The following is a 72,089-nucleotide window of genomic DNA, read 5'->3' on the forward strand; positions in this document are numbered from 1 at the left end:
ATCCTCTTCTCCACCACTTTGTCCTTCGGTAGGAATTTTAACTCTTCACGATTGTGTAGAATGCCTAACACTGTGTCTGCTCCTTCAGCACTGCTCTGCCCCACTCCTCTGGCTATGTGCTGGCCTGCTCCTGTTCTCCCCTCTGCCTCTCTCTCCCCTCCCCATCAGAGCAGCCATTCCCAACCACCTCTCCCCTCCCGTGTCCCCCCCTTTCCCTCTACGTCCCTGCTCCCCCCTCTTCTTCTCTCCTCCCCCCTCTGCCTCTCTCCCACACCCCCCAGACCCACCCACACAGCCGCCATTCCCATCCACTCGCTCACTCCCTGAGCTACCTGACAAGAGCAGGGGCGGCCGATCCCAATGCACCTGCGGCAATGTCATGCTGGGCCCCCACTTGCCAAGAATGAGTCACATCAGTTTTGTCATGAAAATGGATTTTTAACTGTTGTTGGAGTGAGGAAATGACTTGTTAAACAGATCAGCCGTGGCTGGAAATTTTTTTTACATACTAACATACATTGAAGGTGAGGAAGCGCATTCCAGGGCCTGCTCAGGAGGATACAATCCACAAGGGCCAGGACTGGTTAGACCAGCTGGTCACATGACTATCTGGCTGTTCCAGGGTTGTCTTTTGAACTGGCCACAGAGAGTTGAAGGCAGAAAGTCCATTTGCTCCTGGACTGAGAAAATCTCTCCTGTCTGCTCCCATCTCTTTCTCACAAGCCTCTGAATCCACTGAAGACACATGGACCCCAAGGGAGAAAAGTCTTCTACAGCGAACAAGGTTTAAGAAGAATACTGGGCCCCAATGAAAAGCAAGATCTACCTACAATCAAGGACTCTACAGTGAGATTGAAGACCTGTAACAATAACCCGCTTCAGGTATTGCATCAAACTTTTCCACTTTATTTTTCTTCTGCTCTTTTCTATCTCTATTTTAATGTGTGTATCGTGTATGCATGCTAGTGTGGGCACGTCCTGTATCCATAGCTGTTAGAGTTAGAATTAGAGTTTAATTTTAATAAATTTCAACTTTTCTTCTTTAAACCTAAGAAAGGCTGTTTGAGCTGGAAAGCAGTGAACAAGGATTCAACAAGGGAGAGCTAAAAGCACAATGTGTTTAAAATTAAACTGTGTTCCAGTAAGACCAGGTGAAGCTGAGAGGGAACCCTAGACCTCTTTCTCACCAGGTCGTAACAGTTGGGAACGGCCAATCAGCACTCACCCTGCCCGGGCAGCCAACTGTCAGTCACCGAGGACTAGTGGGCTGCATTGAAACCTTTCCCGGGCCGCATTCTGTTGAACAACACCCCCACTTAATCTCTTCCCCCCCACTTAATCTCTTGCCCCCACTTAATCTCTTGCCCCCAACTTTATCTCCTCCCCCCGCTTTATCTCTTCCCCCCGCTTTATCTCTTTCCCCCGCTTTATCTCTTTCCCCCGCTTTATCTCTTCCCCCCGCTTTATCTCTTCCCCCCGCTTTATCTCCTCCTCCCGCTTTATCTCTTCCCCCCGCTTTATCTCTTCCCCCCGCTTAATCTCTTCCCCCCGCTTAATCTCTTTCCCCCGCTTAATCTCTTCCCCCCGCTTTATCTCTTCCCCCCGCTTTATCTCTTCCCCCCGCTTTATCTCTTTCCCCCGCTTAATCTCTTTCCCCTGCTTTATCTCTTTCCCCCGCTTTATCTCTTCCCCCAGCTTTATCTCTTCCCCCCGCTTTATCTCTTCCCCCCGCTTTATCTCTTCCCCCGCTTTATCTCTTTCCCCCGCTTTATCTCTTTCCCCCGCTTTATCTCTTTCCCCCGCTTTATCTCTTCCTCCCGCTTTATCTCTTCCCCCAGCTTTATCTCTTCCCCCCGCTTTATCTCTTCCCCCCGCTTTATCTCTTCCCCCCGCTTTATCTCTTACCCCCACTTTATTTCTTCCCCCACTTTATCTCTTCCTCCACTTTATCTCTTCCCCCCGCTTTATCTCCTCCCCCCGCTTTATCTCTTCCCCCCGCTTTATCTCTTCCCCCCGCTTCATCTCTTCTCCCCGCTTTATTTCTTTCCCCCACTTTAGCTCTTCCCTGCTTTATCTCCTCCCCCCACTTTATCTCTTCTCCCCACTTTATCTCCTCCTCCCGCTTTATCTCCTCCCCCCACTTTATCTCTTCCCCCACTTAATCTGTTCCCCCCACTTTATCTCTTCCCCCACTTTATCTCTTCTCCCCGCTTTATCTCCTCTTCCCTCTTTATCTCTGCCCCCACTTTATCTCTTCCCCCCGCTTTATCTCTTCCCCCCGCTTTATCTCTTCCCCCACTTTATCTCTTCCCCCGCTTTATCTCTTCCCCCCGCTTTATCTCTTTCCCCCGCTTTATCTCTTCCCCCCACTTAATCTCTTCCCCCCCACTTTATCTCTTCCCCCCACTTAATCTCTTCCCCCCCACTTTATCTCTTCCCCCCACTTAATCTCTTCCCCCCCATTTTATCTCTTCCCCCCCACTTTATCTCTTGCCCCCCACTTTATCTCTTGCCCCCACTTAATCCCTTCCCCCCACTTAATCTCTTCCCCCCACTTAATCTCTTTCCCCCGCTTAATCTCTTCTCCCCGCTTTATTTCTTTCCCCCACTTTAGCTCTTCCCTGCTTTATCTCCTCCCCCCACTTTATCTCTTCTCCCCACTTTATCTCCTCCCCCCGCTTTATCTCCTCCCCCCACTTTATCTCTTCCCCCACTTTATCTCTTCCCCCCGCTTTATCTCTTCTCCCCGCTTTATCTCTTCTCCCCGCTTTATCTCCTCTTCCCTCTTTATCTCTGCCCCCACTTTATCTCTTCCCCCCGCTTTATCTCTTCCCCCCGCTTTATCTCTTCCTCCCGCTTTATCTCTTCCCCCCACTTTATTTCTTCCCCCACTTTATCTCTTCCCCCTGCTTTATCTCTTCCCCCCGCTTTATCTCTTCCTCCCGCTTTATCTCTTTCCCCCGCTTTATCTCTTTCCCCCGCTTTATCTCTTTCCCCCGCTTTATCTCTTCCCCCCACTTTATTTCTTCCCCCACTTTATCTCTTCTTCCTGCTTTATCTCCTCCCCCCGCTTTATCTCTTCTCCCCGCTTTATTTCTTTCCCCCACTTTAGCTCTTCCCCGCTTTATCTCTTCTCCCCACTTTATCTCCTCCCCCCCATTTTATCTCTTCCCCCTCTTCAACTAAAGATAGACAATCATTGGTGTAGTTTTGCTATTGTAATGTAGGAAACTCACAAAGAGCAACCTGCTCAGGACCAGATGTGTACAAAATTACAGGCGCACAGCTTACGAAGGCATGAGAACCCTATCTAAATAGGTTTCTGTGGTATATAGTGATATGAGAAAGACTTGCCTTTCACAAACTCAGGACCACCCCCCCCCCCAAAGTGCTACAGCCAATGAAGTACTTTTGAAGTGTAGTCACTGTTGTTTTTTGTAGTAGCGGCAGCCAATTTCTGCGCAGCAAGCTCCCACAAACCTGGAGCCTTGGTGTACTGTCTTATCCGAAAGATGTGCCAGGGCTGGCATGCCCCAAGCATTGTTGTACAGGGTGAGGAGGAGTTTATACTCCGGGCAAGCCCATATGCTGAGAGATGCACTGACACCATCTCTGCAGCTCAAACCCAGCAATGCAAATTGTAATTCATATAAAGTGAAATAAAGAACTTTTTTTCCCCCAAAATTAAAAAAAAAAGCATTGCAGGAGTTAGTTGTCTCGTGTCCTGCATTTTTCAATTACTTTGGGAACAGGTCGAAGCTGTGCATTGGCATTCAACAAACTGAGTTTGAAAGGCGAGGTCTCAACTCTTCTGGTTAGTGGGTTGCGTCAACCTGAGGGTGGGAGGGGGGAATCGGATCTGGAGCGGATTTCCAGGGAGGACCATGCAAATCCCAAGGGTTGCTGACTGACCGAGCTCCCCGGGAGGGCGGGGGGTTCGGCGGCTGTTCGGATTCCGAACGGCGGGTTATATTTCGAAAGACGCCGAGGGCGCTCGAAGAGAGAGAGAGAGAGGCGGACACAGAAGCTCCACCGCCCCAGGGAGACAGGAGATGAGCTCCTCAGAGAGCACAGACATCTCAGGGAAAAGCAGCCGAGAGGTCAGCCCCCAAGACGAGGTGAAGTCGCCAGCCCAAGTAAGAGAACTTTCAATCAGATATATACATTGGGGCGTGAATTTCACCTTGCTTGTGGCCCATTCATTCTGTAACCGTTAGCTCCCCCTTGATTGTATTCCTTTGTGATTTATCTGCACATTAACTTAGAAAAGTATCAAAAGCTGTCAAAACATCTTCAAAAAAAAGTCTTAAAGAACCTGACCCTCCCAATTCAACCTGGTGTGCTTCTCTTCATCATAGCTCATGGTGCTGAAGTCTTTCCTTCCGGCCTGATTTAAGATGGTATTCTTTTACCACTCCTTGTTTAAGCTAACACTATTTACCCCTTACCAGTTCAAGTTGGCCCTCTTTACCCCCTCATTTTACAATTAGGCACTCTACAGCCTTCCGGACTGAACATTGAGTTCAATAATTTCAGAGCATGACTGCGCCTTTTTTCATTATTTTTTTTTGTTTTATCATTTTTTGTTTTACCATGTGCCTGTCTTAAACTGGGTTTTTCATGTTTATGCTTTTGGCTAGGGCTGTTCATAATTCTGTCATTAACTTTCTCTCTGCATTAATGCTTTGTTTTTCACCACACCATGAGCACACACTTTGCCCCATGACCTCCCTGTCAGTTAATCTCTCCAGCCCTCTGTCCTATCACACACCTTCCCTTTTGTTGTTCTTCCTCCCGCTGCCTTTTCATTTGCTCAAAGCCTATTACATTATTACATTTCTAACCTTTGCCAAATTCTGATGAAAGGTCACAGACCTGAAACATTAACTCTGTTTCTCTCTGCACAGATGCTGCCAGACCTGTTGAGTATTTCCAGCACTTTCAGTTTTCATTTCAGATTTCCAGCATCCGCAGTATTTTGCTTTTACATTTATCTTGTGTTTGAAATATCTCGAACAAGGAGTTTGATCAGAAGCTTGTCCATTCCTGAGATACTAGAGTCTTGAGTTCACAGCTGTCAATTGGAGGAAAAGGCTAAATTAGCTTCCCAACTACAACTCCCACAATGCGTTATTGTGCCCGTGTGTGTGTACTCTGTGGATAAAACTCCCAAAGTGCTTTTGTGCCATTCTTGGTAAGCAACTAAATCCCTGCAACTTCCTGAATGGATTGAAGGATTCCTCCTTCAAGTCCGATGAACTCCGCCATGTCTTGGAGCCTGGGGCGGTGACCGTACAACACAGCAGGGGCAGCATTTCCCTGCATCATCAGGCCCAAATGTGGGTCAGAAACCCGCACTGTGTGGGAAACAGTCGCTGTGATTTTCCCCGGGGTGGCCAATTAATGGCCAGAGGGCATGCTCTCGAAGCTGCAGGGTCAATCCGAGGCCTTCCAGCTTGAAAGGAGCAGCAGGCTGTGATGGCAGGTAATTGAAGGAGAGGGCGATGTGAAATGGAGCTGCCCTCTTTCCAACTTTATTAAAGTGTAATTTAAAAATGGCTTTTGCAGCACGGCCACCCCTGTGGTGGGGAGGAACATCTTTACCGGGCAGCCTGCAGCTGCTGCTGAACCCAAGCAGGGAGGTCCTCGAGGCCTGCCTGGTGCGCGGGCCCCACACCCCTGTCCACCACTGGGAGGCCGCCTCAGTCACCTAAACTGGCCCCCGACGCCTGCGGGCACCAGGCTGTCTGGGATTGTTGGCCTTAAGTGGCCCTTAATGAGTGTGTCATCTACCTGCCACGTGTGGGTGAGTAAGACTGTGGCCCCCCCCTGCCCCCAATCCTGTCTCCACAAGAATGGCTTGGGGGCAGGATGGAGCCGGGGAACCAGCACGCTGACCTGACTCCCCAAAGCCTGTCCACCATCTACAAGGCACAATTCAGGAGTGTGATAGAATACTCTCCACTTGCCTGGATGGGTGCAGCTCCAACAACACTCAAGAAGCTCAACACCAACCAGGACAAAGCAGCCCACTTGATTGGCACCTCATCCACCACCTTCAACATTCACTCCCTCCACCACCGACGCACAGTGGCAGCAGTGTGTATCATCTACAAGATGCACTGCAGCAATGCACCTAGGCTCCATAGACAGCACCTTCCAAACCCGCGACCTCTACCAACTAGAAGGACAAGGGCAGCAAATACATGGGAACACCACCACCTGCAAATTCCACTCCAAGTCACACACCATCCTGACTTGGAACTATATCGCTGTTCCTTCACTGTCGCTGGGTCAAACTCCTGGAACTCCCTTCCTAACAGCACTGTGGGTGTACCTACCCGAAATGGACTGCAGCAGTTCAAGAAGACAGCTCACCACCACCTTCTCAAGGGCAATTAGGGATGGGCAATAAATGCTGGCATAGCCAGCGTCGTCCACATCCTATGAATGAATAAAAAAAAGAAAGCAGGAGACAGAGAACTGATAAAAGGTCACTGCTAGCAGCTGAAATGGCCACTGCAATTTACATCTAACTACCCTACATGCCAATGTATCGAGATGAAGACGTAGGTCTGGTAAACATCCCCATCCTCAATGATGGAGGAGCTCAGCACATCAGTGCGAAAGATAAGGCTGAAGCATTTGCAACAATCTTCAGCCAGAAGTGCCGAGTTGATGATCCATCTCGGCCTCCTCTTGAAGTCCCCAGCATCACAGATGCCAGACTTCAGCCAATTCGATTCATCCCACGTGATATCAAGAATTGACTGAAGGCACTGGATACTGAAAAGGCTATGGACCCTGACAACATTCCAGCAATAGTACTGAAGACCTGTGCTCCAGAACATGCCGTGCCCCTAGCCAAGCTGTTCCAGTACAGCTACAACACTGGCATCTACCCAGCATTGTGGAAAATTGCCCAGGTATGTCCTGTACACAAAAAGCAGGACAAATCCAACCCGGCCAATTACCGCCCCATCAGCCTACTCTCAATCATCAGTAAAGTGATGGAAGGTGTCATCAACAGTGACATCAAGCGGCACTTGCTTTGCAATAACCTGCTCAGTGACGCTCAGTTTGGGTTCCGCCAGGGCCACTCAGCTCCTGATCTCATTACAGACTTGGTTCAAACATGGACAAAAGAGATGAACTTAAGAGGTGAGGTGAGAGTGACTGCCTTTGACATCAAGGCAGCATTTGACAGAGTATGGCATCAAGGAGCCCTAGCAAAACCGGAGTCAATGGAAATCGGGGGAAATCTCTCCACTGGTTGGAGTCGTACGTAGCGCAAAGGAAGATGGTTGGGGCTGTTGGAGGTCAATCATCTCAGCTCCAGGACATCACTGCAGGAGTTCCTCAGGGTAGTGTCCTAGGCCCAACCATCTTCAGCTGCTTCATCAATGACCTTCCTTCTATCATAAGGTAAGAAGTGGGGATGTTCACTGATGATTACACAATGTTCGGAACCATTTGCGACTCCTCAGATACTGAAGCAGTCCGTGTAGAAATGCAGCAAGACCTGGACAATATCCAGGCTTGAGCTGATAAGTGGCAAGTAGCATTTGCGCCACAAGTGCCAGGCAATGACCATCTCCAACAAGAGAGAATCTAACCATCTCCCCATGCCATTCAATGGCATTACCATCGCTGAATCCCCCACTATCAACATCCTAGGGGTTACCATTGACCAGAAACTGAACTGGAATAGCCATATAAATACTGTGGCTACAAGAGCAGGTCAGAGACTAGGAATCCTGCGGCGAGTAACTCACTTCTTGACTCCCCAAAACCTAATCACCATCTACAAGGCACAAGTCAGGAATGTGATGGAATACTCTCCACTTGCCTGGATGGGTGCAGCTCCAACAGCACTCAAGAAGCTCGACACCATCCAGGACAAAGCAGCCCACTTGATTGGCACCCCATTTACAAACATTCACTCCCTTCACCACTGACACACAGTGGCAGCAGTGTGTACCATCTGCAAGATGCACTGCAGCAATTCACCATAGATCAGTGAAGGCAGCAGCACAGGTAGATAAGGTGGTTAGGAAGGCATATGGGATACTTACCTTTATTAGCGGAGGCATAGAATATAAGAGCACGGAGGTTATGATGGAGCTGTATAAAACGCTAGTTAGACCACAGCTGGAGTATTGTGTACAGTTCTGGTCACCACACTATAGGAAGGATGTGATTGCACTGGAGAGGGTGCAGAGGAGATTCACCAGGATGTTGCCTGGGCTGGAGCATTTCAGCTATGAAGAGAGACTGGATAGGCTAGGGTTGTTTTCCTTAGAGCAGAGAAGGCTGAGGGGGGATCTGATTGAGGTATACAAAATTATGAGGGTCATTGATAGGATAGATAGCGGAGGTGTCAATAACCAGGGGGCATAGATTTAAGCTGAGGGACAGGAGGTTTAGATGGGATTTAAAGAAAAATGTTTTCACCCAGAGGGTGGTTGGAATCTGGAACGCACTGCCTGAAGGGGTGGTAGAGGCAGAAACCCTCACAACATTTAAGGAGTATCAAGATGAGCACTTGAAAGGCTAAAGCATACAAGGCTACGGGCCAAGTGCTGGAAAATGGGATTAGAATAGCTAAGCGCTTGATGGCCAGCACAGACACGATGGGCCGAAGGGTCTGTTTCTGTGCTGTATGACTCTATGACTCCATAAGCTTAGACAGCACCTTCCCAACCCATGACCTTTACTTCCTCGAAGGACAAGGGCAGCCGATACATGGGAACACCACCACCTGCAAGTTGCCCTCCAAGCCACACACTATCCTGACTTGGAACTATATCGTCGTTCCTTCTCAGTCGCTGGGTCGCAATCCTGGAACTCCCTTCCTAGCACTGAGGGTGTACCTACCCCACATGGACTGCAGCAGTTCAAAGAATTCAGCTCATCACCACCTTCTCAAGGGCAATTAGGGATGGGTAATAAATACTGGCCTAGACAGCGACGCCCACATCCCAGGATTGAATAGAAAAAAGGCTGCGTTGCAGACAAAGCAACCACTAGGTGGTGCAGTACCTGCACAGGTGCAAATGCAGCCTCTTCCACTGAAAGGTCACTGTCTGCGATGTCTCAGGAAGCTGTCAGGATTATAGATGGCGCTGCTCACTTTATCACGAAAACAAATTCAACCTGAAAATCCCCCCAATGGCTGCCATCGCCGCCTCTATCTCACCCCCACGTCCTCCGCTCCCTCCTGCCATGGCACTTCTCTTTGTAACTCCCTCCTGCGCCCGTCTTCACACCGCTCACTCCGGCATTGCTGCCCTCCCCCCACCCTGCTGTCCGGCTGCTTGCTTCCTGCTTCCCCACTTCAGCCGCTAGTTCCAGGCCACGCTGCTTTCCTGCTCTCGGCCACTCGCTCCCATGTTCGATTATTCCTTGCTGCACCACCCGAAGAAGCAAGGCGGGCTACAAGGGGTGACGGGGCAATGTAGGAGCGAGTGGCCGAGAGGAGGGAAGCAGCGTGGCCTGGAGCTAGCGGCTGGAGGGGGTTAGTGGGGAGCAAGCGGCCGGAGAGTGGAAGAGAAGCGTGGAGTGGGGAGCGATCGGCCGAGGGGAGGGGGGAGCAGTGGTGAGGTCTGAAGGGAATGGCTGAGGGGGGTAAGTGGCTGGTGGGGAGGAGTGGGGGGGAGGAAGTGTCAAGGGCAGGAGCAAATGGCTGAGTTGGGGGAGCGAATGGCTGAGGAAAGGCAGCAGCATGGTGGGGATCGAGTGGGGTGAAGCGGCAATTGAGGCAGTGATGGTGGGAGTGAGCGGGGTACTGTTCGGGTGAATGGAGATGGCTATTGAGCAGTGAGGACGTCATTGCATGGTGACGCCATGCGTGCGCATTCATACCGGCAGGATGGCAAATGTTGCCACACATTGATGACGTCCGCGATCGCTCTGCGCATGCTCTGCGTGGTCAGGAGTCACTTTGAAAAAAAAAATCTCCGACCAGAACAATGGCTTGCAAATTTTGAATGAGCTACCTGCCTTACTCTCATTAACAAGCTATTAAAGGCAACCTTGGAACATTAACATTGTTGGAGACAAGCCACTCAAAGGGTAATCCTAGAACATTGGGACCCTGAGAGATTTGGAATTCTTAGATCTGATCTAATTAAATTGTAAAAGAGAGAATACACTGGACAATCCCGACAGACCCACCATCTGAGTGAAAACTTGCAGTTCCTTTTCTTTACAGCAGACAAGTACCTGAGTTTGACCACGAAGGGCCCAAGTTGGGGGAGGGGGGTCTCCCTCTCTCCCACGCCCCCTCTCTCCCTCTCTCTCGCCAGGCGACCTTGCAAGTTCGAACCCTGCCTGCTGGCTGCAAAACTTCCAAGTTGATCATCGCTGCAAACAGACCCCGCGAAGAAAACCATCTGCGTCACTGTCTCCAAGAAAACCCTGAACCAGTTGGCTACCTCTTGCAGCCAGAAACTTCAGGACTACAAGTTTAGCCGGAAGACAACTGAATTACCAGACTCCACAGACTGTATATTCTTTTTTATTATTCAGGACTCTAAGTCAACCAATCTATTCCTGTTCACTCTGTAACCTATTTGTGTGTTTGTGTATGTATGTGTTGTGAAAGTAGGAGCATAGTTTATTATTTTGCTTAGATTGGGTTTTGGTTTTAAGTGCAATAAACGACCCTCTTTCTTGTTTAAACTCAAGAAAACCTGTCCGATTGGTTCTTTTATGATCATAACACATAAAAGGTTAAACACTCACTGAATTGGTAAGCACATTCACTGTTTAAAAGAAATAAACCCTGTTGTGGTCAAACAAGGAGAGGGACAAGAGGACAGCCTCACCTGATCGTAACAGTTGTTTAAAAAGTATCTGGCAGAAGTACTGTAACTATGTGTTATAGGTGGTGCCTCTAACTGATTTACCAGGTATCCCAATCAGCAATTTTAACGGAGTAGGCTGAAAAGATTGTTCTTTTTAAAAAGATTGTTTCCCTAGATGCCCAGAGAAAGTTTGAGAAATCTGATTGATTTAATCAGTCTTCTCTGATAGTCAATAGACCTGTGATAAAGGGATGGACACAGGGCCAGTGGAGACACTTGCAGTTCACTTGGTTGGTCCTAAGGTTCAAGAAATATTCATGGCTGCACGGCCAGCCCAGGCAAACTGCTGCCCAGATTCACGACTCTCTGTTCACTTTCACCTCTTTGTTCATATGCTGTTATTTTTTATTCCTCCCTCTTCAGGCTGCAGTGAATGATCGTGAATTCAAGACTCCCCGAGTAAGTTACAGTGTCGATATTTCTTTCTGTGATATGTTTTTAGAATGAAATTGCGGTTGGTTCAGTGCATCAGCTCCACAATGAGTAACAAAGTGGGACTATGATTACAGTCCCACAGAGTGTTATTAATGTCCTGTGTCCAATGCCAGGGGAGCGACAGATAGTTACAGTCTAACCTCCACTTTGCCCCACACTTGTCACAATCCCCATCCCGCTCCCCATCACACTCCCTGTCCCGCTCCCTATGGCTCTCCCTGCCGCCCTCCCTGCCGCCCTCCCTGCCGTCCTCACCGCCGTCCTCCCCGCCGCCCTCCCCGTCCCGCTCCCTGTCCCGCTCCCTGTCCGTCTCCCTGCTGCTCCCCGCCGCTCTCCCCGCCGCTCTCCCCGCCGCCCTCCCCGCCGCCCTCCCCGCCCGCGCTCCCCGCCCGCGCTCCCCGTCCCGCTCCCTGTCCGTCTCCCTGCTGCTCCCCGCCGCTCTCCCCACCTCGCTCCCCGCCGCTCTCCCCGCCTCGCTCCCCGCCGCTCTCCTGCCGCTCTCCCCACCGCGCTCCCCGCCACGCTCCCTGTCCCGCTCCCTATGGCACTCCCTGTCGCGTTCCCTCCCCCACTCCCTGTCTGTCTCCCTGCCGCTCTCCCTGCCGCCCTCCCCGCCGTGCTCCCCACAGCGCTCTTGGCCGCGCTCCCCGCCGCACTGCCCTCCGCGCAACCCGCCGCGCACCCCTCGGCGCTCGCTGCCCGCCGCCCACTCCGCCGCCCTCCCCACCGCCCTCCCCACCGCGCACCCCGCCGTGCTCCCTGCCCCGCTCCCCGCCGCCCTCCCTTGCTGCGCACTCCGCCCCGCTCCCCGCCCCACTCCCCGCCGCGCACCCTGCCCCGCTCCCTGCCCCGCTCCCTGCCCCGCTCCCTGCCCCGCACCCTGCCCCGCACCCTGCCCCGCACCCTGCCCCGCTCCCTGCCCCGCTCCCTGCCCCGCTCCCCGCCGCGCACCCCGCCGCGGTCCCTGCCCCGCTCCCCGCCGCTCTCCGCGTTCCGCTCTCCCATCCCCGCTCTCCCCGCCCCTCTCCCTGCATGGCACTGTTTCGAAGAAGAGTAGGGGCATAATCCCCGGTGTCCCGACCAATATTTATCCCTCACTCAGCATCACTAAAACAGATTTATCTGGTCGTTATCTCATTGCTGTTTGTGGGAGCTTGCTGTGCGCAAATTGGATACTGCATTTCGGTTGTAAAGTTCTTTGGGTTGTCCTGAATGTTGCGAAAGGTGCTATATAAATGCAAGTTGTTTCTGTTCTTTTGTTATATCTGTGTGCTGAAAATCTGCAGGAGACTCTAGTCATGCAAGATTGCCATTCCCTGGGATCAGCCAGCAGGTTGAAGGGTAAAGGTTAATTCCTGCTGCTGTGCATTGTGGGCCAGTCATGCTCTTATTATTTGTTTTGAAGTTCAAGTTTTGTTCTTCCAGCCAGTTCACCCCTTCCTGCGCGTCGCAAAGAAAGTGGTTGTGATGTGCCGAGTCTGCATGCACCTCCGTGTGGCATCCAAGGCCTTCATGGAGGTCTGGGCGACGTTGACAAAATACAGCAGCAAGCAGCAGACCGAAGAGGTAAGGCCATTCACCACAGACCTGCGAATGTTGGCCACAAACGTTACATGGTTGGAGGCTCAGCAAATAACCAGTGTCACAGCTCTCGTATTAACTGGAATTCCTAGAAAAATGCATCCATTTGGAGAAATACAGGTTGAGTAATGAGGAAAATTGAAGGAAAGTTAGAGAAAGGGAGCTGTTATTAGCTATTTACAGGTCAATGGTGGGGGTTGGGGGGTATGTTGCTGGTGAAATGGAATCAGACAGGAACTGACAGGGTGTGGCACTCATTTCATTAACTGATTAATGAGATTGGCCATTCTTACCCCGATGCTCCTATTGCATTTACTACATGCTTACTAAATGTCAGGGCGTCTTGAGTGAAACTCTACTTTCATCGGTGCTTCTGTGAGGTTGGGGAGACAAGGGCAGATATACCTATTCAAAGCTCAGCATTTCGCTGGGCTTCAAAGGGCTATGTGTATATTTGTGGGTTCCTAAAGCCCTTTACTGGGGGTTGGGGTTGTGCTTGGGGAGGGTAGTGGAGGAGAGAGGATGAGACACATAGAATTTACAGCAAGGAACAGGCCATTCGGCCCAACTGGTCTATGCCGGTGTTTATGCTGCACACGAGCCTCCTCCTACCTTACTTCATCAAATCCTATCCGCAATAACTTTCTATTCCTTTCTCCCTCATGTGCTTGTGTAGCTTCCCCTTAAATGCATCTGTGCTATTTGCCTCAACTACTCCCTGTGGTAGTGAGTTCTATATTCTTGCTTCTCTCTGCTTAAAGAAGTTTCTCCTGAATTCTTTATTGGATTTATTAGTGGCGAATATTTATGGCTCCTAGTTTTGGACTCCACCCACCCCCCTCCAAAACCCCAGTCCACCACCCTTGTCAACAGATGGGACCATCTCCTCTACGTCTACCCTATCGCACCTCTTCATGATTTTAAAGACCTCTATCAGGTCACCCCTCAGCCTTTTCTAGAGAAAAGAGCCCCAGCCTGCTCATTCGTTCCTGATAGTTATAACCTCTCAGTTCTGGTTACCGCCTTGTAATTTATTTTTTGCACCTTCTCCAGTGCATTCATATGCTTTTTATCACATGGGGACCAGAACTGTGCACAGTAACTCCAAGTGTGGTCTAACCAAGGACACAGCTCATTTGTTAAGGTAGTTTTGCTAGCTTGCTACCCTTAGGATGGGCAGGTTCTCTAGTGTCTCCTGCTGTCTTTCTACAGGCTGGCACAGCATAATACCACCCATTGTAGAAGGTTCTTGAAATTAATCACTATCTACAGGTGTGGCGGTGAAGTCAATGGTAATAAAAAATCGGGGAGAGATGTAAGACAGGATTGCTGATTTGCTGTTGCCCGATTTAGACTATCACACAAAATCGAGGCGGAGGAGGAGCGGGACTAATTGGATTGTTCTACCAAAGAGCTGGCACAGGCACAATAGGCCGAATGGCCTCCCCTTCTGTACTGTATCATGCTAGCCTCTAGTGCCGGAGGGCTGAGTTACGAGGAAAGTGTAGAAAAACTTGGAAGTGAGGCAAATAGCAGATGGTTTCTGCATCTGAAGATGAAGAGCTGAAGTTTGTTGGAAAATCTTGAGCCCTATTGTAAGCTGTAAGTCTAGGACAAGGGACATGAGCACCAACTCGAAAAAGGCCAGTTTGGGAATAATATACGAGAACACTTTTTCATGTGACACCTGGAATGAGCTCTCGGTGGGGCAGTGGAGGCTCTGGTATGATATTGCATGAGGGATTCTGAATGGGTTCCTCGGCCCCGATTTTAACTCTCCTCCCCGCACCCCCCACCACCCCCACCACTGCCTGCTGGAAACTGGGTGAGGTGGGGGCCAGTTAAAATGAAGCCAGTCACTCTAACCCATCTCCTTCCCGCCAGGTCCCAATGTTAACCCATGCTTTTGAGCAGGTGTGAGGGACACCCCCTGGAACGCAGTGGGATCCTTCAATATGCAGATCGGATCACGGTCATGCTATTGGGGTCCGATCTGCTATTTTAATCAGAGGCCTAAAGGGGGAATGCAGTGCCGGATTCACCACCAGCAACAACCCTCCCAGGTCAGATTTGGAGCAGGGGGGATCGAGGGCCAGAAGAGCTCCAGGGAGCTAAGTTTTAACAGTTTAATTGAGGCTTCCTGTGGGTGGGAGTGCTCCCTTAGGCCTCACAAGAAAGCCTTAAGCCTTCTCATGCCCAGGGCTCCCCCGACCCCCACACCTCTCCACATACCTGGCGGCCGGGGACAGTTCCGACCAGCACCCAGCTGCGACCTCCTACTGCCCAAATTCCGGCTCACGCCCGCTTGTGTACTGGCGGATCTGGTCGGTTTTGGGTGGGCGCGGAGTTGGAGAAAACAGATGGACATAAGACCCAGTTGTGAAAATGGTTTGGGCCCTGACCTCTCAGTTTCACCTGGGTGTGTCATTTCCACTCCCAGCCCCCACATCCACCACCATTAAAATCGGGCCTTGCTTTGAGGATTCTGGATCCAGCACTGACTACAAGGAGGGGAAAATTACCACGCCACCAGAACACTTTATCCTTTTATTAACACCTTCCGCTTTCTCTCAGATCGACTCTCCTCCCCTTCTGAGCTTCCATCGGGCATTGAAAAGGTTAACATCTCTATTTTATTCAAACAGGAACAGAGGGAAAGCAGCAAAGCAGCTTTTGACGTCCAATACTTTAAGGCTCAACTTGTAAGTAGATTCCGGGTCTGACTGACTTGCATAATGATCACAAGAAAAAAGACAAATTCAGGGACTTTTCGGGAAGTTGTGGCTGTTTGTGTTTTGTTTGGACTAGGGAGTAACCAACAGGCTAAATCCAGAATCTTATTTCAAGTAGACCAATAGGACCAGAGGACATAAATTAGTGAGATGGGCATTAGGAACAGATTACAAAGAATTACATGGAAACTGGCCATTCAGGCTAACCAATGTTTATTTTCACATGAATAGTAATCTTAATTCCACATTCCCTATCCCCCCCCCTTTCCTTCAACCACCTTCTAACCTATTCTTAAATTTTGACATGGTCACTCTCACCTCTGATGCAGGGTAGGTCATGGATTTGAGTCTCAGTCCAGACACTTTGAGCACAAGATCCAGTTTGACGCTCCCAGCACTGAGGGAGTGCTGCACTGTCGGAGGCGTGCTGTCTTTTGGATGAGATGTTAATCCGAGTCCCCGTGGCACTATTTCGACAAAGAGTAGGGGAGATTTCCCTGGTTCTCCCCGGTGGCCTGGCCAACATTCATCCCTCAGCCACCATCAGTAACACGGAATATCTGGTCATTGTCGCATTGTGTGCGAGCTTGCTGTGCGCAAATTAGTTGCTGCGTTTCCTCCATTACAACAGTGACTACCCTTCAAAAGGTTCTTCATGGGCGATAAAGCGCTTTGGGGGTGCCTGAGATTGTGAAAGGCGCTATAGAAATGCAAGTTCTTTCTCTCTTTCAACCACTAACCCTGGTAAGCACAGTCTACAACCTCACAGGCCTTCTGTGTATAGGAAAATAGTTTCTCCTGAGATATAAACAGTAGGGCAGGTCAAAGTGCAGCTGTTTATTTAGGGTACTGAAGGAATGGGTTTTGATCGCCTGAATGGCCTTTTCACATCCTTGACTGTTTTTATTGGCGTCCCCAAGAGCAGCTTTGAAAGGAAACTTTTTTTTATACAATGTCTTTCAGGACGGATCCAAACCACCAGCTTAACACCAGGGAGCGCACTAGCATGGAATTCCTTTAAAAATACAATCTGGGCATCGCTGGCAAGGCCAGCATTTGTTGCCCATCCCTAATTGTCCTTCAGAAGGTGGCAGTAGGCTGCCCTCTTGAAGCGCTGCAGTCTGCCTGGTGAAGATTCTCCCACAGTGCTGTTAGCTCAGCTGTTGCAGGCCTTTTATCATCGGACCTTCCTCATCACGGGAACAGGTCACAGCATCCAAATTCCCCTCAATCTGAACTTCGTCCCGTGTTAAAGCACAAATATTGGAGGTTTCGTTGTGACCTATACTTATTTTCACCCCACAGAATAAATTTCCTGTCAGAGCGATTCAGATCACGATGCAAATGCCCGAGCAGAGGTCGATGGAGGAGTTGGAGTTGCTTTTGTGCACACTGAGATCTTTGCTAAGCATCAGGCACTACAGCAAGTCCTACCAGCTTCTGCTGGCGAAAATAATGAGATATGAACGGTAGGTAGGCGACATTGAAACATCATTGACCCGCAGAATTGACTTTGAACGAAAAGTTTAGGTGCAAGCAGTGATGGGGAGTCATGCATTATGATGGCAGCAGCTCAGTTGGGAGCAAACCTTGTCTCTGAGTTAAAGATTGTGGCTTTAAATCCTGCTCCTTGAAACTTGAGCACAATAATCCAGGCTGACACTCCAGTACAGTACTGAGGGAGTGCAGTGCTGTCGGAAGTACTGTCTTCTGGATGGAATGTTAAACTGCGACCCCATCTGCCCTCTCAGGTGAATGTAAAAAAAAAAAAATCCCATGGCACTATTTTGAAGAAGAGCAGGGGAGTTTACCCCGGTGTCCTAGCCAACATTTATCCTCAATCAACAGCACAAAAACAGGTTATCTGATGATTGTCACATTGCTGTTTGTAGGAGCTTCTTGTGCACATCCTATATGTCAACAGCGACTACACTTCAAAAGTACGTCATTGTCTGTAAAGTGTTTTGGGCTATCCTGAAAGCATGAAAGGCGCTATATGAATGCAAGTCTCCCTTTTTTATTGCTGTATTCGTGCTCTGTACCAGAGTGTGGTAAAATATTTAGTTACCTTCAAGGTGAATTCCTGATTTATATTTTTCGAGTGAGACAATGATCTCCATTTATTTGATCTGGAGCTCTGTGTAGTGTTGGACTGTGCACTTACCCAGCATTGGAAATGAATTTTGGTTAATGCATTTGTGGGCAAGAATTCGCAAAGAAAGGCCAGTGGTCCATCGGTCCAGCACACCAACCCCGCTGAGCCCAACACCCCACACCATCCCAGTCACTCATGTCACCCGCCCAGTCTCCTGAAAGAGTCAAAATGTTCTAAGGCCAATTCAGCAAATAAACTCTGGGAAATTTCTATCTGGTCTCTGAAGTCAATCAATCAAACTTGAGGAGACCATGGTCAGCAAAGATCCCGGAGATCATGGTCAGCAAGATCCCGGAGATCATGGTCAGCAAGATCCCACGAGACCATGGTCAGCAAGATCCCAGAGTCCATGGTCAGCAAGATCCCACGAGACCATGATCAGTAAGATCCCAGAGTCCATGGTCAACAAGATCCAGGAGACCATGGTCAGCAGGTTCCTGGAGAGAATGGTCAGCAAAGATCCCATGAGACCATGGTCAGCAAAGATCCCAGAGACCATGGTCAGCAAAGATCCCAGGAGACCATGGTCAGCAAGATCCTAGAGTCCATGGTCAACAAGATCCAGGAGACCATGGTCAGCAGGTTCCTGGAGAGAATGGTCAGCAAAGATCCCATGAGACCACGGTCAGCAAAGATCCCAGGAGACCACGGTCAGCAAAGATCCCAGGAGACCACGGTCAGCAAAGATCCCAGGAGACCACGGTCAGCAAAGATCCCAGGCGACCACGGTCAGCAAGATCCCAGGCGACCACGGTCAGCAAGATCCCAGGAGACCACGGTCAGCAAAGATCCCAGGAGACCACGGTCAGCAAAGATCCCAGGAGACCATGGTCAGCAAGATCCAGGTGACGATGGTCAGCAAGATCCCAGGATCTTGGGTTTGAAAAATTAGTTGGCATATACCTAGGACAAATCAGGTTTATAATGATAATGTTAGGTTTTGTAGAATGCTAATTTGATGCTTGGCCACAATAGTATTATCAATGACACGTATAGAAAGAGAAATTCAATGGTGCTCCGGGGTTTGCGCCTGACAGGTACACGCTCTGCTCTACCCACTTTTGGATACACTGTGGTATATGCTCCCCAGTACACACTCTCTGCTACACACTGTCCGGTACACGCTGCCCAGTACACACACTCGGTACACACACTTGGGTTCATACTCTCGGATACACACTCTTGGATACACTCTCCCTGGTACATACTCTTTGGTACACACTCACCAGTACACGCTCTTGGGTGCACACTCTCGGGTACACACACTCTGGAATACACTGCCCAGCACACACTCCTCGGTACTCACTGGTACACATTCTCCAGTACATTGTGCCTGGTGCACACACTTCCGTACACACTCCGATACCCATTCACTGGCACACACTTTCCGTGACACACTGACTGGTACACATCCCTCGTATACATTCTCCGGTACACGCTTTCTGTTACATATTGCCACGTCCAGTCGTGAATGGTGGTGGGCAATTAAACAACTAACTGGAAGAGGTGGCTCCACAAATATCCCCATCCTCAATGATGGGGGAGCCCAGCACATTAGTGCAAAAGATAAGGCTGAAGCATTTGCAACGATCTTCAGCCAGAAGTGCCAAGTTGATGATCCATCTCGGCCTCCTCCTGAAATCCCCAGCATCACAGATGCCAGACTTCAGCCAATTCGATTCACTCCGTGTGATATCAAGAAACGACTGAAGGCATTGGATACTGCAAAGCCTATGGGCTCTGACAACATTCCGTCAATAGTACTGATGTCTTGTGCTCCAGAACTTGCCGCGCCCCTAGCCAAGCTGTTCCAGTACAGCTACAACACTGGCATCTACCCGGCAATGTGGAAAATTGCCCAGGTATGTCCTGTAACCAAAAAGCAGGACAAATCCAACCCAGCCAGTTACCACCCCATCCGTCTACTGTCAATCATCAGTAAAGTGATGGAAGGTGTCATCGACAGTGCTATCAAGCGGCACTTGCTTAGCAATAACCTGCTCAATGACACTCAGTTTGGGTTCCGCCAGGGCCACTCGGCTCCTGACCTAGGGCGGCACAGTGGCGCAGTGGTTAGCACCGCAGCCTCACAGCTCCAGGGACCCGGGTTCGATTCCAGGTACTGCCTGTGTGGAGTTTGCAAGTTCTCCCTGTGTCTGCGTGGGTTTTCTCCGGGTGCTCCGGTTTCCTCCCACAAGCCAAAAGACTTGCAGGTTGATAGGTAAATTGGCCATTCTAAATTGTCACTAGTATAGGTAGGTGGTAGGGAAATATAGGAACAGGTGGGGATGTTTGGTAGGAATATGGGATTAGTGTAGGATTAGTATAAATGGGTGGTTGATGTTCGGCACAGACTCGGTGGGCCGAAGGGCCTGTTTCAGTGCTGTATCTCTAATCTAATCTAATCTAATCTAATTACAGCCTTGGTTCAAACATGGACAAAAGAGCTGAACTCGAGAGTTGAGGTGAGAGTGACTGCCCTTGACATCAAGGCAGCATTTGACCGAGTATGGCATCAAGGAGCCCTCGCAAAACTGAGGTCAATGGGAATCAGGGGAAAACTCTCCGCTGTTTGAAGTCATACCTTGCGCAAAGGAAGATGGTTGTGGTTGTTGGAGGTCAATCATCTGAGCTCCAGGACATCACTGCAGGAGTTCCTCAGGGTAGTGTCCTCGGCCCAACCATCTTCAGCTGCTTCATCAATGACCTTCCTTCTATCATGAGGTCAGAAGTGGGGATGCTCGCTGATGATTGTACAATGTTCAGCACCATTCACAACTCCTCAGATATTGAAGCAGTCCGTGTAGAAATGACCTGGACAATATCCAGGCTTGGGCTGATAAGCGGCAAGTAACATTCGCGCCACACAAGTGCCAGGCAATGACCATCTCCAACAAGAGAGAATCTAACCATCTCCCCTTGACATTCAATGGCATTACCATCGCTGAATCCTCCACTATTGCCATTCTGGGGGTTATCATTGACCAGAAACTGAACTGGAGTAGCTATTTAAATACCGTGGCTACAAGAGCAGGTCAGAGACTAGGAATCCTGCGGTGAGTAACTCACCTCCTGACTCCCCAAAGCCTATCCACCATCTTCAAGGCACAAGTCAGGAGTGTGATGGAATACTCTCCACTTGCCTGGATGGGTTCAGCTCCAACAACGCTCAAGAAGCTCGATACCATCCAGGACAAAGCAGCCCGCTTGATTGGCACCCCATTTACAAACATTCACTCCCTCCACTACCAACGCACAGTGGCAGCAGTGTGTACCATCTACAAGATGCACTGCAGCAACGCACCAAGGCTCCTTTGACGGCACCTTCCAAACCTGCGACCTCTACCAACTAGAAGGACAAGGGCAGCAAATGCATAAGAACACCACCACTGGAAGTTCCCCTCCAAGCCACATACCATCCTGACTTGGAACTATATCGCCGTTCCTTCACTGTCGCTGGGTCAAAATCCTGGAACTCCCTTCTTAACAGCACTGTGGGTATACCTACCCCACAAGGACTGCAGTGGTTCAAGAAGGCAGCTCACCACCACCTTCTCAAGGGCAATTTCAGATGGGCAATAAATGCTGGCCGAGCCAGTGATGCCCACATCATATGAATGAATAAATAAAAACAGCTTATACACGCTCTCCAGTACATACTGCCCAGTGCACACTCTCCAGTAAACATTCCCTGTACTCACTCCTGGTACACACCATCCTGTACACACTCTCCAGAACAGACTCCCTGGTACACACTTGCTATTACATCCTACCCGGTACACACTCCCTGGTACACCCTCCCCGATGCATACTTCCCAGTTAACACTCCCCGGAACACACTCCCCGTACATACACCCCGGTACACAGACCCTGGTACACACTGCCTACGACACACTCCCTGGTACGCACTCCCCGGTACACCCTCTGTAATACACACTCCCCAGTACTCTCCCCCTGGTACACAGACACCAGTACACAGTCCGCAGTACATGCACCCCAGTTCACACACTCCAGTACACACACCCGGGAACACTGCACAGTACACACTTCCTGGTACACACACCCGACTACACACTCCCCTGTACACACAACCTGGTACACACTCCCCAGAACACATTCCCCGGTACACACTCCCTACTACACACTCCCCAGTACACACTCCCCAATACTCACTCCCCGATGCATACCCCCAGTACACACTCCCCAGTACACACTCCATGGTACACACACACCGGTACACACTTCTGGTTATACACTCCCCGGTACACACTCCCCTGTACACACTCCCCAGTGCACACTTCCCAATACACACTTCATAATACACACTGCACCGTACACGCTCCCTGCTACACACTCCCCAGTACACCCGCCCCAATATACTCTCCCCGGTACACAACCCCAATACACACTCCCCAGTACACACGCCATGGTACACGCTTGCCAGTACACTGTCCCCAGTACACACACCCCAGTGCACAGTCCCCTGTACACACAGCCAGGTACATACTCCCTGGTACACACTCCCCATTGTACACTCCCCAGTACACCCCCCCGGTACATACCCCCAGTACACACTCCCCAGTACTCCCACCCCAGTACACACTTCCAGGTACACACTCCCCACTACATGCTCCGTGGTACATACTTGACGGTACATACTTGACGGTACACACTTCCCACTACACACCCCCGGAACACACTCCCCAGTACACACCCCAGTGCACACTCCCCAGTACACATTCCCTGGTGCACACCCCCAGTACACACTGCGCAATGCACACCCCCTGTACACACTCCCTGGTGTGCACTCCCTGGTACGCGCTCCCCAGTATGCACTCCCCAGTACGCATTCTCTGGTACCTACTCCCCGGTACACATTCCCCGGTACACATTCCCCAGTACACATTCCCCGGTACACATTCCCCAGTACACACTGCTCTGACAATATTTAGAAGATCTTTATCCACTGGTCAGTTTCATGTTGCTGATCTTTTGCCAGTGAAATCACCAGTGTCCAGTAACTCTCAATTATTTTTCTTTGTTCTCCAACGTTTCAGGGAAAAATTCTACAGTGGCGAAGGAAATGAAGGATTGAGTGTTGTGATGTAATAAAAACCCCTGCTTTCCTCTCTGGATATCATTTTAAATCCAGTAGAGGTAGACCATTGCTCTCTAATGTCTGACTGGGGACTGTGTGTACTTACTGAGATGGCTTGGAGTATTCCGCAATCGTTGTTTACACACCTTATTATTTGTTTAAGCAAAATGGTGCTCTCTGTTCCCATTAACTAACCCTGCAGTGGTCGCACCAGTGGCTCCCACTGGAACTCGTAGCTCAGCAACATTTCAGACTTTTGTTAAGCTATCCCTTCCCAGCCAGGGCAACACTAAGGTGCTGATTCCTAACGTGCATTGTGTAGAGAGGGGGACAACTGGACCAGGATAAATAGTACACTTGCTATCGACTGACTTCTACTGGGATATAAGAAAGTTGGATGAGAATGGGATTGGGCTAGATCTCGAAGCCTCTCACAAATAAATGGCCTTCCAACACTCAGGGTCAAAGGTGAAAGTTGGCCACTCGGGTGTGGTACTGAAGGACAAGCCATGGAATGGTCGTGTAGCGTGAGGCAGGGTGAAAAGGAAGGATAATGGGAGGGTGAGGTGGAGGAAAGGAAAAGCAAAAGACCGCTTGATTTTCACCCAGTTTGTTGCATCTGCCCTAGGTTTAGGAGGAGGAGGGTGATAATGAAGAAGGGCCATAGTGCACACAGTTTCTATTTCATATACTCGGGGGGTGTCAGCTTCACCACTGATGAAGATGGAAGCAGCGCGTTTAAGGAAGAGCAGCAAGCTGACTTGCGAAAGGGCGCCAGGTTTGGAGTGAGTATTCCCAGCGTGTGTGCTTGTCTGGATAACTGGGCTCGTGAAGTGGGGAGGGACGGGATCGGATGCATCTGCACGCCCTCCACCTCCCCTCAACCCTCAAAACTCTCGCTACGTCCGTGGGCATGCAAACGAGATTGAGGGGAGAAAATAAACCATGAGGAGACAAAGGTTTTGCTGAAAATAAGAGTCACAAAGCTCCAATTTTCTGCATTTTTCAATCTGTTACTTTTTTAAACAGAAAATTGCAAATATCCTTAAATGGATGAGGGTCAACCATGGTTACAGTAGGCGCAGCCTCTGAGTCAGAAGCTTGCAGATACAACTCCCGCTCCTGAGACTTGAGCATGAAATCTAGGCTCACACTCGCAGTGCAGTACTGAGGGAGTGCTGCAATGTCGGGGGGTCAGTACTGAGGGAGTACTGCAATGTCGGGGGGTCAGTACTGAGGGAGTACTGCAATGTCGGGGGGTCAGTACTGAGGGAGTGCTGCAATGTCGGGGGGTCAGTACTGAGGGAGTGCTGCAATGTCGGGGGTTCAGTACTGAGGGAGTACTGCAATGTCGGAGGGTCAGTACTGAGGGAGTGCTGCAATGTCGGGGGGTCAGTACTGAGGGAGTGCTGCAATGTCGGGGGGTCAGTACTGAGGGAGTGCTGCAATGTCGGGGGTTCAGTACTGAGGGAGTGCTGCACTGTTGGAGGTGCTGTCTTTCAGATGAGTTGTTAAACCGAGGTCCCACCTACCCTCTCAGGTGGGCGTATGATATCCTAGGGCACTGGAGCAGCCGGAAACCCTGGCCAATATTTTTCCCTCAACCAGTGTCTCTAAAACTGATAATCCAGCCATTATCACATTGCAGTTTGTGGGAGCTTGCTGTGCACAACTTGGCTGCTGTGCTTTCTGCACTACATCAGTGAATACACTTCACAAGTACTTCATTGGCTCTAAAGCATTTGGGATGTCCTGAGATCATAAAAACAAAAGACTTTCTATCTAAATGCCAATTTTAGCCACCAGCTATAATGTAACTTGAGTCAAAGTAATGTCTGCAAGCAGCTCATTCATGCTAGTGTTGTTTGGCTGAGTTGGTAGCACCATTATCTCTTGAGCAGAAGGGTCCTGAGTTCAGACCCCATGCCAGGGTTTGCACATATAATCCCAGCAGTGTAGGACAGAGGGAGAGCTGCTGTGTTGGGCAGTGTGAAGAGTGCCAACCTATTCCCAGACATGGTACAGCCATGGGAACCAATGTCCGATGAGAGTGGACCTCGTATAGAGCTACTTCTCTCTCCTTTCTCCAACTCCTTTGTTGAGGAAACCTTCTGACTTCCACTTGACATGCACTGACAATGGCATGACCAAGATAGGGAATTCACTGAATGAGCAATCCCCAGCATGGCTGAGATAAGAAATTCACTGGATGTGTGATCCTGCACATGGCCAAGTTAGGGAATTCACTAGGTGTGCAATCCCAAGTGTGGCTGATATAGGGAATTCACTGGGTGTGCGATCGTGAGCATAAGCAAAGAACCTACCTTGCCCTGACATCCTTGGGTGCTTTATGAATGACTTGTGAGCTTCCTGCTTGCTGAGGACTACATGGAGCAGATGTAGTCCCTTTGTTCCCATTGCAGGAGATTCCAGTGCTAAAAGGCCTGCGAAGAAACTTCACTGCTGTCTGCATGGAGGATACTGAGCTACTGGTTGTGGACAAAGAGGACTTCTTTGAAAACAGACTTGACCAGGTGCTGGTGGAAGAATCTCATCGGCGCTTTATATTTTTCAGGTAGAGTAATTTCCTATATTTTTTAATTTGTCATTCCCAATTCCTTTCCAAAAGTTAAAGAAAAACACCACCATAAATGATGTGTTATTCCAAGGTTGTTCACGCATGAGATAGAAACTATTGGTCTTGTTTATTTGCAACATAAGTTAACCAGTTTTCTGATTGGTCCCCTTGGAGGACCCAACAGTTTCTCTGGAATGTGTCATTTGATCCATTCATTGATGGTAATGGTAGAGTGAGGGCTATGTCAGGCTATGAGGTTACAGATTGTGTTGGAATACAATTCTGCTGCTGCTGATAGCCCGCAGTACCTCATGGACACCCAGTTTGGAGCTGCTAGATCTGTTCGGAATCTATCCCATGGAGCATGTTGGTAGGGTCAGACATGGGGGGTATCTCCAGGGTGAAGACTACACAAGGATTGTGTGCTGGTCACTCCTACGAATACTGTCAATTACAGATGCATCTGCAACAGGTCGATTAGAAGAGCAAAGATATGCCAGAAGGTTGGAGGCCTGGAGAAAGTTTCAGAGATAGGGTGGGGTGCTGTAATGGGGGGACTTGTAAACAAGGCTGAGAATGTTAGAATATTGGGTTGGATTAACTCATTCAGAACGAATCCAAGAACCCCCTCCTGTCATTATATAGATCGCTGGTACACTGCACGGAATCATAGATGGAGGCCATTCAGCCCATTGTGCCTGTGCCAGCTCTTTGCAAGAGCTATCCAATTTAGTCCCACTTACCTGCACATCCCCCATAGCCCAGCAAATGTTTCCTTTTCAAGTATTATCCAATTCCCTTTTGAAAGTTCCTGTTGAATTTGCTTCCTCTTTCAGGCTGTGCATTCCAGATACGAACAACATGTGATATAAATGAATGCTTCCTCATGTCACCTTAAATCGGTGTTCCCCGGTTACCAACCCTTCCACCACTGGAAATAATTTCTCCTTGTATACACTATCAAAACACTGGAAGATTTTGAGCACCTCTATCAAATGTCCCCTTAACATTCTCTGCTCGAAGGGGAACAACCTCAGTTCGTCCAGTCTCTCCGGTACCCTTCTAGAATTAGACACAATACTCCAGCTGAGGCCTAGCCAGTGTTTTATAAAAGTTTAGCATGATTTCTTTGCTTTTGTACTCTATGCCTCTCTTAACGAAGCCAAGGAAGCCATATGAATTTTAACAGCTTTCTCAACTTGTCCTGCCACCTTCAAAGATTTGAGCATGTGCACCCCTAGATCCCACAGCTCTTGCACCCCTTTTAAAATTAGACCATTTTGTTTCTATTACTTCTCTCCATTCTTCCAACCAAAAGTAATCACTTCTCTGCATTAAATTTCATCTGCCATGCGTCTGCCCATTTCACCAGTCGGTCTGTCTCCTGAATTCTGTTCCAATCCTCCTCACTGTTTACAACACCTCTAAATTTTGTGTCATCTGCAAACTTTGAAATTATGTACTATATACCCAAGTTCAGATCATTAGGATATATCAAAGAGAGTTGTTATCCCTGGGTAACACCATTGGATACTTCCCTCCAGTCTCAAAAACAACCGTTCACCATTACTCTCTGCTTTCTGTCCCTCAGCTGACTTTGTATCCATGCTGCCCTTTCATTCCATGGGCTTCAGTTTTGCTAACAGGTCTACTTTGTGGTATTTTATCAAACTCCTTTTGAAAGTCCACATACACAACATCAGCTGCACTACCCTGATCCACCTTCTCTGTTATCATCAAAGAACTCAGTCAAATGCAACTTGCCTTTCACACATCCGTGCCAACTTTCAATTATTAGCTCATATGTTACCAAATGTCAATTAATTTTGTCCCGGATTATTGACTCTAAGTTTCCCCACCATCAGTGTTAGGTTAACTGGCCTGTAGTTGATGGGTTTAACCCTTGCAGCAGGAAAGTGGCCCAGTACACTGAACACAGCAAATATCCCACATAAGGTAAAGAAAACCCATGTATATCAGAACTTGCTATTTCTCGAGCCAAGCTGCTTCAGTGCAGCCGTAACAATGGCATCTACCTGATAATGTGGTTCACCTGGAAAAGCAGGATAACAAGCGTGGTCACGTACAGCCTCCCCTGTCAACCCCCCTCCCAATAATCAGTTGAGTGATATGAAATGCTGGAAACACTCAGCAAGTCAGGCAGCATCAGCGGAGAGAGAAGCAGAGTTAACGTTTCAGGTCAAATGAGGTGCACATGTGCAGCTCCGCTGTTGGTCTTTGGGCTCGCTTGCAGTTACTCACATGGGAAACTTTTGCACGCAGATCTGTACAAAGTGCAGCTCATAGGCTGTGTGAAGGGTTTTGATAGACTGAATAAGAAGAAACCGTTTCCAGTGATAGGAAGCTCGGTAAGCGGAAGGCACAGATTTAAGGTAATTGGCAAAGGAATCGGGGGGAGTTGAGGAGGGTTTGTTTTAAGCAGAGTTGTTATGATCTGGAATTCACTCCCTGAAAGGGTGGTGGAATCAGATTCAATAGTAGCTTTCAAAAGGGAATTGGATACATTCTTGAAAATGAAAAACTTGCATGCCTATGGGGAAAGAACAGGAGAGTGGAGCTAATTGGATAGCTGTTTCTGTGAACCAGCACAGACACAACAAGCCAAATGGCCTCCTTCTGTGCTGTATGATTCTGTGAGCAGCTAAAGGTCGGCGAGTCAGCTCTCTTTGCCTTTATATTTCCCATCGACTGGACCATTTTGTTTGAACTTTGTGAGACTGGAGATTGGTGCTGTGGCCTCATTGGTGCATAAACCCTAATCAGGATGCCCAAGATCTGCTGGCATTTGCCGCATGAGATGCATGCAAATTGAGTCACACTTTAGAAACAGGTCTCTTCTAAATTCCTAGGCAAGTCTCTCTTGTTTTACATACTAGCTTCATTTATTCTTCCAGATCGCTAAAACTGCTGGACTCGTTACCTGACAGTTCCATCGAGGTCCTTTCCGATTACTCAACAACAGAAGAGTTCCTGTACGGCCAGGTTATTCCCTATAATATGGACAACCTCATTTTCGTCACCAAGGTGAATTCCTAAAGTAGAGGCGAGCCCTCCTGCTTCATGGCATTCTGTGGTGCTGTGCTGTAGAGATTGAGAGGAGTCCCAGGATTAGTCCCTGGTCTTTGCCACGTTCCTAGAATGTACTTGGAGGAGTGGAGGGGATGTTTTTTTTAAAATTCATAATTAAATATTATATGTATTTTTCAAAAAGTAATTGGGTTCTTGAAATGTAGAGGCCAAGCACTCAGTTTTATTAAACATGCAGTAGCACTTAAACTTACACATAAATGATTTTACTTGCAAGTATGGTCAGAGACATGTACGCATTTCTGAGGTCAGTACTCAGATTGACTGAACCTTCCCAAAACCAAATTCACCTTACAAATTGCCACTTTTTACACATTTGTCAACCCTTACTATGTGACCCACAGCATGCCTCTACATTAAATAGTTATGTCAAAATGTAACAACGCCATATCAGGAAAAAAGCAATCAAGATCTATCAATAAACATGATTGAGCTCTTTTTTTTCTGTTAAACTGAAACATATCAGCTCCCTGCTTCTGTTTTTAAGTTTGTCTTTGATTATGTATCATTCAACACTGGCTTCAAAGAATCATACAGCACAGAAGGAGGTCATTCAGCCCATCATGTCTGTGCTGGCTCTTTGAAAGAGCTATCCAATTAGTCCCACTTCCCTCCTCTTTCCCCAAAGCCCCGCACTTTTCTCCTTTGCAAGTGCATATCCAGTTCTTCTTTGCAAGTTCCTACTGAATCTGCTTCCACCAGCTTTTCAGGCAGTGCATTCCAGCGTTGAACCAATCCATGGTTTGTTTCTAAATTTTTTTTATTAATTCATAGGATGTGGGTGTTGTTGGCAAGGCCAGAATTTATTGCCCATCCCTAACTGCCTTTGAGAAGGTGGTGTTGAGCTGCCTTCTTGAACTGTTGCACCCACAGCGCCGTTAAGGAGTGTGTTCCAGGATTTGACCCAGCGATAATGAAGCAACCGCAATATATTTCCCAGTCAAGGTGGTGGGTGACTTGGAGGGGCATTTGCAGATGGTGGTGTTCCCATGTGGCTGCTGCCCTTGTCCTTTTAGGTGGTAGAGGTAGTGGGTTTGGAAGGTGCTGTTGAAAGAACCTTGGTGAGTTGCTGCAGTGCAGCTTGTATATGATACACACTGCTGCAACTGTGCGTCGGTAGTGGAGGGAGTGAATGCTTAACGTGGTGGATGGGGTGTCAATAAAGCAGGCTGTTTGTCCTGGATGGTATCGAGCTTCTTGAGTATTGCTGCAGCTGCACTCATCCATGCAAGTGGAGAGTATTCCATCACAGACTTGTGCCTTGTAGATGACGGAAAGGCTTTGGGGAGTCAGGAAGTCAGTCATTTGCCACTGAATTCCCAGCCTCTGACCTGCTCTTCTGGCCACAGTATTTAAATGGCTGGTCCAGTTAAGTTTTGGATCAATGGTGAGCCTCAGGATATTGATGTTGGGGGATTCAGTGTTGGTAATGCCAGTGAGTTTCAAGGGGAGATGGTTAAACTCTCTCCTGTTGAATATGGTCATTGCCTGACACTTGTGTGATGCAAATGTTACTTCCCACTTAGCAGCCCAAACCTGAATGCTGTCCTGTCTTGCTGCATGCAGGCAGGGATTGCTTCATTATCGGAGGAGTTGCGAATGGTGCTGAACATTGTGCAATCATCAGCGAACATCCCCACTTCTGACCTTATGATTGAAGGAAGGTCATTGATGAAGCAGCTGAAGATGGTTGGGCCTAGGACATACCCTGAGGAACTCCTGCAGTGATGAGCCTAGATGTTTGGTTTTGAATACCCACACTATCTTCCTTTGTACTAGGTATGACTCCAACCAGTGGAGAGTTTTCCCCCTGATTCCCATTGATTCCAGTTTTGCTAGGGCTCCTTGATGCCATACTCAATCAAATGCTGCCTTAATGTCAAGGGATGTCACTCTAACCTCACCTCTGGAGTTTACCTCTTTTGTCTGTAGCTGAATGGCCCTGGCGGAACCCAAACTGAGCATCGGTGTAAGTGCTTAAACAGCACTTACAGCTGGGTAAGTGCCACTTGACAGCACTGTTGACAACCCTCCCATCACTTTGCTGATGATTGAGACTAGACTGATAGGACGGTAATTGGCCAGGTCGAATTTGTCCTGCTTTTTCTGGACAGGACTTACCTGGGCAATTTCCCACTGGGTAGATGCCAGTGTTGTAGCTGTACAGGAACAGCTTGGCAAGGGGCGCAGCAAGTTCTGGAGCACAAGTCGTTATACTATAGCCAGGATGTTGTCAGTGCCCATTGTCTTTGCAGTATATAGTGTGCTTAGCTGTTCTTAATATCACGCGGAGTGAATTGAATTGGCTGAAGACTGGCATCTGTGATAGTGGGGACTTCAGGAGGAGGCCGAGATGGATCATCCACTCGGCATTTCCGGCTGAAGATGGTTGCAAAAGCTTCAGCCTTGTCTTTTGTATTCATGTGCTGTGCTCCCCCATCATTGAGGATGGGGATGTTTGTGCAGCCGACTGCTCTTGTTAGTTGTTTAATTGTCCACCAGCATTCATGACTGGATGTGACAGGACTGCAGAGCTTTGATCTGATCTGTTGGTTGTGGGATCGCTTCGCTCGATCGCCTGCTGCTTTTGTTGTTTAGCCTGTATGTAGTCCTGTGTTGTAGCTTCACCAAGTTGGCACTTTATTTTTAGGTATGCCTGTTGCTGTTCCTGGCATGCTCTCCTACACACCTCACTGAACCAGGGTTGGTCCCCTGGCTTGATGTTAATGGTAGAGTGGGGGATATGCCAGGCCATGGGATAACATATTGTGGTTGAATACCTTTCTGCTACTAATGGTCCACAGCACCTCATGGATGCTGTTTTGAGCTGGTAGATCTGTTCTGAATCTATCCCATTTAGCACAGTGGTGGTGCCATATGACACGATGGAGGGTATCTTCAATGTGAAGATGGGACTTCATTTCCACAAGGACTATGTGTAATAACTCCTACCAATACTGTCACTAACAGATGCATCTGCAACAGATAGATTGGTGAGAACGAGGTCAAGTAGGTTTTTCCCTCGTGTTGGTTCTCTCACCACCTGCCACAGACCCAGTCTAGCAGCTGTGTCCTTCAGGACTCGTCCAGCTTGGTCAATAGTGGTTCTACCGAGCCACTCTTTTTTTATTCGTTCATGGGATGTGGGTGCCACTGGCTCTGCCAGCATTTATTGTCCATCCCTAATTGCCTTTGAGAAGGTGGTAGTGAGCCGCCTTCTTGAACAGCTGCAGTCCATGTGCAGTAGTGCGGTTAGGAGGGGAGTTCCCGAATTTAGACCCAGCGACAGTGAGGGAACAGTGATATAGTTCCAAGACAGGATGGTGTGTGGCTTGGAGGGAACTTGCAGGTGGTGCTGTTCCCATATGTCTGCTGTCTTTGTCCTTCTAGGTGATGGATGTCATGGGTTTGGAAGGTGCTGTCTAAGGAGCCTTGGTGAGTTGCTGCAGTGCATCTTGTAGATGGTGCACACTGCTGCCACTGTGCATCGGTGGTGGAGGGAATGAATGTTTGTAGATGGGGTGCCAATCAAGCGGGTTGCTTTGTCCTGGATGGTATTGAGCTTCTTGAATGTTGTTGGAGCTGCACCCAGGCAAGTGGAGAGTATTCCATCACACTCCTGATTTGTGCCTTGTAGATAGTGGACAGGCTTTGGGCAGTCAGGAGGTGAGTTACTCGCCGCAGGATTCCTAGCCTCTGACCTGCTCTTGTAGCCATGGTATTTATATGGCTACTCGAGTTCAGTTTCCAGTCAATGGTAACCCACAGGATGTTGATAGTCGAGAATTCAGTGATGGTTATGCCATTGAATGTCAAGGGGAGATGGTTAGATTCTTTCTTGAGATAGTCAGAGGGTGGTGGGTGTCTGAAATTCACTCTCTGGATTGGTGATGGAGGCAGAAACCCTCAACTCTTTTAAAAGGTACCTGGACATGCACCTGAAGTCTGTAACCTGCTGGGCTGTGGACCAGGTGCTGGAAGGTGGGATTAGATTGGGCAGCTAGTTTTTTTCAGCCAGCGCAAACACAATGGGCTGAATGGCCTTCTTCTGTGTCATACCTTTGCTGTGGTTCTGTGGCTGTATTGCCTGGCACTTGTGTGGCATGAATGTCACTTGCCACTTATCAGCCCAAGCCTGGATATTGTCCAGGTCTTGCTGCATTTCTACACGGACTTCTTCAGTATCAGAGGAGTTGCGAATGGTGCTGAACATTTTGCAATCATCAGTGAACATCCCCACTTCTGACCTTATGATTGAAGGAAGGTCATTGATGAAGCAGCTGAAGATGGTTGGGCCTAGGACACTATCCTGAGGAACTCCTGCAGTGATGTCCTGGAGTTCAGATGGTTGACCTCCAATAACCACAACCATCTTTCTTTGCGCTAGGTATGACTCCAACCAGTGGAGAGTTTCCCCCGATTCCCATTGACTTCAATTTTGCTAGGGCTCCTTGATGTGCCATACTTGGTCAAATGTTGCCTTGATGTCAAGGGCAGTCACTCTCACCTCACTTCTTGAGTTCAGCTCTTTTGTTCATGTTTGAACCAAGGCTGTAATGAGGTCAGGAGCTGTGGAATCTAGGGGGAGCCATCCTCGGACAAGGGGTGTGGGTTTGGCTAGTCATCATGTTTATACATTAACTGTTCCTTAGAGTTGTACTAGGCATGGGAGTTCCCATTCACGATTGGGTGTGGCAGGACTGCAGAGTTTAGATCTGATCTGTTGGTTGTGGGATCGCTTAGCTCTGTCTATCACATGCTGCTTACGCTGTTTGGCATGCAATTTTTCCTGGGCTGTAGCTTCACCAGGCATGCCTGGTGCTGCTCCTGGCATGCCCTCCTGCACTCTTCATTGAACCAGGGTTAGTTCCCCTGGCTTGATGGTAACAGTAGAGTGGGGTATATGGCTGACCATGAGGTTACAGATTATGGTTGAATACAATTCTGGTGCTGCTGATGGCCCACAGCACCTCATGGATGCCTAGTTTTGCATTGCTAGATCTGTTCTGAATCTTTTCCATTTAGCACAGTGGTAGTGCCATACAACATAATGGAGTGTATCCTCAATGTGAGGACGGGATTTTGTCTCCACAAGGACTGTGTGGTGGTCACTCCTACCAATACTGTCATGTAACAGATAGATTGGTGAGAACGAGGTCAAGTGGGTTTTTCCCTCACCACTTGCCACAGACTCAGTCTAGCAGCTATGTCCTTTAGGATTCACTCAGTAGTGGTGCTACCGAGCCACTCGGTGATGGACATTGAAATCCTCCAACCAGAGTACATTCTGCACCCTTGCCACACTCGGTGGTTCCTCCAAGTAGTGTTCAACATGGAGGAGTACTGATTGATCAGCTGAGGACGGGGTAGTTGGGGTAACGGTAGGTAGTAATCAGCAGGTGGTTTCCTTGCCCATGTTTGACCTGATGCCACGAGACATCATGGGATCTGGAGTCGTTGTTGAGGACTCCCAGGGCAACTCCATCCTGCCTGTATACCAATGTGCTGCCACCTCTGCCAGTGGGACAGGACATACCCGGGGATGGTGATGGCAGTGTCTGGGACATTGTCTGCAAGGTATGATTCTGTGAGTATGACTATGTCAGGCTGTTGCTTGACTAGTTTGTGGGACAGCTCTCCCAACTTTGGCACAAGCCCCCAGATGTTAGTAAGGGGGGCTTTGCAGGGTCAACAGGGCTTGGTTGCTCGTTGTCGTTCCCGGTGCCTAGGTCAATGCCAGATGGTCTGTCCAGTTTCATTCCTTATTGACTTTGTAGCAGTTTGATACAACTGAGTGGCTTTCTAGGCCACTTCAGAGGGCATTTAAGGATCAACCACATTGCTGTGGGTCTGGAGTCACATGTAGGCCAGACCAGGTAAGGACAGCAGATTTCCTTCCTTAAAGGACATTAATGAACCAGACGGGTTTTTGCAACAATTGACAATGGTTTCATGGCCATCATTAGACTAGCTTTTAATTCCAGATTTATTAATTGAATTCAAATTCCACCTTCTGCCATGGTGGGATTCGAACCCATGTCCCCAGAATAATACCCTGGGTCTCTGGGATACTATTCCAGTGACAATACTACTACACCACCACGTCCCATTTATTCAACACTCTTGGTGATGAATATTGAAGTCCCCCACCCAGAGTGCATTCTGTGCCTCAGTTACCCTCAGTGCTTCTTCCAAGTGGTGTTGAACATGGAGGAGTACTGATTCATCAGCTGAGGGAGGGCTGTAGGTGGCAATCAGCAGGAGGTTTTCTTGCCCGTGTTTGACCTGATGTCATGAGGTTTCATGGGGTCTGGAGTCAATATTGAGGATTCCCAGGACAACTCCCTCTCGACTGTCTGCCACTGTGCTACTACCACTGATTGGAGATAATGTTTCTCATGGATTTTTGTCCTTGCAGCAATAGATTAGTGCTAGAATGAGGAATATGAGTGAAGTTGGAAAATCTTGCTTTCCAGTTTTTCAGGCTCCTTATTTCTTTATTTGGTCATGTTATGACCAGGTGAGGAAGGGGTCTCAGGCTCCCTTTATGCCCCTTCTCTGGTTTGACTGCAACGGGGTTTATCTTTTTTTTAACACAGTGATTGAACCTACCACCTCAGTGAGCTCTTGCTCCTGTTTGTCTAATATAATTGCAAATGAACCAATCAGACAGGTTTTCTTGAGTTTAAACAAGAAAGATATAAGTTTATTATCCTTATCACTCTAAACTGGTTAAAATTACAAAATTACGCTACTCATCCACGCCCACATTCACACAAGAGCCACACACACACACAAATAGATTAGAGGGAAAAAAACAGAGTTGAGAGGTTGGAGTAGAATCTGTAATAAATGTAATTTAAATACTGAATCTCAGTCCCAGAGTTCTTAGTTGAAATTGTGGTCCTGAAGCCCTCGCTGAGCCACGTGCACGGTTGCAGACTTGCTTGTATCCTCATTGTTGGTTGTAGGGGTCTGTAGACTTGGCTTTACCAGCTGCCACTGAGGCTGCTTTGGATATTTACTGGAGAGAGGGAGAGCTGTTCCCTTGATGATTTTCAGTTACTCTCTGCCTTCAGAGTCACAACTCACAAACTCCCAGAGTTGCACAACAAGTCACATAATATGACTACCTCTTTGTGTTTTTAAAGTTCTTCTAGAATTTTCTTTGAAATACAAGGCTCTTCCCTCAGGCTGCCCAGATATACTTGGTGTGGGGGGGGGGGGGGGGGAGCTTGGCTGTTTCAATGTCAATGGGTGTCGTTGGCTTTTGACAACCACATTGATAAAGCTATCTCAGATAATTGGAATCAGAGAGCACCCCATTGTTCTGGCTAGGCCGAGTCAATCATGTCTGTCTCCACTCTAATCCTTTGTTTTTTTCACATGCAAATGCTCAGGGCCACCTTGGCTGCTAGCTGTTCTTTTAGAAAAGTTACTTGTAACGATTTCCATTAAAAGTCTCAAGCAAATTTCCACTCGATTAAATTAATATTTTCCATTTGGCATGTGGGGTTTTCATCATAGTCACCAAGACATGCTTTAATTACGTCTCAGTGGGCTGCTGTCAAGCAGTAACTTATTCAGATTGCCAACTGGGATCTGCCCTTCATTAATCTATGTGATGTAGTGGAGAATGGAGACTCTGCTGAGCTGTTTCTCCAGTTCTGTTAGCTGCTGTCAGTGAATCGCTTTGATTCTCTGAGTCAGAAGGTTGTCCTTCTGAGTCCCACTCCAGTAATCGAAACACATAATCTAGACTGACGTTCCTGTTGGAGAAGTTCTGTCTTTTGGATGAGAGTTAAACTGAGGCCCCTCCCACCTCTTGTGGGTGTAAAAGATCCCATGGCACAATTTCGAAAAAGAGCAGGGGGTTTCTTCCTGGTGTCCAGGGCAACATTTATGCTGAAACAGATTATCTGGTCATTAAGCATATTGCTATTTGTGGAAGCTTTAAAATTGGCTGGAGCATAAACCCACAACCTTCTGCTACAGAGGTGAGAATGCTACCCGCTGAGCAATGGCTGACACTTTGGCTCTGCTATCTATGGGGGTTCATGTTCAGTGTGCAAGGATTGAAGAATTAGGGGCAGGAAAAATGGAAGTATGGGTTTCATGAACATTCTGCGCTTTCTAACTGCTGAACATCTTTTAAATAGTTTCTCCTGATTGACAGGCCACCTATCTGACAGGCAGGAACATCTGTGCCATGCAGCGGAGGAGCAGGCAGCGAGGCAGGGAGAGACCACTGTCAGGGGTTCCAGTGGGAGGCGGGTGGGAGAGATCATGAGGGGTGAAGATGCTGGTTGGGGGAAGGATTGGTGTTGAGGGGTTTGGGAGTGGTTGTGAGAGGTGAAGACTGTCTGGGAGGAGAAGTCACTGTCAAGGGTGGAGATGGTGGTTGGGGATGTCCGATTGTGGATCACAGGGGGAATGGGACAGACCCCCAGGCAATGGTGGGGAAGGTATTAGCGGTTTCACAGGGTAAGCTTGGTGGGCCTGGAGGAAACACTCCTGTTCCTTCTGGCCTAGGAACTGTGCTGTAAAGGCATTATGGACCCAGCACTTCTTGCCTCTTTTTACCTTCCAGTTTCCCAAGGCCCAGGAAACCCAACCAACATGAGCTTTCCAAAATACATTTCACTGACTGATCTATCTCTCGGGAGTGGATTGGTCACTTACCCCTCACCCAGCTTCCATTAAAACTAGGAGTGGGCGGGTTCGAGGCTGGTTCGATTCCCGTTTTGGATTGTTAACATTTTAATACCCCACCCAAACCCATTTTTTTGGGGTTGGGCGGGAGGGGTGTTTAAAAAAATCACCCCGCTTGAGAGGGCTCTTCGCTAATGATTTCTCTCTGTTTGCAGGGGCGGTTTGTCATTCTGCGACTGGTGGATCTCACACAGTGTCCGTCCTATCACAAGTTTATTGTTCAAGAGCTGCCTTTTATGAAAAATGCCTTTCAGAAAAAGGAATCATTCGGTGAGAACGAGGGAAAGTCAACTCTACCGATACTTGTTCAATCAGCCTTCATAGATGTTGATAAGCAAAGAAGGAGGCCATTTGGCCCAGTGTGTCTATGCAGCCGGTCAAGAGCTATCCAGCTTGATCCCACTTTCCAGCTCTTGGTCTGTAGCTTTGTAGGTTACGGCACTTCAAGTGCATATCCAAGTACCTTTTAAATGCAATGAGGGTTTCTGCCTCTAACAGATTCTGGTTGGTGGAATTGTTTGCAGCATAAGTCACTTAATTTGTTGCACTACAGCTGCCAATAAATAAAGGTGGGAGGTTGTCAGTGGCTGGCTAATGCATTGAGATAAACCATTTTCCTCTCGTCTCTGGTGTGGGGAGTAGAATCCATCAGATACCGGGGCTAAAAAGATTAAATTATGAGGACAGGTTGCATAGACTAGCCTTGAATTCTCTCGAGTATAGAAGATTAGGGGGTGACCTAATTGAGGGGTTTAAGATGATTAAAGGATTTGATGGGATGGCTAGAGGGGAATTATTTCCTCTGGTGGGGGAATCCAGAACAAGGGAGCATAAGGAGGTTAATGGAGTTGAGATACCGATCAGCCGTGATCAAATTGAACAGACACAAAGGGCTGAATGGCCTCCTCCTGTTTCTGTGTTCCTACAAAGAAATGTAGAGCCAGCCCAGCAAGTACAGGCTAAATGAATGGAACGATATGTTGCTTATTGATGTTATTCTTTCCCATTCACAGAAATGTTCACCTTTTTGGGGGAGGTGGGGATGTGGATGAGGAGAGAAATCCTTTATATTAACCTTAGCCTCCTCAGAAGCTGTAAGCTGCTCACATGAGCTTTTGTTCATACCTTTCGTGGCAGAGCCAGCCTCCGTCAGTATGCCACCCAGTCCACTTGTAATAACCATTTCACTGGCAGTGGCATGTTGACTGGTGCTCAGGTGAATTGACAACGCAAGGGAATAGGAGCTGTCACATGACGCTACGCCCTTCCCCGCCACCCGCCCCCAAACAGCACTCTGCCTGGCTGGGTGGCTCATGGGAGATGATGGTACCAAACATGGGCACGTGGGCAGATGTGGCACCTTCCGATGCACTGGTGTGCGTGAAAACACTGACGACATCGTCGAGCTGACTGGCTTTATTGGCATACCCGCATGGTGTTGCTCAGCACTCGGAAAGTTGTCAAAGGGAATGCCCAAGTTAATTCAGAGGCCAGCTTACTTGTTACAACTTGTGAGTTTTTTTTTTAATGATAGATCGCTTTCAAATTGACAGAAGATTGCTCAACATAACTGACAGAAGAGGTTCGATCCACCCGCAGTCCAATACATCAGCTAACATTTCCAAACACAAATTCAAGCCACTGACCTTAACCAGGTCCCAAAGCCGGTACTCTGAAAGCAGCAGCGTGCAATCCAGGGAGACCTATAGTGCAAGTATTTCCCATACTCCTACCCTAAAAACTCCTTCTGATTCGCAACACAATATGAAGACAAGAAGTGAAATATGGAGACGCCTAAAACCGGGCAGGTACAATGATCTATGTATCTTCTGTTGTTTTAGTATAGTGTTAATTGATACAACTGCAAGTCCAACAACTTGCGTTTATATAGTACTGTAAAACATCCCAAGGTGCCTCACAGGAGCATTATTAAACAAAATGTGGACACCAAACCACATAAGGCGACCCAAGGCTTTGTCAAAGAAGTAGGTTCTAATGAGCATTCTAAAGGAGGAGGGAGAGGCAGAGAAGCGGAGAGATGTAGGGAGGGAATTCCAGTGCTTAGGTCCTAGAGAGCTGAAGGCACACCGCCAATGGTGGGGTGAAGGATATTGGGATCTTAAGTGGCCAGAATTGGAGGAGTGCAGAGTTCCTGGAGGGTTGTAGGGCTGGGGGAGGTTAGAGAGACAGGGAGGGATGAAGGCAAGCTTTGAAAATAAGTATGAGAATTTTTTTACAGTGCAGGAATAAAAAGTGCTTGCAAACAGGAAAGAGTTAACCAGTACAGATTCAGCAGGTCCGAGGAACATTAGGCATTCAGGGCCAGCCAGTTAAATGAAAATAAAATCCTCCTTGGCGCACAACAAGGGTAATGTTCAGTTTTGCCTTCATATTCCGCTCAATGTTTCTTTACCTTGACTTCCATGGAACAGGAAATTGGATGGGGTGTATAATGGGCGGTTGACCTATGACCCATGTCAGTCTTCTTCCTGCACCAGAAGTGGAAAAGAGCCCCGGTGATATTCAAATAAAGCCTAGTTGCACAATTACTGCAATATGAATTCTATAGAATAAAATAATTAATCAAATAACATGAGAAAGTATAATAATTTATTGTTCATCCCGTTTTCTTTCCTACATTATAGCAGCGAGTACACTTCAGATGTACTTCGTTGGCTGTAAAGCACTTTAGGACATCAATGATCTTGTCTTGGCCTCAAGCCTCAGCACCCATTTTTGGGATTGGGTATTGAGAAAACCTGGCAGCGATTAGCTGAAGCCTGGATCTAAGGGCTGTGTTTCTTCGTCCAGAAGTGTCAATATTGACAGGTGCATGTCATATGTGTGGTTTGATCAATTCTTGTGATAGTTTTTTAGCGAAGGATCTGCAATTCCCACCCCCGCCGAAACCCACCATCCCCCTAAGTAAGCAAATCTTATCAATAGCACTGAGAGCCTAGTCCCATCAGACAATTCATTCTGGCACTTTTAAAGGTTAAAAAGCTTTTAGAAAAAAAAACTGCATTTATGTAGCGCCTTTCGCGACCTCAGGCCGTCCCTAAGTGCATTACAGCCAATGAAGTACGTTTCTGAAGTTTAGTCTCTGTTGGAATGTAGGAAATGCAGCAGCCAATTTGCACGCAGCAAGCTCCCGCAAACAGCAATGTGATAATGACCAGATCATCTGTTTTATTTTTGTGATGTTGATCGAGGGATAAATATTGGCCAGGACACCAGGTAGAACATCCCTTCTCATCTTTGAAGACCTGCGAGGGCAGATGGGGCCACGATTTAATGTCTCATCTGAAAGATGGCTCCTCTGCACCCCTGGTGCCTGTTTTCCCTGGTGGTGTTCATAGGGGAGTTCACACTACAGCTGCAGTGTGGGTGAGAAGTGATTTCATTTTGTACCAACCCTTGCTTGGGCACAGAGTCAGTCACCTTCCGCTGGAAAGAAACTGGGGTCAGACTCTCAGGGGAAGGGAATTCCCATTCTACCTCGGGCCTTCACGCCCAACTTACATCCTAACTTCTGTGTTGGTGCAAAGTGGTGTTGACTTCTCAACGGCATTAACTTATGTGTTGTGGATGCATGGATAATCACCTGCTCACATTATAGATCACATAAGAACTCTCCGTATACAGAATCTTTCCTGAGATCTTCAGAAGAAAGAAAGACAGAACAAGAGAGAAATAAAGATGTCCATTTCTAGGCCGTATTTCATGATCTCAGGACGTACTAATGCACTTTGTACCTAGTGAAGTAATGACATACATAGGGGTTGCTAGATGACAATAGGCCAATATCCATCTAGTTTGCCTTTTACCATCCTGGTAGTCACATGCTATAATTATAATGGAGATGTTGTCTAACTATAGCAACCAACCTCTGTCCATTAGTCTACAACAGACCCAGACGTGATGTGACATCCTTCACAAGGGGGTTCCGCTAAATTGTAAAGCTCCCAATTTGAAGCATCAATGGGCAACTGGCATTACTAGACACTGAGTAACTCAAGACAGTGTTTTCTTCAAAGTTGCTAGGAGCTCATTGGGAGCGATGGACTGATGGCAATGGTGAGTGCATGCTTTTGCCTTGAGTTGTGAGCAGGTCTCTGAAAATTAGAGCACTCTTGAGATATAGCGAAGAGCTAATGCAATGTGCAGTTGATACCAAATTGCTAATAGTGTGGTGCGCCAAAATACAGGAAGACGCAAAACAGGCTTGTAGAGGGGGCGGAGAAAAGGCAAATCGACTTCACAATAACAAAGGGGCTGGATTTTGTGTAGGAGACGGGGTTCCTGACGCCAGGCCAAAAAGACAGAGGGAACCCCCACCTCTGCATTTTCACAGCCCACCAGAGCAATCCTCTGGTATTTTTAAATATAGGTTTCTGGAGGCCGGATCCCCATTCCTTTAAAGACGGGGATCCTGCCTCCATGAGCTGCAGCAGTGAGGCGAGGTAGGTGAGGCGAAGTCGCCGGGGCCATCCAGAAGGCCCTGGCAAGGAGGCACTTGGGGGTAGTGCTGCGGTCCTGGGGGTGGGGGGTCCTGGGAGTGAATTGGTTCCTAGTGGGGGTCCTCCATGAGCAATTTGTGGCCCACGGAGGAAGGACCACCCCACAAGCACGCAGGGAGGGCACCTCGTTTTACAAGGCGTCCTCCCCACCCGGTAGAGGCCCCCCACCCCCTGCCACTGGTAAGATCCCAACGGCGGTGGGAAGAGGCCCTTAATTGGCCGTTAATAGGCCACTTAAGGGCCTCGAGTGGCCTCTGGGCGGGAACGCCGTCACTGGCCTGTCCCACCCCCGGGAAGCTCACTGGGTGACGGGGATGTGACGGGCCTCCGCCCTGCCCTCACCACCACCCGTCGCAATACTCTGTGCCCCCCCCGCACCCCCCCCCGCCTCCAATCGTGCCGGGAGGGGTGGGGGGGAGATGTAAAATCCAGCCCAAAGTATGAGGTGATTCATTTTGGTAGCAGGAAGAAGAAGGCCATTTAGTTCATGGAAGGATAAGAAACTAAGTGGGATTGAGATCTGGGAATATGGATGCATAAATCACTAAAAACAGCAACACAAGTTGATCAGGCTATAAAGAAAACTAAGTATTAGGGTTCATTGCCAGAGCAATAGATTATAAAAGGTGATGTTAAACTTGTATAGAACCTTGGTTAGACCACATGCTGAGTACTGTGTGTAGTATTGGTCTCCATACCACAAAAAGAGTATTGAAGTACTAGAGAAAAAGCATAAAAGATTCAAAAGGATGTTACCTGATCTGAAAGGATGCAACTATCTGGAAGGTTGAACAGGCTGGGGCTCCTTTTTCTAGAAGGAGACAGAGAGGAGACCTGATAGGGCGGTCTTTAAAATTGTAATAGGGTTTGATAGGGTGGATGTTTAGAAACTCTTTCCATTTGTGGGTGGGTCCTGAACAAGGGGACAGAATAATAAAATAGCCACTAACTGACAAAGTAAAGAATTTAGGAGGAACTTCTTTACACAGAGTGGTGAGAATGTGGAACTTGTTGCCATGTGGAGTGGTTAAAGCAGATCACATTGATAAACGTGTGAGGAGGCTTGATGCATATCTAAGGGAGCAGGGAATATGGGGGGCGGGGGGGAGTTGGGATGAGGTTGCTGGGTGGGCAGAGGTAAATATATGTGTAGTATAAACACCAACATTGCTCAACTGAGTTTAGTGTGTTTAGCTCCTGCTGTGTGACTCCAAATGTGGTTCTCATTGTCCTTTCATAGCTTGTGTGCATTAATATGATTGTAAATTTTGAGAATAATTTTGAGTAATGTTCATTGTATCCCACATGAGAGAATGAATTGCATAAATCATGTTTTGGTAATTAGTTAAGAGGTTAGTTGATTGGCAGGACGGGGCAAGCGGTGTTCCCCAGGGATCTATACAGGGGCCTCAGCTTTCCACCATGTTTCTTTAAGACTTGAATGAAGGAATAGTTGTATGTTGTCTGTTGTATATCCAAGTTTGCAGATGGCACTGAGCTAGGAGGCATAGGAAGTTGTGTGGATGGGAGCAGGAAGGTGTGAAGAGACATAGACTACGTAAAGTGGGCAAAACTATGACAGATGGAATTCAATGTGAGAAAGGGCAAAATAATCCACTTTAGAAATGGGAAAGACAAATAGAATATTTTCTTCATGGTGAAAGACTAGAAACTGTGGAAGAGCAAAGGGATTTAGGTGTCCATGTATGCAGATCACTAAAAGCAATGCACAGGTACAAAAAGAATTTTTAAAAAGCTGATGGATTATTGGTCTTTATTTTAAGGAAGCTGGAAAACAAAAGTGAGGAAGTGGTGCTTCAGTTACACAGAACCTTGGCCAGATTCCCTCTGGAGTACTGCGTTTGGTTCTGGGCTCACACTCCAGGAAGGATATATCAGCCTTGGAGGGGTTTGCAGTGCAGATCACCAGAACTATATCAGGGCTTAAAGGGTTAAATTATGAGGACAAGTTTCCTAAATTTGGTTTGCCTTCCCCTGAGTGCGTTGAGGGGTGATCTAATGATAGGCCTTCAAAACAATTGGGGTAATTAGTAGGATAGGTACAGAGAATATTTCCGCTGGTGGGGAGCCCAGAAGAAGCGGGCATAATGTTAAAATTAGAGCCATTACATACATTTTATGAATAGAAATTACGTTCAAGAAGCAATGGTCAGATTAGATGGGCCAAAGGTCTTCTGCTGTCGGGGAGTTACGATAGAACAATCTATAGATCAAAGTGTTATAAATGTGCCAAGTATTCCCATTAAATATTTCTGTATATCTGCAGTTCCACCAGCCTGTCAAAATTTGAAGACATTCCGCTCATAATGGGAAAACCCATAAGGAAATCTTTTGCCTCCCACCATTCTCCGATTCCCAAAGCCCTGGCTGTTGCTGTTTACATGAAGATAGATTCATTTCTACCAGGAGAAGTTTTTGTAAGTTGTTACTGTGGTGGTTCCACTTTGAAAATGTTTAGGACAATGATTTGAGATACCCGATGAATAAAAGGATGCAAATTTTCATCATACCTGTATGCTGTCACCCAAACTCACTGGGTAAGATAACATTGATAGGTGCTGAGTTATGACTATATTAAGTCTCCAATTTTGCTTATATCTCTGCAGTTCATCTCGTGCGGTTTTGATAATCTTACTTGTACCCATAGTATCACTTTTCTCTTATTCTTGGTCTCTATACACCATGCCAGCTCTTCAGCCCTCAAAAACCTGCCTAGAGACTAGAGTTGCCGATTTACGAGGTTGCTGATAAGGCCAATCTTATAGCGCATGAAACTGAAAGAATCCCAATGTGTGTATTGACCAGTGATGGCAGGCTTGCGGTAGACCATGGTAGAGAACCCCTACTAGTTGAGAAATCTGCGACTACTGTTTCACACTGCTACTATGCAGTAGCAACACACAGTGTTTGCCACTAACAGGGTGCTGCCATCAAGACAAAAAGATATTCTGTCTATCACACACATGAGTAATGTGATATATGAATTTCAATGCCAGTGTGATGCTAGGTTATATAAGCCATACATCCCAAAGACTGGGGGATCGTATCAAACGGCATGTCCCTTCTGCTGATGGCAGTGGGCAAGGTACAGACCGTACCCAACCAGCCTGTGCTTTCAAAACTCAAAACACAGTGTCCAACATTGGATGTGATTCCGCGATTGGACAACATTTGCTGAATAATCCACAGTGTGCTAAGAATTACGCTGACAACCAATTTATATCGTCAGTTGGGCTCGCAGTTGTGCGTACTGGAAGCTACATATATTAATACACAAGAGGTCCTGTTCTTTGCAGACAGAAAGAACATGTACACACATTGCGCCTGTTTCAGCTAAACAAAATACGTGACAGCCATTCGCTGGTTCATCCCTCAGGGCAATGCCTTTACCAATCAGAGTCAAGCTGCCTGGTTTAAATTTCAAGCGAAGCTTAGCAGTTACCCGTCAGTCACCATAAAGTGGTGCATTCCCCATGGCAATGCCTCTGCTGATCAGAGGCCACTTGCCAACCCATCAGCACTCTCTTCCCATACAGTATAAGTTTGTTGCTTTCCCTTACATTGGTATTCTTGCAAATTGTCCTGATGAGTGCAAGACAAAAAGCTTCGACAAAATGTCTCTTGTTTTAAGCAGTACTCAAGTTCTGTACTACCAAACGACTATTCTGTATTGTGCACACTGCAGCCACGGTACTGGAGGGAGTTTAAGGGGGTGGATGGGATGCTGATCAAGTGGACTGCTTCGCCCTGGGTGGTGTTGAGCTTCTTGGAGCTGAGCTCATCCAGGCCAGTGGAAAGTATTCCATCACACCCCTGACTTGTGTTTTGGAGATGGTAGACTGGCCTTGGGAAACAGGAGGTTAGTCTTTCCCAGATTTCCCAGCCTTTCACCTGCTCTTGTAGCTACAGTATTTATGTGATTGGTGCAGTTAAGTTTCTGGTCAATGATGACTCCCAGGAATTTGATGGTGGGGAATTCAGTGATGGTAATGCCATTGAACATCAAATGGCGGTGGTTAGACTCTCTCCTGTTGGAGATGGGTATTACCAGATGCATGTCTGACACGAATATTACTTGCCACTTATAAGCCTCAAGCCTGGATGTTGTCCAGGTCTTACTGCATGTCGGCACAGACTGCTTCATTATTTGAGGAGTTACAAATGGAACTGAACACTGTGCAATCATCAGTGAACATCCCGACTTTTGACTTTATGATGGAAGGAGGGCTGTTGATGAAGTAGCTGAAGTTGGTTGGGTCTTGGACACTACCCTGAGGGTCTGATCCGTTGGTTGTGGGTTAACTTAGCTCTCTATCGCATGTGCTTCCGCTTTTCAGCATGTTAGTGGTCCTGTGTTGTAGCTTCACCAGGTTAACACCTTATTTAAGGGGCTGCTGCTGGCATGCTCTTCTACATTCCTCATTGAACTAGGATTGATGGTAATGGTACAGTGGGGGATATGCTGAGCCATGAGATTACAGATTGTGGTTGAATACAATTCTGTTGCTGCTGATGGCCCACAGCGCCTCATGGATGCCCAGTTTTGAGCTGCTGTATCTGATCAGAATCTAACACATATAGTTAGCATGGTGGTATTGCCACTCAACACAAGGAGGGTGTCCTTAATATGATAAGAGAACTTCATCTCCACAAGGACTGTGCGGTGGTCACTCCTACCAATACTGTCGTGGACAGATGCATCTGCAGCAGGAAGATTGGTGAGGATGAGGTCCAGTAGGTTTTTCCCTTGTGTTTGTTCTTTCACCACCTGCAGCAGGCCCAGTCTGGCAGATATGTCCTTCAGGATTTGGTCAGCTCGGTCAGGATTGGCACTACTGAGCCACTGTTAGTGATGGACATTGAAGTTCCCCACCATGAGTACATTCTGCACCCTTGTTACCCTCGGTGCTTCTTCAGAGTGTTCAACATGGAGGAGTACTGACTCATCAGCTGAGGGGTGGGGGGGAGGATGGTAGGTGGTAATCAGCAGGAGGTTTGTTGCCCATGTTTGGCCTGATGCCATGAAGCATCATGAAGTCTGAAGTCAATATTGAGGATTCCCGGGGCGATCTCTCCTTACAGTTTAACACTGTGCTGCCACCTCTGGTGGATCAGTCCTGGCAGTGGAACAGGACATATCCAGAAATAGTGATGGAGGAGTGTGGAACATTGACTGATAGGTATGATATTGTGAGTATGTCTATACCAGCCTTTTGCTTGACTAGTCTGTGGGGCAACTCTCCCAATTTTGGCACGTCCCCACCCAGATGTTAGTGAGGAGGACTTGGCTGGGTGTATCTTTGTCATGTCCTCATCTGCTGCCTAAATCAATGCTGGGTGGCCTGTCCAGTTTATTCTTGGTGTATTTTTTTTGTAGCAGCTTTCATGAAACAGAGGGCAGTTCAGAGTTAATCACATTGACTTATGCTTGAGGGAAGAATGTTGGCCAGAATGTCAGAGGAAATTGCTGCTCTTTTACACAAGAGCCTGAGTGTCTACCTGAACCACCAGAACAGGCAGACTTAGTATTGTAAAATGTCTCATCTGAATGACACCTCCTCCAATTCTCTTATGCTGGAGTGTCAACTGAGATATGTGCGAGTGTGGGGTTTGAACCTGCAACCGTCTAAACTGACAAGAGCCAGTTGTGAAATTATGTGTCAGGCCCATGAGGCAATTGCTGAAGTAGCCCAGAGGGAGTTCTTCTAGGAGACGGTTTAGCTTTTTTCCCGAAAAGAGACCATGGACCATGACATGAGATATCATGATCATTGTCTAATATCCAGCCACTCTGGTTTCGAGTCCTTATTTGGGATGCAGAGGGTTTTTTTTGGCATTCTCTAATGGATAAATGATGTGGCGCTGAATTAGAGAGACTAAGGGCTGGATTTTTATGCAGGGGGTGGGGCTCCCAGTGCTGGGCTGAAAAGACATGGAGGAGCCCTGCCTCTGCATTTTTTCTGACCCCTGGTGTGATCTTCCGGTCTTTTGGGGTCAAAGTTTAGGAGGTGGGATCCCCATCCCTTGAAAAACTTAATAGGTCAGGGATCCCGCCTCCAAGAGCTGCCGGCCAATCAGAGGGCTGGCGGCTGAACAGTATCAGTTGCGCCACTGGGAGCAGTGGCCACTGTCAGTACTGCAGAGGCCTTGGACCCAGGCCCAGCGTTGCAACCCCGGACCCGAGGTAGGGTTTGCTGGGGCCGGTCTGGAAGGCCTGGCGAGGGTGGTGGGTGTTTGGTCCAGGGGGAGGGGATCCCGGGTGGGTACAGTGGTTCCCGGGGGTGTCCTCCGTGGACTATGAATTGCCCACGAAGGAGAGATCCACCCCAAGCCTGCAGGGAGGCTGCCTCATTTTCCAAGGCAGGGAAAGGTGTTTAATTGGCTGTCAGCAGGCCACTTGAGGGCCTCAATTGCCCTCTGGGTGGGAAGGCCAATGTCAGCCTATCCCACCCCAGGATGATCAGACCCAGCAATCCTGGCTTCAGGTTCTGTGACGGGCGCTGCCACTCTGACTCTCCGCTGCCGTACTCCCACCGCCCCCCCACCCCCCTGACCCGAACGGAACCAAATGTCGGGCTGGGAAAAAAATCAAACCCTAAGGGTGTTGGATCTTTGATCTGTAGCTTGTGTTGAGTTTCCTGATCCCTCAGCATGTGTGGCCAAGAAACCAATTGCCTGGGAGTGCTGTAACGCTTTTGCCGTTGTCTGTTCACAGGGCTTACGGCAATACTTTGAGGCCAATAACCTTAAGGATAAGAGAGACTTTAATATCAAGAGCCAAGGCACAAAGATCGTAAGGATCGACATGCAGACCTTTTCTGAAATAACTGACCGCCAAACATTGCAAAAAGTTAGGAAGCTGAGGTCTATTTACCCAAGGTGAGTGAAAATCACAGCATGGAGGTTGGGGGGAAGGAATTGATCACCTACTTTTTGATGCATAACAATGGTCTTCAGTGATAGATGGTGGATTGGCACAGCATAACAGAATCCAAACACTCTGCAGCATGGATCACACCTCGAAGTGCTCAGATGCCAAATTCCTGATCCCGGTCCTGCCACTGCAAGGGAGTTTCTGATGAACCTCCTGACAAGGAAGGGGAAAAGGAAGGAAAATCAGAGGGTAGGCCCACAGTCTGGTGCGCTGCATTGTGGTACAGAATAAGTTCCGTTGCTCCCTCTCCATTTTCCTGAATAATGGAAATTGGACTGTTCCACCATTCAGTTAGATCATGTCTGATCTGTGTCTCCATTTACCCTCCTTGGTTCCATATTCCTTAACACATTTACCAAACAGAAACTCATCATTCTCAATTACGAAGTTTTCAAAAATTTGAAAAATTGAAAATTGAAGATGTTACCTACTTCTTCTTTTGGGCCTCCTTATCTCGAGAGACAATGGATACGCGCCTGGAGGTGGTCAGTGGTTTGTGAAGCAGCGCCTGGAGTGGCTATAAAGGCCAATTCCACAGGTGCTGCAGAGAAATTTGTTTGTTGGGGCTGTTGCACAGTTGGCTCTCCCCTTGCGCCTCTGTCTTTTTTCCTGCCAACTACTAAGTCTCTTCGACTCGCCACAATTTAGCCCTGTCTTTATGGCTGCCCGCCAGCTCTGGCGAATGCTGGCAACTGACTCCCACGACTTGTGATCAATGTCACACGATTTCATGTCGCGTTTGCAGACGTCTTTATAACGGAGACATGGACGGCCGGTGGGTCTGATACCAGTGGCGAGCTCGCTGTACAATGTGTCTTTGGGGATCCTGCCATCTTCCATGCGGCTCACATGGCCAAGCCATCTCAAGCGCCGCTGACTCAGTAGTGTGTATAAGCTTGGGATGTTGGCCGCTTCAAGGACTTCTGTGTTGGAGATATAGTCCTGCCACCTGATGCCAAGTATTCTCCGAAGGCAGCGAAGATGGAATGAATTGAGACGTCGCTCTTGGCTGGCATACGTTGTCCAGGCCTCGCTGCCGTAGAGCAAGGTACTGAGGACACAGGCCTGATACACTCGGACTTTTGTGTTCCGTGTCAGTGCGCCATTTTCCCACACTCTCTTGGCCAGTCTGAACATAGCAGTGGAAGCCTTACCCATGCGCTTGTTGATTTCTGCATCTAGAGACAGGTTACTGGTGATAGTTGAGCCTAGGTAGGTGAACTCTTGAACCACTTCCAGAGCGTGGTCGCCAATATTGATGGATGGAGCATTTCTGACATCCTGCCCCATGATGTTCGTTTTCTTGAGGCTGATGGTTAGGCCAAATTCATTGCAGGCAGACGCAAACCTGTCGATGAGACTCTGCAGGCATTCTTCAGTGTGAGATGTTAAAGCAGCATCGTCAGCAAAGAGGAGTTCTCTGATGAGGACTTTCCGTACTTTGGACTTCGCTCTTAGACGGGCAAGGTTGAACAACCTGCCCCCTGATCTTGTGTGGAGGAAAATTCCTTCTTCAGAGGATTTGAACGCATGTGAAAGCAGCAGGGAGAAGAAAATCCCAAAAAGTGTGGGTGCGAGAACACAGCCCTGTTTCACACCACTCAGGATAGGAAAGGGCTCTGATGAGGAGCCACCATGTTGAATTGTGCCTTTCATATTGTCATGGAATGAGGTGATGATACTTAGTAGCTTTGGTGGACATCCGATCTTTTCTAGTAGTCTGAAGAGACCACGTCTGCTGACGAGGTCAAAGGCTTTGGTGAGATCAATGAAAGCAATGTAGAGGGGCATCTGTTGTTCACGGCATTTCTCCTGTATCTGACGAAGGGAGAACAGCATGTCAATAGTCGATCTCTCTGCACGAAAGCCACACTGTGCCTCAGGGTAGACGCGCTCGGCCAGCTTCTGGAGCCTGTTCAGAGCGACTCGAGCAAAGACTTTCCCCACTATGCTGAGCAGGGAGATTCCACGGTAGTTGTTGCAGTCACCGCGGTCACCTTTGTTTTTATAGAGGGTGATGATGTTGGCATCGCGCATGTCCTGGGGTACTGCTCCCTCGTCCCAGCACAGGCATAGCAGTTCATGTAGTGCTGAGAGTATAGCAGGCTTGGCACTCTTGATTATTTCAGGGGTAATGCTGTCCTTCCCAGGGGCTTTTGTCGGTGGGAGAGGTCATTGCACCTCACTGGACAGCTACCGCCCGCCTCAAACCGGGCAGCCCCCGGTCAATAAGGTTCTGTCCCGCCACAGTCTGCCTGCTTCAATGGGTGCTTGGAGCTCAGGGTCATTGCCCGAAAGGTGGACTGATACACCGCACCAAACAACATGAAAAAAGGAAAGAAGGTACCAGCCCTTCGCTTTGCAAGCTGGAACGTCAGAACTATGTGTCCTGGCCTGTCGGAAGACCTTACACAAATCAACGATTCTCGGAAGACCGCCATCATTAACAACGAGCTCAGTAGACTCAATGTGGACATTGCAGCACTTCAGGAGACTCGCCTCCCCGCGAGTGGCTCTCTAGCAGAGCAAGACTACACCTTCTTCTGGCAGGGCAGGGATCCTGAAGAACCAAGACAGCATGGAGTGGGCTTCGCCATCAGAAACTCCTTGCTCAGCATGATAGAGCCTCCCTCAAATGGCTCGGAACGCATACTGTCCATCCGACTGCTCACCACCTCTGGTCCAGTACACCTACTCAGCATCTATGCTCCAACACTCTGTTCCGTACCTGAAGCTAAAGACCAGTTCTATGAACAACTCCATAACATCATTAGCAGCATCCCCAACACCGAACACCTATTCCTGCTGGGGGACTTTAATGCCAGGGTTGGGGCCGACCATGACTCATGGCCCTCCTGCCTTGGGCGCTATGGCGTTGGAAGGATGAATGAGAACGGGCAGAGACTGCTTGAGTTGTGTACCTATCATAACCTCTGCATCACCAACTCGTTCTTTCACACTAAACCCTGTCACCAGGTTTCATGGAGGCACCCAAGATCACGTCGTTGGCACCAGCTAGACCTCATTGTCACAAGGCGAGCCGCCTTAAACAGTGTTCAAATCACACGCAGCTTCCACAGTGCGGACTGCGACACCGACCACTCCCTGGTGTGCAGCAAGGTTAGACTCAGACCAAAGAAGTTGCATCATTCCAAGCAGAAGGGCCACCCGCGCATCAACACGAGCAGAATTTCTCACCCACAGCTGTTACAAAAATTTCTAAATTCACTTGTAACAGCCCTTCAAAACACTCCCACAGGGGATGCTGAGACCAAGTGGGCCCACATCAGAGACGCCATCTATGAGTCAGCTTTGACCACCTACGGCAAAAGTGCGAAGAGAAATGCAGACTGGTTTCAATCTCATAATGAAGAGCTGGAACCCGTCATAGCCGCTAAGCGCATTGCACTTTTGAACTACAAGAAAGCCCCCAGCGATTTAACATCCGCAGCACTTAAAGCAGCCAGAAGTACTGCACAAAGAACAGCTAGGCGTTGCGCAAACGACTACTGGCAACACCTATGCAGCCATATTCAGCTGGCCTCAGACACCGGAAACATCAGAGGAATGTATGATGGCATGAAGAGAGCTCTTGGGCCAACCATCAAGAAGATCACCCCCCTCAAATCTAAATCGGGGGACATAATCACTGACCAACGCAAACAGATGGACCGCTGGGTTGAGCACTACCTAGAACTGTACTCCAGGGAGAATGCTGTCACTGAGACTGCCCTCAATGCAGCCCAGCCTCTACCAGTCATGGATGAGCTGGACATACAGCCAACCAAATCGGAACTCAGTGATGCCATTGATTCCCTAGCCAGCGGAAAAGCCCCTGGGAAGGACAGCATGTTACCTACAGGGGAGACTAAAAGTAGGGGCCATAAATATAAGATAGTCACAAACAAATCCTCGAGGGAATTTCAGAAGAAACTTCTTTACCCACAAAGAGTGGTGAGAATGTTGAACACGCTACCACATGGAATGGTTGAGGAGAATAGCAAAGATGTATTTAAGGGGAAGCTAGATAAGCAGAAGAGGGAAAAAGGAGTAGAAGGATATGATGATAGAGTGAGGTGAAGTTGGATGTGAAGAGACTTGTGTGGAGTATAAATACTGACATGGAACAGGAGGGCTGAAAGGCCTGTTCCTATGGTGCACTCCATATAATTCTCTGTATGCTGAACAACTGTTGGAGAGGTCCAGATTTCCACCATCCTTTAGATTAAGTTATTTTTCCAAGAAACAGTTTGCTTTGAACTCTCTGTTATTGTCAACACAGCTATGTGCCCTCTGACAAGGACCTTTTTTTCTCTTTTTTTAAGTGATGATGAGCTCTGTGACCGCTTTATCAAAAATAATTTCTGGAAAATCTTTAAAAGGAATATGATTGCCGAGCTCACAAGGAAATCACACCGTTTTTTGACTATTGGCCAGGTCCTAGAGTCGGGACAAGGTGAGGATGTGTACGAGATCGACAAAACTGGCATCTTGAACATTCCTGAAATCGCCAACAATCGAAGTATTATTTTTTCAAAGCCGTCTTATTACGTAGCACCTGTAACAAGAACAAAGGAAGATGGTGGCACCACATTGCCAAAGCTGGATCTGCAACTGATTCATGGAATCGCAAAGTTTCCATCTAGTATAAACAACCTTCTGTACTGAGCACATCCAAGCCATTTGTGGATACTCTTTGCCTCCTTTCAAAAGTAGAATATCTCAGTCTGCTGCTGAAATTTGTTTTCTGTCTTTTGTTTCATTTCCTCTTTCTCTTTGTGGCAATCTCTGCAGAAAATTGTGCAGGGATACTCTTTATTTTATTCTTTCGCATATTTGACTTTTATTTGTCTCATTCCCTCCTAGATCACGGTCATCACCGCAAGAAGTGGCAATCTAACATGTCCCAATCAAGGGTCTTTGTAAAAGACCCAATGCCACAAAGGTTCAATGTCACAAAAACCCAGTGCCACAAAGACCCAGTGCCACAAAGACCAGATGCCACAAAGATTCAATGTCACAAAAACCCAATGCCACAAAGAGCCAATGTCGTAAAGAACCAATGCCACAAAGACCCAGTGCCACAAAAACCCAATGCCACAAAAACCCAGTGCCACAAAGACCCAAATGCCGCAAAAACCCAAATGCAGCAAAGACCCAAATGCCGCAAAGACCCAATGCCACAAGGACCCAATGCCACAAGGACTCAATACCACAAAGACCCAAATGCCGCAAAGACCCAAATGCCGCAAAGACCCAAATGCCGCAAAGATTCAATGCCATAAAGACTCAATGCCACAAAAACTCAAATGCCACAAAGATCCAATGCCATAAGGATCGAATGCCACAAAGACCCCATGCCACAAAGACCCCATGCCACAAAGACCCCATGCCACAAAGACCCCATGCCACAAAGACCCAATGCCACAAAAACTCAATGTACAAAGACCCAATGCCGCAAAGACCCAAATGCCGCAAAGACCCAAATGCCGCAAAGACCCAAATGCCGCAAAGACCCAAATGCCGCAAAGATCCAATGCCCTAAAGATCCAATGCCAAAAAGATCGAATGCCACAAAGACTCAATGCCCTAAAGATCGAATGCCATAAAGATCGAATGCCAAAAAGATCGAATGCCACAAAGACTCAATGCCACAAAGACTCAATGCCACAAAGATCCAATGCCACAAAGATCCAATGCCATAAAGATCCAATGCCATAAAGATCCAATGCCATAAAGATCCAATGCCACAAAGACTCAATGCCACAAAGACACTATGCCACAAAGACTCCATGCCACAAAGATCCAATGCCATAAAGATCCAATGCCACAAAGACTCAATGCCACAAAGATCCAATGCCACAAAGACTCCATGCCACAAAGACCCAATGCCACAAAGATCCAATGCCACAAAGACTCAATGCCACAAAGATCGAATGCCACAAAGATCGAATGCCACAAAGATCCAATGCCACAAAGATCCAATGCCAAAAAGATCGAATGCCACAAAGACTCAATGCCACAAAGACACTATGCCACAAAGACACTATGCCACAAAGACTCCATGCCACAAAGACTCCATGCCACAAAGACTCCATGCCACAAAGACCCAATGCCACAAAGATTCAATGCCACAAAGACTCCATGCCACAAAGACCCAATGCCGCAAAGATCCAATGCCGCAAAGATCCAATGCCGCAAAGACCCAAATGTCGCAAAGATCCAATGCCATAAAGATCCACTGCCATAAAGATCCAATGCCATAAAGATCCAATGCCAAAAAGATCGAATGCCACAAAGACTCAATGCCACAAAGATCCAATGCCACAAAGATCCAATGCCACAAAGATCCAATGCCACAAAGACTCCATGCCACAAAAGCCCAATGCCACAAAAGCCCAATGCCACAAAGACCCAATGCCACAAAGACCCAATGCCACAAAGATCCAATGCCAAAAAGATCGAATGCCACAAAGACTCAATGCCACAAAGATCCAATGCCACAAAGATCCAATGCCACAAAGACTCAATGCCACAAAGACTCAATGCCACAAAGATCCAATGCCATAAAGATCGAATGCCAAAAAGATCGAATGCCACAAAGACTCAATGCCACAAAGATCCAATGCCACAAAGACATAATGCCACAAAGACCCAATGCCACAAAGACCCAATGCCATAAAGATCCAATGCCATAAAGATCCAATGCCAAAAAGATCGAATGCCACATAGACTCAATGCCACAAAGATCCAATGCCACAAAGATCCAATGCCACAAAGATTCAATGCCACAAAGACTCAATGTCACAAAAACCCAATGCTACAAAGACTCAATGCCGTAAAGACCCAGTGCTACAAAGACCCAGTGCCACAAAGAACCAATGCCGTAAAAACCCAATGCCATAAAGATCGAATGCCACAAAGACTCCATGCCACAAAAACCCAATGCCACAAAGACTCAATACCACAAAGACTCCATGCCACAAAAACCCAATGTCACAAAGACCCAATGCCATAAAGACTCAATGCCACAAAGACTCAATGCCACAAGGACTCACTGCCACAAAGACTCAAATGCCACAAAGACCCAATGCCGTAAAATCCCAATGCCACAAAAATCCAATGCCGTAAATACCTAATGCCACAAAGACTCAAATGCCACAAGGACTCATTGCCACAAAGACCCAATGCCGTAAAAACCCAATGCCACAAAAACACAATGCCATAAAGACCCAATGCCACAAAAATCCAATGCCGTAAATACCAAATGCCACAAAGACTCAAATGCCACAAGGACTCATTGCCACAAAGACCCAATGCCGTAAAAACCCAATGCCACAAAAACCCAATGCCACAAAAACACAATGCCGTAAAGACCCAATGCCACAAAGACCCAAATGCCACAAAGACCCAATGCCGTAAAGACCCAATGCCGTAAAGACCCAATGCCACAAAGACCCAAATGCCGTAAAGACCCAATGCCGTAAAGACCCAATGCCACAAAGACCCAATGCCACAAAGTCCCAATGCCACAAAATCCCAATGTCTCAAAAACACAATGCCCTAAAAACCTAATGCCACAAAGACCCAAATGCCACAAAGACTCAAATGCCACAAAGACCCAATGCCGTAAAATCCCAATGCCACAAAAATCCAATGCCGTAAATACCTAATGCCACAAAGACTCATTGCCACAAAGACCCAATGCCACAAAAACACAATGCCATAAAGACCCAATGCCACAAAAATCTAATGCCGTAAATACCTAATGCCACAAAGACCCAAATGCCACAAAGACCCAATGCCGTAAAAACACAATGCCACAAAAACACAATGCCACAAAGACCCAAATGCCGCAAAGACCCAAATGCCGCAAAGACCCAATGCCGCAAAGACCCAAATGCCACAAAGACCCAATGCCACAAAGACCCAATGCCGTAAAGACCTAATGCCGTAAAGACCCAATGCCACAAAGACCCAATGCCACAAAGACCCAATGCCACAAAGACCCAATGCCACAAAGACCCAAATGCCACAAAGACTCAAATGCCGTAAAGACCCAATGCCGTAAAGACCCAATGCCGCAAAGACCCAAATGCCACAAAGACCCAAATGCCACAAAGACCCAATGCCACAAAGACCCAATGCCGTAAAGACCCAATGCCGCAAAGACCCAATGCCACAAAGACCCAAATGCCACAAAGACCCAAATGCCACAAAGACTCAAATGCCGTAAAGACCCAATGCCACAAAGACCCAAATGCCACAAAGACCCAAATGCCACAAAGACCCAATGCCACAAAGACTCAATGCCGTAAAGACCCAATGCCACAAAGACCCAATGCCACAAAGACACAATGCCACAAAGACACAATGCCGTAAAGACCTAATGCCGTAAAGACCCAAATGCCACAAAGACCCAAATGCCACAAAGATCCAATGCCACAAAGACCCAATGCCACAAAGACCCAATGCCGTAAAGACCCAATGCCAGAAAGATCCAAATGCCACAAAGACCCAATGCCGTAAAGACCCAATGCCAGAAAGACCCAATGCCAGAAAGACCCAAATGCCAGAAAGACACAAATGCCACAAAGACTCAAATGCCACAAAGACCCAATGCCGTAAAAGCCCAATGCCACAAAAATCCAATGCCGTAAAGACCTAATGCCACAAAGACTCAAATGCCACAAGGACTCAATGCCACAAAGACCCAATGCCGTAAAACCCAATGCCACAAAAACACAATGCCATAAAGACTCAATGCCACAAAGACTCCATGCCACAAAACCCCAATGCCACAAAGACTCAATGCCATAAAGAATCAATGCCACAAAGACTCAATGCCATAAAGATCCAATCCCATAAAAACGCAATGCACAAAGTCTCAATGCCATAAAGATCCAATGCCATAAAGATCCAATGTCATAAAGATCCAATGCCACAAAGACTCCATGCCACAAAGACTCCATGCCACAAAGACTCAGTGCCACAAAGACCCAATGCCACAAAGACCCAATGCCATAAAGATTTAATACCACAAAGACTCAATGCCATAAAGATCCAATGCCACAAAAACTCAATGCACAAAGACTCAATGCCATAAAGACTCAATGCCATAAAGACTCAATGCCATAAAGATCCAATGTCATAAAGATCCAATGCCACAAAGACTCCATGCCACAAAGACTCCATGCCACAAAGACTCAGTGCCACAAAGACCCAATGCCACAAAGACCCAATGCCATAAAGATTTAATACCACAAAGACTCAATGCCATAAAGATCCAATGCCACAAAAACTCAATGCACAAAGACTCAATGCCATAAAGACTCAATGCCATAAAGACTCAATGCCATAAAGATCCAATGCCATAAAGATCCAATGCCATAAAGATCCAATGCCACAAAGACTCAATGTCACAAAAACCCAATGCTACAAAGACTCAATGCCGTAAAGACCCAGTGCTACAAAGACCCAGTGCCACAAAGACCCAATGCCGTAAAAACCCAATGCCATAAAGATCGAATGCCACAAAGACTCCATGCCACAAAAACCCAATGCCACAAAGACTCAATACCACAAAGACTCCATGCCACAAAAACCCAATGTCACAAAGACCCAATGCCATAAAGACTCAATGCCACAAAGACTCAATGCCACAAGGACTCACTGCCGGAAAGACCAAATGCCACAAAGACTCAATGCCACAAGGACTCACTGCCGGAAAGACCAAATGCCACAAAGACTCAAATGCCACAAAGACCCAATGCCACAAAGACCCAATGCCACAAAGACTCAATACCACAAAGACTCATTGCCACAAAGACCCAATGCCACAAAAACACAATGCCATAAAGACCCAATGCCACAAAAATCTAATGCCGTAAATACCTAATGCCACAAAGACCCAAATGCCACAAAGACCCAATGCCGTAAAAACACAATGCCACAAAAACACAATGCCACAAAGACCCAAATGCCGCAAAGACCCAAATGCCGCAAAGACCCAATGCCGCAAAGACCCAATGCCGTAAAGACCTAATGCCGTAAAGACCCAATGCCACAAAGACCCAATGCCACAAAGACCCAATGCCACAAAGACCCAAATGCCACAAAGACTCAAATGCCGTAAAGACCCAATGCCGTAAAGACCCAATGCCGTAAAGACCCAAATGCCACAAAGACCCAAATGCCACAAAGACCCAATGCCACAAAGACCCAATGCCGTAAAGACCCAATGCCGCAAAGACCCAATGCCACAAAGACCCAAATGCCACAAAGACCCAATGCCACAAAGACCCAATGCCACAAAGACCCAATGCCACAAAGACCCAATGCCGTAAAGACCCAATGCCGTAAAGACCCAATGCCACAAAGACCCAAATGCCACAAAGACTCAAATGCCGTAAAGACCCAATGCCACAAAGACCCAATGCCACAAAGACCCAAATGCCACAAAGACCCAATGCCACAAAGACTCAATGCCGTAAAGACCCAATGCCACAAAGACCCAATGCCACAAAGACACAATGCCACAAAGACACAATGCCGTAAAGACCTAATGCCGTAAAGACCCAAATGCCACAAAGACCCAAATGCCACAAAGATCCAATGCCACAAATACCCAATGCCGTAAAGACCCAATGCCAGAAAGATCCAAATGCCACAAAGACCCAATGCCGTAAAGACCCAATGCCGTAAAGACCCAATGCCAGAAAGACCCAAATGCCAGAAAGACACAAATGCCACAAAGACTCAAATGCCACAAAGACCCAATGCCGTAAAAGCCCAATGCCACAAAAATCCAATGCCGTAAAGACCTAATGCCACAAAGACTCAAATGCCACAAGGACTCAATGCCACAAAGACCCAATGCCGTAAAACCCAATGCCACAAAAACACAATGCCATAAAGACTCAATGCCACAAAGACTCCATGCCACAAAACCCCAATGTCACAAAGACTCAATGCCATAAAGAATCAATGCCACAAAGACTCAATGCCATAAAGATCCAATCCCATAAAAACGCAATGCACAAAGTCTCAATGCCATAAAGATCCAATGCCATAAAGATCCAATGTCATAAAGATCCAATGCCACAAAGACTCCATGCCACAAAGACTCCATGCCACAAAGACTCAGTGCCACAAAGACCCAATGCCACAAAGACCCAATGCCATAAAGATTCAATACCACAAAGACTCAATGCCATAAAGATCCAATGCCACAAAAACTCAATGCACAAAGACTCAATGCCATAAAGACTCAATGCCATAAAGACTCAATGCCATAAAGATCCAATGCCATAAAGATCCAATGCCATAAAGATCCAATGCCACAAAGACTCCATGCCAAAAAAACTCAATGCCACAAAGACTCAATGCCATAAAGATCCAATGCCACAAAGACCCAATGCCACAAAGACTCAATACCACAAAGACTCAATGCCACAAGGACTAACTGCCGTAAATACCTAATGCCACAAAGACTCAAATGCCACAAGGACTCAATGCCACAAAGACCCAATGCCGTAAAAACCCAATGCCACAAAAACACAATGCCATAAAGACCCAATGCCACAAAAACCCAACGCCGTAAAGACCCAATGCCACAAAGACCCCAATGCCACAAAGACCCAATGCCGAAAAGATCTAATGCCGTAAAGACCCAAATGCCACAAAGACCCATATGCCACAAAGACCCAAATGCCACAAAGACTCAAATGCCACAAAGACCCAATGCCATAAAAACACAATGCCACAGAAACACAATGCCGTAAAGACCTAATGCCATAAAGACCCAATGCCACAAAGACCCAATGCCGTAAAGATCCAATGCCAGAAAGACCCAAATGCCACAAAGACCCAATGCCACAAAAATCCAATGGCACAAAGACCCAATGCCACAAAGACCCAAATGCCACGAAGACCCAAATGCCACAAAGACCCAATGCCACAAAAAACCAATGCCACAAAGACCCAATGCCACAAAGACTCAATGCCATAAAGATCCAATGCCACAAAGACCCAATCTCATAAAGACTCAATACCACAAAGACCCAATGCCGTAAAGACCTAATGCCACAAAGACTCATATGCCACAAAGACCCAAGTCTGTAAAATCCCAATGCCGTAAAGACCTAATGCCACAAAGACTCAAATACCACAAAGACTCAAATGCCACAAAGACTCAATTCCGCAAAGACTCAATGCCATAAAGCTCCAATGCGATAAAGACTCAATACCACAAAGACCCAATGCCACAAAGACCCAATGCCGTAACAATCCAATGCCACAAAGACTCAAATGCCACAAAGACCCAATGCCACAAAGACTCAAATGCCACAAAGACCCAATGCCATAAAGACTCAATGCCACAAAGACTTAATTTAACAAAAACCTAATGCCATGAAGACCCAATGCCACAAAGGCCCAATGCCAAAAAGACCCACTCCCGCAAAGACCCAATGCCACAAACATCCAATGCCTTATAGACTCAATGCCATAAAGATCCAATGTCATAAATATCCAATGCCACAATGACTTAATGCCATAAAGATCCAATGCCATATAGACTCAATGCCATAAAGATCCAATGCCATATATACCCAATGCCATATAGACTCAATGCCACAAAGACTCAATGCCATAAAGACCCAATGCCATATAGACTCAATGCCATAAAGATCCAATGCCATAAATACCCAATGCCGTAAAGACCCAATCCCATAAAGACTCAATGCCACAAACACCCAATGCCGTAAAGACCCAATGCCATAAAGATCCAATGCCATAAAGATCCAATGCCACAAAGACTCAATGCCATAAAGACCCGATGCCATAACAATCCAATGCCACAAAGACTCAATGCCATAAAGATCCAATGCTATAAAGATCCAATGCCACAAAGAATCAATCCCATAGAGATCCAATGCCATAAAGATCCAATGCCACAAAGACTCAATGCCACAAAGACACAATGCCACAAAGACCCAATGCCATAAAGACTCAATGCCATAAAGATCCAATGCCATAAAGACTCAATGCCATAAAGATCCGATGCCATAAAGATCCAATGCCATAAAGACTCAATGCCATAAAGACCCGATGCCATAAAGATCCAATGCCATAAAGACTCAATACCAAAAAGACCCGATGCCATAAAGATCTAATGCCATAAAGACTCGATGCCACAAAGACTCAATGCCATAAAGATCCAATGCCATAAAGACCCGATGCCACAAAGACCCAATGCCATAAAGACTCGATGGCACAAAGTCCCAATGCCACAAAGACTCAATGCCACAAAGACCCAATGCCACAAAGTCCCAATGCCACAAAGACTCAATGCCATAAAGATCCAATGCCATAAAGACTCGATGCCATAAAGATCCAATGCCACAAAGACTCAATGCCACAAAGACCCAATGCCATAAAGACTCAATGCCACAAAGACCCAATGCCATAAAGTCCCAATGCCACAGACTCAATGCCATAAAGATCCAATGCCATAAAGACTCGATGCCATAAAGATCCAATGCCACAAAGACTCAATGCGACAAAGACCCAATGCCACAAAGTCCCAATGCCACAAAGACTCAATGCCATAAAGATCCAATGCCATAAAGACTCGATGCCATAAAGATCCAATGCCATAAAGACTCGATGCCATAAAGACCCGATGCCATAAAGATCCAATGCCATAAAGACTCAATGCCACAAAGACTCAATGCCATAAATATCCAATGCTATAAAGATCCAATGCCACAAAGAATCAATCCCATAGAGATCCAATGCCATAAAGATCCAATGCCATAAAGACTCAATGCCATAAAGACCCGATGCCATAAAGACCCGATGCCATAAAGATCCAATGCTATAAAGACCCAATGCCATAAAGACTCAATGGCACAAAGTCCCAATGCCACAAAGACTCAATGCCATAAAGATCCAATGCCATAAAGACTCGATGCCATAAAGATCCAATGCCACAAAGACTCAATGCCACAAAGACCCAATGCCATAAAGACTCAATGCCACAAAGTCCCAAATGCCACAAAGACCCAATGCCACAAAGTCCCAATGCCACAAAGACTCAATGCCATAAAGATCCAATGCCATAAAGACTCGATGCCATAAAGTCCCAATGCCACAAAGACTCAATGCCATAAAGATCCAATGCCATAAAGACTCGATGCCATAAAGACCCGATGCCATAAAGATCCAATGCCATAAAGACTCAATGCCACAAAGACTCAATGCCATAAATATCCAATGCTATAAAGATCCAATGCCACAAAGAATCAATCCCATAGAGATCCAATGCCATAAAGATCCAATGCCATAAAGACTCAATGCCATAAAGACCCGATGCCATAAAGACCCGATGCCATAAAGATCCAATGCTATAAAGATCCAATGCCACAAAGACTCAATGCCATAAAGATCCAATGCCATAAAGACTCAATGCCACAAAGACTCGATACCATAAAGACCCGATGCCATAAAGATCCAATGCCATAAAGACTCGATGCCATAAAGACCCGATGCCATAAAGATCCAATGCCATAAAGACTCAATGCCACAAAGACTCAATGCCATAAAGATCCAATGCTATAAAGATCCAATGCCACAAAGAATCAATCCCATAGAGATCCAATGCCATAAAGACTCAATGCCATAAAGACCCGATGCCATAAAGATCCAATGCCATAAAGATCCAATGCCATAAAGACTCAATGCCACAAAGTCCCAATGCCACAAAGACTCAATGCCATAAAGATCCAATGCCATAAAGATCCAATGCCATAAAGACTCAATGCCACAAAGACTCAATGCCATAAAGATCCAATGCCATAAAGATCCAATGCCATAAAGACTCAATGCCACAAAGTCCCAATGCCACAAAGACTCAATGCCATAAAGATCCAATGCCATAAAGATCCAATGCCACAAAGACTCAATGCCACAAAGACTCAATGCCACAAAGATCCAATGCTATAAAGATCCAATGCCACAAAGACTCAATGCCACAAAGAATCAATCCCATAGAGATCCAATGCCATAAAGATCCAATGCCACAAAGACTCAATGCCACAAAGACTCAATGCCACAAAGTCCCAATGCCATAAAGATCCAATGCCACAAAGACTGAATGCCATAAAGACCCAGTGCCATAAAGATCCAATGCCATAAAGATCCAATGCCACAAAGACCCAGTGCCATAAAGATCCAATGCCATAAAGATCCAATGCCACAAAGACTGAATGCCATAAAGATCCAATGCCATAAAGATCCAATGCCACAAAGACCCAGTGCCATAAAGATCCAATGCCATAAAGATCCAATGCCATAAAGATCCAATGCCACAAAGACTCAATGCCACAAAGACTCAATGCCACAAAGTCCCAATGCCATAAAGATCCAATGCCACAAAGACTGAATGCCATAAAGATCCAATGCCATAAAGATCCAATGCCACAAACACCCAGTGCCATAAAGATCCAATGCCATAAAGATCCAATGCCATAAAGACTCAATGCCACAAAGACCCAGTGCCATAAAGATCCAATGCCATAAAGATCCAATGCCATAAAGATCCAATGCCATAAAGACTCAATGCCATAAAGACTGAATGCCATAAAGATCCAATGCCATAAAGATCCAATGCCATAAAGATCCAATGCGATAAAGACTCAATGCCTGAAAGACCCAATCCCATAAAGATTCAATGCCATAAAGACCCAGTGCCATAAAGATCCAATGCCATAAAGATCCAATCCCATAAAGATTCAATGCCACAAAGACTCAATGCCGTAAAGACCCAATGCCACAAAGACCCAGTGCCATAAAGACACAATGCCATAAAGATCCAATGCCATAAAGACTCAATGCCACAAAGACCCAGTGCCATAAAGATCCAATGCCATAAAGATCCAATGCCATCAAGACTCAATGCCTGAAAGACCCAATGCCTTAAAGACCCAATCCCATAACGACTCAATGCCACAAAGACCCAAACTGTAAAGACCCAATGCCATAAAGACCCAATGCCATAAAGACTCAATGCCATAAAGATCCAATGCCATAAAGATCCAATGCCACAAAGACTCAATGCCATAAAGACTCAATGCCACAAAGACCCAAACCGTAAAGACCCAATGCCATAAAGACTCAATGCCATAAAGATCCAATGCTACAAAGACTCAATGCCTAAAGACTCAATGCCACAAAGACTCAAATGCCACAAAGGCTCAATGCCACAAAATCCCAATGCCAAAAAGATCCAATGCCACAAAGACCCAATGTCACAAAGACCCAAAGCCATAAACACCCAATTCCACAAAGACCCAATGCCACAACGATTCATGCCATAAAGATCCACTGCCATAAAGACCCAATGCCATAAAACCCCAATGTGATAAGAACCCAATGCCGGAAAGACACAATTCCAGAAATACCTCAATGTCATCCCACTGCTAATAATCAAAGGAATTTGCACCTTTTAATGGTACTAGCTGATTCACATCGCCCAGAGAAGCAATCTGGCAGACACCCTTGCAAAATAAATGGTTGAATTGAAAGCACACCCCCTTCTGGGATAATGGTTTTTACAGGTCTTTATTACAGTCTAAAAGTTACAACTGTTTGGCTGTGCATCAAAAATTGGAGAAGTTGTCTTTTAAACTATGCTAATGTAGGCAATGCAAAATAAATTTTTAAAAACCATTCGTTTTGGTGGGGTTTCAGTTATTTATAAAAGGATTAGAATAAAGGCTATTAGCCCTTTGTTAACTGTATAAACACGAGGAGCAGCAGAACCTTTAATGACATGACAATCACAATAGCATACCGGCATCTGTGATGTTCAAGTTACAGGACTCCTGGAGACCTTGGGAGTTGAGCTGGGCAGAGAGAGAAGGCAAACGAGGGCAAGAGTATAACAATAGAGTGAACGAGAAGCTTGCAAACAAATGCAGATGAAAAAGGAAACAGTGTCTGAGAATTAAGAGTGAAATAATGATCAGATAAAAGAGACTATGGGTTGAACTTTAACCAGCCGGGGTTGATAGATTTCTGTGCGGTCGACAGATTCAAAGACCAGAAACTGCCAGCAGTTTGGGAGGCTGGCGGGAACCTGTCGACTTCCGCATTTAATGCGAATGTGTTCATTAGTGTGTGAGAAACGCCCGTGAGACAGGGGGGCCTGATATTTACAGATGTTGAAGGGCAGCTGAGTGGCATTTTAACTCTGACTGCATGGGTTCCCCAGAACTCACCAGGTTAAACAAGGTGTGAGCACAGTCAGGATTGACAGGGCTGAGAATTTGACAGGTGAGAAAGCCTTTAAATACTGAACTATGGCAGCTGCTTCCTTGCCTAAGTGAAAGGCTTTTGCTCACCGAACATTGTGGAGGTGATCTTCAATACTTTGGACATCACTTTTGCTACTTGGTGTTTTTTGACTTTGATCTGCACTTCACTGCAGCGTGGGAGCAGCTATGCAGCTCTACTTTGGACCTCTGATGAGGAACAGGAGAAGCAGCACCAGCAACGCCAACACCTGTCTTCTCCTTAGCCACCTTCCACTCCAAAGGACAGAGGGGATAACACAGGGTGTTTTTCAAAAGATATTTGTTTTTGGGATGTAGACATTGCTGGCAAGGTAGCATTTATTGCTCATCCCCAATTGCTCCAGAGAAAGGGGTGGTGAGCTACCTTCTTGAGCAACTGCAGTCCATGTGGTGTAGGTACATCCACAATGCTGGCTTTTCTGTAGCAGTTTGATAGAACTGAATTGCTTGTGAGACTACTTCAAAGGGCAGTTATGAGTCAACCACATTGCTGTGGGTCTGGAGTCAAACATAGGCCAGATGAGGATTAGGACAGCTGATCTCCTTTCCTAGAGAACATTAGTAAACCAGATGGGTTTTTAAGATAATCCAGTAATATCATGCTAATTATTAATGAGATTAACATTTTATTCCAGATTTATTAACTAATTGAATTTGAATTGTCTCCCCCATCTGCCACTGTTGTGTTGAGATCTGAACTCATGTCTCTAGAGTATTAGACTAGCTCTATGGATTACTTGTGCAGTCACATTACCACTATGCCACCATCCCCTAGCTCCAGCTTGCAGGAGGAAATGCACCCCACTCAGTGTATACAGGCAGAGGATTAGCTTTCTGGACTTGACTGACCAGCAGGAGGCTCAGACTTTCCCATCAGGCTGTTACTGACATTTGCAGCCTCCTGGAAAAAGAGCTCCTGCCAACTGGACCAGGTGGGTACGTAGTGGCAGTGTCGGTCAAGGTCACCATAGCCCTGAATTCCTTCACTGAAGGACACTTGGCAGGCAGCGGGCAGGACAATGGAGTTTTGAATTAAAATTTATGGCTCATAGACATAAAACAGAAATAGAACAGAAAAGTGACAGTGTCACACTGTGTTAAACACCCAAAGCAACAACACAGCCTTCCTTTTCCTCATACTCCTACACAGTGCAACCCCTGCGGTTCAGCAGAGCTAGAGACAGGCTGCTCATATTCCTGCTCTGACTGCTTAGATGCTTTTGGTCGATATCCTCTGGGTTTTGGAACCCATGAGGGCTCCATCAAAGACTGTCCACCTGCACCTGTGGAGTGGCAGACTCTGCCATCGGGACAGGAGGCAGAGTGTGGGGTACTGACTGAAGCGGGGAGCGGTGCAAGAGGTCAGGAGTGAGAACGCCTTGAGCAGAGTCCCCATTTCCATGTGCCCTTTCTCCATCTTCCCTCTCAGGGCCCACCCACACTTCCCTGCTAGCCAAGAGCTGGACAGTATTTTGTTGCATTTCAGTGAGGTGCTGAATGGCCGAGGCAAGGCTTTCCTCCATCCTGTGTAAAGTGGCAGACTGTGTGTACAGATCATTGGTGAGGACCAGCATGAACTCAGTTGCCTGTCGCTTCTGATTCTCCATGCAGGTAACCACTCATTCCATGGTGGTGGAGATCAGAGCAAAGGCCTGAGACATCATGGTTCTCATGCTGGAGAGGGACTCCTCCAGTCTCTGTCCAATGGTGTGCACTGCCTCTGGAAATGCTGACACAACCTCACACATTTTCAGCTGCTGCTCCAGAATAGTCCTCTTTTTTATTGACCCTCAGGCTCAGCATCTGCATCCAGCCGAGCAGAGTTTGGAGGGTCCTGCACCCTCCGATGGGGAATCTCCAATGCTGTCTCTCTCTCCAACACCTGCCCCTGCTCACTTGTGATGTGTGAGACACCATGTGACAACCCAACTACCCTTCTTGATCCCCCCATTGAGACCTGTGTCTGAGCTGGTGGAGGGGGCTCATGAGTCGTGTGATGGTGCATCCTCAGAGTGAGTGACTTCCTTTGAGGAGTCTTAATCCTCCTCCAGCACCAGCTCCTGAGGGACACTTGTGGCACCTGTGGGAGATGAAAGACATCAATTAGAATTGACAAAGTTTTAAATTATCATGTGCAGATCATCATATTTCAGTGGCTGCTGACATTAAGTCAATATGACTCCGTTTTGTATGCCATGCAGCTGTGTTATAGTTAACTCTGTCACCAGGTAGCTGGGAGACAGTCATCTCTCCATCTCCGATGGCCTGGCATGCCGAGACCCAGCTGAACTCCATTGTCTCCTCCTCTGCTGCTGTCAGGGTGGTTCGGACTGGAGGGCCATCCCTGGTTCTCTGCCTCCCTCTGGTGTTCTGTATTCTCTTCTGCAAGGAAAGAAAGACAAGAGTTCTGAGTGTGAACAGTGGAACATTTTGAGAGGATTGAGGGACAGCATTTGTGGAGGATCACTGTGAGAGATGGGTGTGACATTGTAATAAGTTGAAGATGAGGGTAACCAGTCAATAGTGGCTTGTTAGATGGCGATGTGAGGAGGTGCCTGGACAGAGAGGGATGGGTGCACCTGCAAGATAGGCTGCTACGTGGAGTGTTGTGCAGGAGAAGGCTGGGGAAGGCAGAATCGGGAGGTTTGTACTTTGAATACTCACCTTTCCTGTCCTGATCAGGTTATTGAATTTCTTGCGGCACTTTATCCAGCAGCAAGGCACCACACTCCTGCTGCTGGCCTCCTTGGCAATATCCAGCCATGCCAGCTTGTTCTCTGTGGCAGGCATTCTTCGTCCTGTCCACAGGGAACAGAATCTTCCTGTGGGCCCTTACAGCCTGCATATCATTGCCAGCGGTGCATTCAGGACAGCCTTCGCACATTGGCACTCCATCGCTCATGCTGCTGACCGTGCAGCAAATAGTCACCTGTCCCCGCTGCAAGTGGCAACAATCAGTGACAACACTCCAGTTTACACCCTCCTGATCTGGACAATCCAACATGCTGGTGACCAATGATTTGTTTCCCATGGAAAGTTTTGGAAGAGGGGTTTTGCCATCACACAGGCCCAGTTTAGAGTTCTTTATATAAAAATATTTTTTGTTTAAGTCTCTGTGTTCAAATCCCTCCATGGCCTTGCCTTCTGTATCTCTGTAATCTCCTCAGCCCTACAACCTTCTGAGATCTCTGTGTTCCTCCAATTCTGGCATCTTGAGCATCCCTGATTTTGCTTGCTCCACCATTGGCAGCCATGCTTTCAGCTGTCTAGGCGCTAAGCTCCGGAATTCCCTCTCTAAACCTCTCTCCCTTTTCACCTCTTCCTCGTCCTTTAAGATGCTCATGAAAACCTACCTCTTTAAACCAAGATTCTGGTCACGTATCCTTAAATCTCTATGTGGTTGGTGTCAAATTTTGTTTGATAATGCTTCTGTGAAGCGCCTTGGGATGTATTACTACGTTAAAGGCACTATATAAATGCAAGTTGTTTTTTTTTAAAGGGGTTTCATGAGCCTGTGTGTTGGCAAATTGTTCCTTGTTTGCTGAGGGAAATGAGCTGGAGTAGAGCAGCCGCCTCCCATTTCCATTATGATAACTAAATGGAATCTGTTGCAACTAAAACATGGCCTTGACATTCCTCTACTGGTCAGATTTCAGTAAGATGGGAGGGAGTGGGGCGGTAACATTTGACCTTCTATGAGCTCACAGCAGGAGGGGGCAGCTTGGTTTAAACAAATCACTCAATACAAAACCTGTCCAAACTTCGTTTTCAGTGATTTTCTCATCTGTGGCTCAATTGGTAGTAGGCTGTAACTCTAAACTAGAAGATTATGGGTTCAAATTCTACTCTAGTGACACATAATGTTGGCTTTTTTTTTATTAAAGCCAGCATTTATTACCTGTCCTTAATTGCCCTTGAGAAGGTGGTGGTGAGCCACCGTCTTAAACCACTGCATTCCATGTTGTGTCAGTACTCCCACAGTGCTGTTAGCGAGGGAGTTCCAGGATTTTGACCCAGCTGTAATTACTAGTCCAGTAACATAACCACTATGCTACCGTACCCCATAACACTCCAGTACAGTACTGAGGGAGTGCGGCACTGTCAGAGGTGCCGTCTTTCAGATGAGATGATAAACCAAGGCTCTCTCTGCTCTCTTAGGTAACTGATCTCACGTAACTATTTTGAAGAAGAATGGGAGCCCACCCAAACCAATAAGGGGTTTGGCCTTCAGCCAACATCACCAAAACTGATTATCTGGTCATTATCATGCTGTTGTTTATGGGACCTTCTGTTGGCTGCTGGGTTTTGTACAATAGAGCTGCCATTATGATCCGTACAGTGGATTGCAACAGTTGACTGAAATACTGTTTCCTGAGTACGTCGGTTGAATTCTCTCAGATGGGTCTGGAACAAGCAAAGACTTCTTTTAGAAAATGACACTGAACAATATGCCAATTGGGACAGATTTATCAGCCACCAGCCTGGTGCACAAACAGAGAAGGAATTGAGCCAGGGCAAGGAGTGGGGCGGTGAGAGGGAAGAAGTCCTATTAGTGCATGAACTATCAGTGACACAAGGACTAGGAAGCTCGTGAAGCAAGCACAGTAAATTTGGACAAGTCACACGACATAGCATCGTCTCATTAACCACTGTGTTCACAAGCAAAGTGACCGACATTGTCAGGGGAAGCCATGGAAACACAAGACATACACTGAAAAATACATACAAGGAAATCAGAACTAATTAGGGATCAAGAGAGAGCTGCAACTTAATTGGAGCTCGACACCAGTGTGGAGCTAGCTACTGAATTGTGGGTCAAAACCTGTTCAGTTTTTTGATTGGCTTGAGTTTGATGCGAGAGAAGATGAGCCCAGCGCCAGTCCACTCTAACTTCCTGCCAACTCCTCACCATGCCTGACTTACTTACCTCGGTCATTCAGCGCTCTGCACACGTGTTGGTGCTATCCATCAGCTTTACATTGAGTTTGTAAGGACCGCTGCGTTAGGTTTGTAAAAGCGGCTCAAAAAGGAATGTAGGAGAATAACGAACAGGAAAAAGCCTGCGTCACACTCATTATAACCACACACTTTCTCCCACCTCCCCCCTCTTCCCCACCTCCTGCAGTAATGTCATCTCCTGGGAGAGGCAAATGAAGAAAGACCTTCCCTGGTATGGAGGGAAGGTCTTACGAGGAAAGGCTGAGGGACTTGAGGTTGTTTTCGTTGGAGAGAAGGAGGAGGAGAGGTGACTTAATAGAGACATATAAGATAATCAGAAGGTTAGATAGGGTGGATAGTGAGAGTCTTTTTCCTCGGATGATGATGGCAAACACGAGGGGACATAGCTTTAAGTTGAGGGGTGATAGATATAGGACAGATGTTAGAGGTAGTTTCTTTACTCAGAGAGTAGTAGGGGTGTGGAACGCCCTGCCTGCAACAGTAGTAGACTCGCCAACTTTAAGGGCATTTAAGTGGTCATTGGATAGACATATGGATGTAAATGGAATAGTGTAGGTCAGATGGTTTCACAGGTCGGCGCAACATCGAGGGCCGAAGGGCCTGTACTGCGCTGTAATGTTCTAAAAATAAAAGAAAAGGAACCCACAAACCTTGGGCCAAGAAGGGGAAAAATACTCTGGAAACTTCCTGCCCAACCCCCTTAGGCAATCGAAACCAGTCCAGGAGATCACATGGAACAAGTGTTATCTATAAGGACACTTACCGTCTATATGGTGCGATCTCTGCCTCAGTCAGAAAGCAGTCCAGCTCCCTCTTGAAGGCTGCCGAGAGTCAGCACCCAGCACACGAGCCGGCAACACTAAATATACAATTAAACAGATTGTGGAAGATTTATAACAGAGCCTGAGTTATAATGGATTTAAAGCGATGTTCTTCATGCAGGAATTTTTGGCAATCGATGTCCATTAGGAGAGAGAAACGAGTGAGATGAGCGATAAAGCATTCCACCAAGATAAAGTAATGGGGCAGCC

At 47.2% G+C, this 72,089-nt stretch overlaps 1 protein-coding gene across 1 annotated transcript; it reads left to right on the top strand.

Annotated features, from left to right (window-relative positions):
- The first annotated feature begins 12,770 nt into the window (after positions 1-12,770).
- Positions 12,771-53,410, top strand: LOC137372417 (cyclic nucleotide-binding domain-containing protein 2-like). Its single transcript, XM_068036304.1, has 11 exons — positions 12,771-12,869; positions 15,530-15,586; positions 16,922-17,085; positions 23,498-23,654; positions 25,293-25,444; positions 28,363-28,492; positions 37,423-37,726; positions 38,802-39,075; positions 44,075-44,225; positions 48,524-48,687; positions 53,068-53,410. Exons 1-11 carry the CDS (start codon positions 12,771-12,773, stop codon positions 53,408-53,410), a joined length of 1,995 nt encoding a protein of 664 aa, XP_067892405.1.
- The last annotated feature ends 18,679 nt before the right edge of the window (positions 53,411-72,089 follow it).

This window comes from Heterodontus francisci, chromosome 7, assembly GCF_036365525.1.
Source record: "Heterodontus francisci isolate sHetFra1 chromosome 7, sHetFra1.hap1, whole genome shotgun sequence".
Classification (NCBI taxonomy): Eukaryota; Metazoa; Chordata; class Chondrichthyes; order Heterodontiformes; family Heterodontidae; genus Heterodontus; species Heterodontus francisci.

Coding starts and splice junctions, on each gene's coding strand:
- LOC137372417 (XM_068036304.1), top strand. CDS start 12,771: ATGTGCCGAGTCTGCATGCACCTCCGTGTGGCATCCAAGGCCTTCATG. Junction 17,086..23,497: donor AAAATAATGAGATATGAACG/GTAGGTAGGCGA, acceptor CATCTGCCCTAG/GTTTAGGAGGAGGAGGGTGA. Junction 44,226..48,523: donor TTCTACCAGGAGAAGTTTTT/GTAAGTTGTTAC, acceptor GTCTGTTCACAG/GGCTTACGGCAATACTTTGA.